The following is a 72,089-nucleotide window of genomic DNA, read 5'->3' on the forward strand; positions in this document are numbered from 1 at the left end:
GAGATAACCAGAACAGATTCTTCCCTTTTCCCCACCAGTCATATCTCTGAACCCTTGGTTTCTGCCCAAAAACCTTTTTCCCTTTATTATGTTGACAGGAATTTTAGGACTACTCCTCCCAAGAAATGTCCTAAGTTTTGTGCCTGGATGGATGGATTAGAATCAGAGAAAATCAACCATTGGAATAGGACAGGCATCTACACCCTTCTACAGATTGCTCGTTGTGGCCCTCCCCAGTCTTGTGGCATGTTACTGGCTGCCCTCCAATTTTGGGATAGTTCGACCAACTCTTTTCATACCAAGTGTGGCATGATTACGCCGACACTCTTCGATATTGCTGCCATCACTGGCTTAAAACCGACTGGCAAAGTCTTCGGCTGTGAAGCCGTAGCACTAATCTCTCTGCGGTTTGACGTTGGTGGCTCTCGCAAGTCAACGTACAACAATTTCATTGATCACCATGCCACATCTTCAATCTACAACAATTTCCTGACTCTTTGGCTGTCTCGCTTTGTTTTATGCTCCAGATCTATGCAGATAGCCAAACATTTTGCTCTCTTTGCAACCCAACTGCACCAAGAGCGTGATATCACCATGGGCCAATTAATTTTAGCTTCTCTTTATGAATCTCTGTCTGAAGTCGTTTGTCAAATCAAACTCTTTGACCCCGAGAATTCAAAGAAGAAAAATGTGTTGGTCCGTGGACCTTTTTGGTTCTTGCAGTTGTGGCTCAATGCCACTTTCTCTAAATACATAGCCCCCTACGGGATGTGAAAGGTTGCGTGTCCCCCCAGAGGAACAACACCTCTTTTGGAAGCGATTGATCCCTCTGACGCCCATCGACAAAACCTTCCCTGACCTCCAAGTGTTTCGCCTCTTGTTCAACATCATGCTGACCCGTGCCAACTTTTTCCCTTCTATGGCCCCTTTCAGCCGTCTAACTGAAGGTCCTGCATGGTTCACCAGGGCTTTTCTTCCGACTGAAGATGAGCATAGAGATGAAACCTTCCTCATCTGGAGATGTCTTCTGGTCCCTCGATTTTTGTCGGCTGAAACCTCTAGTAGAAACCCTGGCCTAGTGGCTTATCAGCCTAACTTGGTGGCCAGACAATTTGGCCTTTTCCAATTTATTCCCAAGTCCCTGTACCCTTCTCCTGAATTACTCACAAATATCCTTTGTGGTCAGCCCTGGAGTGTGATCCAGGAAGATCTTGAGACCATCTGGGAAAACTGACCACGACTCCACTCCACTCCCTTTCGACCAACCTTCTTCTGCACCAAAGAGTTTGATGATTGGTGGCAGTCGTATCTTGTTGTTTATATTGGCGCTCCTGAGGCCAAAGTATCTGAACTAACACAAGCTTTTGTTTATTTGCAAGCGAAATCGACCAAGTGTAAGGCCTTCCATGCCAAACAAATTCGCGCTTTCCCGAACTATTTCCAAGTTGTGTATCGACCAAATAATCTTCGTCGGACCATCTTTGAGGCCGCGGCCGAATTAAAGGAGAAAGTAACCGACAGGCTCCCAAAACATAAAATCCCTGGTTACGCGAAAGACACGTATCTTTACACTCTTCATTTTGGAAATATCAAGTTACCTTCTTTGCCATCTAGCCCCTTGGCTTTGGCCTTTCGCCATTCGGTCCCAGAGTGGTTTTATTGTCCCATTTCACACGTACAAAATGCCTATAAGAAAAAGGCCGACAAAGTGGTCCCAACGAAGCATTATCTTCCTGACTACTCAGGGCCACTTCATATTGATCCTCAATATGTTAGCATATTCGAATTCACACAACTTGGTAACACTTTTCTGGAAAGCTAACGCCTCTTTTCAGTTGGATTTCGCCGCTCACTTGTGTTTCTTACGTTTATTTGCAGCGATCCCTCTAGACCCTGTGGATCATGCTCCTGCCAACGAACCTACCCCTTCGACACAAGAGGCTCAAGTTCGACTCTGGCTGAATTGCCGTTTTCTTTTGCCTCGATTTTTATTCTTAGTCGTCATTTCTCCTTTTGCAGACTGCTCCTGAGAAATCCTCTGATGATGATGAGCACCCTATTGCTCAAGTATTGAAAAAACCCAATTCTTCGGTATGCACCTATATGAAGCAGTCTCACTTATTCTTGTGATTTTTTAAGGGAAACACTACGTGGTCTCTAACTTCTTACTTATTTACAGGGTCAACCACGTTCGACAAACCCCACTGTCTCTTCTCACTCCAAAAAATCTAAAAAATACAAACGCTCTGCCCCACAGGATCTAAGGTATTTCTTGTCGACTTGTCTGATCTTCTGACTAGGATATCTACTTATAACCTCTCTTCTTGTCTTCAGCCAACTTCCCAGCCATCTTCTCAGCACTCCCACAAAAGGAAGAAGCACGATTCTCCCTCCAGGAGTGGTGAAACCAAGAAAAAGAGACACCATAAAATGCTCACTCCAGAGGCTCATGCTTTAGATGTCGATACTATTGTGGTCGACACTTCCATTCTTAACAAGGCCCCCGATCCAGCTGTGGGGGCTTTGCAGTCGACTAGCACCCCCGCTGCTGCTGCCTTGGGGAAAGAAAATCCATATGTCATCTCTCCTGCATCGACACAGGTAATCATTTGTTTCACTGTATTTTCCCTTGGATTATTGTACTTCTCTTACCAACATCTTTTTCCTTACAGCAGGTTAATGCTTCTGTTGAGCCATTGATAACACTGAAATTTATCGTATTTTCGACTCCGATTTCACATGCATTCTAGTTGTTTTATTGTTATTTTGTTGTGTTATTGCTATGTTTTCTTTTGTTTTCAGGTTTTTACTTTAATCGGAGCCCCGATCGAGAAAAGGAGTAAAAAGAGCTAAAAACCCTAAAATTCAGCATTTTGTACTTGTGGCCTACCCCATGGCTGGCGCCATAGACCCTGCCATGACGTGTCCAAGCTCAACTTTCCTCAACTGCCACGTTCCCCACTACTTCCACTAAGGCGCCTCAAAATGGCCTTGTGGAGGGCGCCATGGCCTTGTGGCGGGCGCCACAAGAGGAAAAAAGTTTCCCTCCCATTTTCAAGTTGAAGGGCATCCTTGTCATTTCCATCTTTTTACTTGCTTATAAATAAAAACTCGAAATCACTTTTACAATCATCCAAACTTAGAACAGAGGCAAACTCAGAGCAACTTTGTTTCACTTAGGCATATATTCAGTATTTTAAAGTGGTAATCGCTTCGCATTGGAGTGTTACCATAATTGTGTAATCAAGTCTGTGATAGAGTCTGTAATCGAGTTTAAAGCACTTTGGAAGGAAGTTAATCCTGCCGCCATTTTCATTTCCGCTTTGCAATTTACTCAACCCTCCGATTGGAGTAGGTTTTTATTACTTGTCTTTATCTTATTTAGTTTCCCGCACTCGCTTTAAATTATTTATTTCCTCGCACTTGCTTTAAATTATTTATTTCCTCGCACTCGCTTTAAATTATTTATTTTCTCGCACTCGCTTTAAATTATTTATTTCCTCGCACTCGCTTTAAATTATTTATTTCCTCGCACTCGCTTTACTTTTATTTACTTTCCGCACTCGCACTACTTTTATTTAAATTAATGCACTTTTACTTTACCATGTCTAACTAAATTTATAAGGTTAGAATGTAAGGAACGTAATTGAACTGATAATCCATACAATTGTTTGTAGAAACACTTAAGGGCTATTTTAACTTTCAACTTAAGTTTTCCCACACTTCAATTCCGTTGGGTAAGATCGAAAGCCGTCCAACGTCTATCTAAACTTAATTGTTTTCAACTATTTCAAAAACAGCGAAAGCGCTTTGTCTAGTTCATTAGGAGTTTTTAACTTAAGAAGAAAAGAGATTTTAAAACTATTTTCGGACGCATTTATAAGTTTAGAGTCTGGTTCGTGAGAACCTCTTTTGGTTAAGAAATCCAGGTTATAATACTTTTCAACTCAGTCAAGATACTATATTTCTTAAAAATAGGTTTACTACTCTAACTCAATGCGCGCCTTTTTATAAGTGACAATAAGAGGGTTTAATTAGGGAGTACAACTCGGTTCTGACTACGCGAAAGCGATAGTTCCCGTTAAATTAGTTCTTTTCAAAGTAGGAAACATTGCCCATAAGTAGTTCTATCAGCAAGTACTTGGATTATCAATTAATTACGTAAATTACATTCGACCCTGTCTTTATTAATTAAACTTTATTCAACACTTTACTTTTCATTGCACACTCTAAAAACACCTATTTTGATTGCCTTTGATAAACACCATAACAATAGATAACGATAGATTGACACTTGGTCTCTGTGGATTCGACAATATTTTATATTACTCTGACGCGTTCGTATACTTGTGAAAAATACCGCATCAGCTATCTCACCTGGTCGTCGATTATACTCCTTCGTCTTCGGGTTCTTCTCCAGCTCACCCACTACAATCTGTCGACACCGCTGGTGAGTTCATTGGCTTGCCTATCCAGATTAGTGATGGTGACTCTGACTCGGTCACTAGTCCTGCAACGTACACGGACTCCATTTCGACTATTTCTGACTCTAGTCTTTCTTCAGCTTCCCTGCCTTTGTAGGATCCAAGGGGACCAGTGGATGTCGACACCACTAAGAACCCACCTTCTCAAACTACTCCTTTGTCGGCTGCTTCTCCTTCATCTTTCCATGGGATGGTGATAAAGCCTTCTGCCTTAGAAGCAATTGTTAGGCTTCGTAACCTAGTGAAATCGCGTGATGCTTCTTCTGACTCTGAGCAACTTCACCACTCTGGCAAAATGGGTTCTGAGGCAACAAAGACCAAAGCTTTAATGGATAAGGTTCGCTTTCATGCCTTGAATCCTGACCTCCCTTTTGTTCTCATGCATGAACTTGCCGTCGGTCCAGAGATCTTGTGCGTGCTTGCCCAACTTAGAGATCTTCAGCTCTCAGAATATGCCAAGCGTGCAACGGACGCTTTAGATCAACTTCTGGTTCCCATACTGCGCCATCTCGACAGCGTTAGGGAAAATGAACGCCAGATTGCATCTACTGAAGCCTTTGTGAAAGAAAAGTGGGAGTTGGTGATGAATGCCGACGCAGAGGTCACCAAATTGCTGGGGACTATTGAGGAAATGAAAAAAGAGTTGACCTCCAAACAAAGGCCGCTGATATACACCAGCAAATTGATGCCCTTCAGCGTCAAATTACTACTTTGGACAGTGAGTTGGAGTCAATTACAAAGGAGGAGTCGTGCTTTATCGACGAAATTCTAAAACCTGCCCAGGCCACTGTGGAGCAGACCACTGGCGATGCCTTAGCGGTAGCTGAAGAGCTTTCAATTGTTGAGAAGAAGCTTGAACAGCTTAAAGCGCAGGCCGACACCTTGGAGCTTACATCTCTCCATTATAACTTTGAGCTTAAATCTTTTCAATCCAAATTCGGCCAACTTTGACCGCTTTTATTTTTGTGTAATATTTGAACAATGACTTTTTGTCAATTTAATGTCATCATTCTATTTTAGCACTGTGTATTTATTTTATGTGCCTTTTGAAGGAGAGTCCTATATTTTTTCAAGTATTTTCCATCTACCCTTAATATTCGCCTATCTGGTGCCAACTCCTCGACCTCGTAGGCCTTATTGGAGAAGGCTTGCAAAACCTTAAACGGTCCTTCCCAATTAGGGGACCATTTACCCAAAACTCTATCATTTCTATCCATAGGCAAGATCACCCTCCAAACTAGATCGTCGACAGCGAACATTTTTCCTTTCACCTTTTTATTGTAGGCTCTGGCGACTTTTTCTTTCTATCTTTGTAGTGAATCCAAGGCTAACATTCTCTCCTCATCTAAATTGACCAGTTCGTCTGTCATCATGCTCCAATAATCTTCAGAAGGTATTTCATATTGCCTTTGGGTTCTGACTGCCTGAACCCGAATCTCTATTGGTAACACTGCATCGTGCCCATATACCAGTCGAAATGGAGTTGTTCCAGTTGCTTCTTTTGGTGACGTTCGACATGCCCACAATGCTTGATCTAACGTCTTATGTCAATTTCTTGGCTTCTTGCCTATATGTTTCTTTATTAGGCTGATGATCACCTTATTGGCAGTTTCGACTTGGCCATTCACCTGTGCGTAATAGGGGGTAGAAGTCAGTAATTTGATTCCCATTTCTTTTGCAAAATCTTGCACTTTTCGACCAGTAAAAACCGACCCCTGGTCGGTTGTGATGGTTTTTGGGATGCCAAATTTGCAGATGATATGACCGATGAAGAGGCTCAACCATTACTCAAAATTCATTTTTTTAAGGAGAAACTTGACTTATCAACCCTAATTAAAATAATATTTTTATTTCTAACAATAATACATTAATTTACTATTTACTAATAGTAAAATCTATAATGAACATGCATGTTAATTCTACACTTAAGTATTGTTTATCTATTTAAATTTTCTCTAGGAACTGATGATTGTCTTTTCAGGTTTTATAATAATTTTCTATTTATTTTGCATCTATTGTATTCTTTTCTCCTTTATGGAGTTTTATTCTATTGACTTTTTTTTGTTAAAGTTTTAAAGAAAATAATGAATTGTATTCATTCATTTCTTCGATTAAGACTTAATCCTCTCAAAATGTTTTAATAAGATTTAATTTGAAGAGCATTTATGATTCGTTTGATAATTTAAAGAACCTCATAAACTTTATAAAAAAGAAATAAGTCCCTTCTATGATAAAAAAATTTTTTGATGACATTACTAATAATTTATTGTATAAGTTGATGAGATTAATTAGTATACACTGTCAGGGTAAAAAATTTTACACCGTCGATTCATCATCATCCGTTTGTATTACTTTATAGATTTTTAAAATAAAAGTCAAACTTCTTTTAATATCCGACGTCTATGATTAACTGACGGTCTAAAATCCTTTTACAGTGTCAATGTATTTCAATTAAACTCTAAGTTTATATATATATATATATATATATATATATATATATATATATATATATATATATATATATATATATATATATATATATATATATATATATATATATATATATATATATATATATATATGAGTTAGTTATAACAATTAAATTAAAATCAATGGATGTAATTAAAAGTCCCAATTTAAAAATGCACCTTACTTTATAGACAGTTAGTTGTAGGGGTGTTCACGGTGCGGTTTGGGCGGTTTTGACGATAAAAATCATCCGAACCGCAAGAGAAAAAAGCATGCGGTTCGGTTGACTTTTATAAATAAAACCAAACCAAACCAAACCAACCAATGCGGTTTGGATTGGTTCGGTTGGTTCGGTTTTTTACAATATTTTTATTGAGTTATACATACACCTATAGAGAAAAACGTAACTTTGTATTTAGTCATTCATACGTTACTAAATAACATAAAAACTTATCATATTTAGACAAAAACTTCGCATTCAATATACACAAAATTAGATTAGACAAAAATGGAATAGAAAACATATATATAATAGTAGAATAAAATAATATCAAAGACATTATAATAAAACATAAAAAACATATGAGAAGAGAGATTAGAGAAGATGAAAAAAAGAACATATGAGATGCGTGTTTGAGAAGAAATGTGCGATAAAAACGTAATTGGAAGAGAAAATAGTAACATAAAAGATAAAAAATAAAGAACATAAGAGATGAAATATTATAGTAGAAAAAGCGAAACGTACATCGTAAAGAAGATGAGAAGAATGTGCAATACTACTGTGAGAGATTTAAGAAGGTTGAAATTGAAATCCCAAGTGTGAGTAAGGGAAAATCGTTTTTAATTGTAAGGTTAAGGCATACTAAGTTTGAGTTTTGGATTGGATGTGGGATAATTGAAGTTTGAGTTGTAACATCATGCGGTTTGGTTTGGTTTAGTTCGGTTTGAAAAATACAAACCGCAAACCAAACCAAACCGTGCGGTTTTGTTAGAGAATGACACAAACGGATCCGAACCAAATGCGGTTTTTTGCGGTTTTGGTTTGGTTTGGTTTGCGGTTTTCTATTGGGTTGGTTTGGTTTTGAACACCCCTAGTTAATTGCATCTATTATTTTACTAATTAAATATATATTTAATGATGAATAACTATTTTTATAGTGTATTTTTTTAAAAAGTTGTTGATTTAAAAATTGAGTGTTCTTTAGCATGAAACGATTCACATTTTTATGGGAATGGATTCAAATTTTCATAGGATCAAAACTTGATATGTATGTTGTGTTTGTGAAATAACATTTTACTTGTAACTAGAATTCAAGAGATTATTGATTCTTGAAAAGTAGTTTTACTTCCCTTCAACTTAAGGATCATATTAAAAGCTACAGGTTTACTATCAAATTAATTTCTTAAAAAACATGTTTGAAGTTTGAGAGAAAAATTTAAAATTTTGAATTTTGTAAAATCACATGAGTGAATCAAGTCACATGGTTTTAGTGAATTGATTTACATAGTCTTATTTTCAGAATTTCCGCATTGTAATTTGGTGACTCGAATTATGGATCTTGATGAATTGATTCACACATTGTAAAAATTCCAAAAAAGTTATTTTAAAATTAGTAAACACTAATTTAGATAACCTAAACATACTTTATAAAGACTTATTGTATGTTTTGAAGATACACAATATTAATCAAGAAAAGATTGTGATTATTATGGATCAAGAATAGTTAAGTATGATTAAGACTAAGATATGTTCAAGGGTCATGGAGATACTTAGATATGGAATCAATTAGGAAAAGTTTAAGATGATTCAAGTTCAACATAACATAACAAATTAATGATGTTTATGGATTGTAAGAAATCACAATTAAATAACTATAAAACTGGGTAATGATATTATAGATACCATTAAATAACTATAAAACTAGTTTATGAAATCTTTCAGTTTCTTGAATTTGTCGATGCTAAATTTTCATTGAAGGAAAAGTATAAGTAGACTATGGGTATTAACAACAATAGTATTATGTACGAGCATAGTCAATGACTAAAAAATAACAGTTTTATCCATGAATTATAAGTTTAGTATTAGAACGGAAAAATGACACGTCGCAAATGTATGACAATTCAAAGTAATAAAATAAGTTGTCGAATTTTAGAGATTAATTATTTGAATACCAATTTCTATCCTATGAATGTAAAGTTAAAAAGATCGAAATTTTGATTTTTGAGTTGAAAGAAACTAATTATAACGAATAAAAACCAAAAACATCTTTTTGTCTTGTAGGAATTACGAAGCTTTGAATTTCTAATGAAAGAAACTAATTATAACGAATAAAAACCAAAAACATCTTTTTGTCTTGTACGAACTACGAAGTTTTGAATTTCTAATTGTACACGAGGATACATAGGAGCAAGACTCGCAATCTTGTCAAGCACCATAATAAAAATATTTTTGCGACCCATTTAATTTTACACTTCCAATAACTCGAAGAAAATAATTAACAATGGCTAACATTCAATCGCAAATTTAACTAAAAGGTTCTCGTTGACTACAATGGATGCGAGAGGTGCTGATACATTCCCCTTGCGTACCAAAACCCTGAATTTGGTTGTGACGGTCATCTTCTTCTTTTCTAAACGTTTTATCAATATTTCCCTATTCCTTCGGTGGAATAAATAAAGTTCGGTAGCAACTATGTTTGAATCATTTCTTTTCCGCGACCATCGCGAAGGAACATATTTTTTGAGATACGATAAGCATCCCACACATAAGCTTGAACTTTCTGAGTCAACTAAGTCCAAGGCAAGGCCGACTTTGAAAATTCTTTTAAAAACCTTCTACAGTAACCAACCAAACCAAAAATAGTTATGATTTTATAACAGACTTAGGATTCTCCCACTGCAACACCACGTCTATCTTAGAGTAATCAGCTACTATACCACCACTTGAAATCACATGACCAAGGAAACTCACTTCTCACAACTAGAACTCACATTGCGATAATGTATCATACAACTTCTTATGTTGCAAAGTTTGCAACTAAACTTGTGTATGACCTGCATGCTCTTCATCTAACTTTGAATACACCAAGATGTCATCTATGAAAACCACAACGAACTGATCCAATAAAGGATGGAAGATTCTATTCATATACTCCATGGACACACCTGACGCATTAGACACACCGAACAACAACGTCAAGTGCTGATGATAACCTGATCTTAAATCAATCTTACTGAACACACAAGCTTCAAACAATTGATCCATAAGGTCATCAATTTTGGGAAGATGATACTTATTCTTAATCGTAACCTTATTTAGTTATGGGTAACCAACACATAACCTCATGCTACCATCTTTCTTCTTAACTAACTGAACATACGCTCCCCATGATGACATGCTAGGTCTAACAAACTTCTTCTCAAGCAAATCTTCTAAATGCTTCTTTAGCTCACTCAACTCTGATACAGACATCATATACGGTTCTATCGATATAGGTCTATTACCAGGTACTAAATATATGGAGAAATCAACTTCTTGCTATGGCGTCAAGTCACAAATATCCTCAAGAAACACATTAGGAAACTTACATACCACTCACATATCACTAGACATAACATCGATCTCCACTATAAAGAAGCGAACATAACGAATCATCCTCCCTCAAAGACAGCTCAAAATGACAAGCGGACATCAATCTCGAATCCTTACTCTCTTCGGATTCGGGAAACAACATAGTCTTGTCAAAATAGTTGATATACACATGGTTGAGCTCTAGCAAATTCATCCCAAAAATCACATTGATTTGACTCAAAGGCAAATAGATCAAGTCAACTCCAAAGTCTTTACCATAAATGGTCAAAGGACAATTCAAACACACTAATGAAGCAATCATCGAACAATTAGTTAGGGTATCAACGACCATACTTCTAATTATAGAAGACACTTTAAGATTCAACTTATCAACACAATCAAGAGATATAAATGAATGTGTTTCACTAGTCTCAATCATAGAAATCAGAAAAACACCATTAATAAATCATGTACCTTGAATCAAATTATCTTATCTCGAGACATCTACATCACTCAGAGCAGACAATCTACCAATTGTTACAAATTAAATCTCAACGAAAACTAAATAGCGCGAAAAATATTAAATAAATGAAGAGGTCTCAATGCCATCCTCCAGCTCAAAAACAACTAATCATCTACCTGATTATCGGTACTCCAAGTGAGTGCGAAACACCATAACAAAGAAAACATGAGTAACAATACACTCAAAATATGTTAACATTGCAAAAGATAGCAAGGGTGGCATCTTACATAACAATCATCAATTTATGAATCAATCACATCAACGATTTACTCATATCTCACCCAAACAGAATTAAATAATCACCAATTCATGAATATCTTGCACAATAACACACCAATGTCATTAACATTCATCGGCCTCCCTCAGACAAAATACTCGCCAAATAAGGCCACAATCTAAACATAAGTAATCATGCTTTACAATTACGGCTCAATAATGCCGAATCATACAAGCATTCCACAACACATACTCATACATCCACGAGTATTCACACCACACATAAGAATATCAATTTTATTCACCAACTCATCAAACATAACAAAACAGCAACCAATAGTCGCTCGAATTAGAAATAACTCGAAAAATTAAGTCGGCAACTCAAAATTTGTCAACTCAGGTCATGACGGTCAACCCACCCGTCGTGACGATCGTCATGATGTGTCTATCACTCTTTCCACACACAAAGCCGTCTCGGATACCATGACTGTCTCTCCGTTATCACGCTCACGCCCGTAAGCTCACCCATTTGCAGTGACAGTTGACTCGTCACCCAATTGACGCCTCTCACCGCTGTACAGAAAGCAGAACTGCGATTTTTGCCATTGGACCTCTTTCAAAGCTCCAATTTGGCTTAATAACCTTTTAGTCCTATATTTTAACCACGAGGTTCATTTTTGTCCCTTAAATTAAAAATGGTTCATATTGGTCCCTTAACTCTTCAAAAGGTTTCATATTAGTCATTTTTGTCTTATTAGTGACCCAAAAACTCAAAAACTAGTCGCTAAATTCGTCACTAATTAGACGAAAGGACTAATATGAAAATTTTTAAAGAGTTAATGGACCAATATGAACCTTTTTTAACTTAAGGGACCAAAATGAACCCCAAAGTTAAGATATAGGACAAAAAAGATATTAAACCCTCCATTTTCAAACCCAATTTACCAAAATCACACAGAAATCAACATGTATAATTTATATTATGATTATCTAATCAGTTACTTACAGATTAATCAACTAATTCATCATTCTATCCCAATTTCATCAACATGTTCATCATTCCAAATCATAATTCACATGAACAACAATATTCAGATTCATATCATGACATGTATAATTTACAACACAAAACATATCACGAATTTCATGTATCTCACAACAATCGTAACATATCATACACAACTTTCTTCCAAAAATACATAAACATCAACAATGGAGGAAAATAAGATAAAAACTTAGAGAAAGGTGAGGATCCCTCTCTACCCTTCATGCATTTGACATCAATATTACAGTAATCCCCCTTACCTTAATTTTCAGCAACAATTTAATGTTTTGGTTATGGCTTCTTCTCCAACCTTGGGTTGCCTCTTTTCCACTCTTGCATTTTTGCTCAAAATCTCACTTACTATGTTTTTCTCTCCCAACCTTTTCTCATTGTTTTCCTTTTTAAATCAAAAATCTAATTCCAATTAATATATATATATATATATATATATATATATATATATATATATATATATATATATATATATATATATATATATATATATATATATATATATATATATATATATATATATCACCTTTCCAGCTCTCGCTCTTTACCACCCTAAATTTCTCATTATTCAATTTTCACCCTCCTATCTCATTATTTCATATTTTACTCAATTTCTATTAATTTTAATTTATGAAAAGTGGTGATAATTCATGTAAATTCTACCCAACCTCGTACCAATAAATCATTTAAGCACATATTTAACTTAATTAAATAATTTAATTTAAAAACTGAGTGTTACACGGTCCGCCAAACCCAAAACATAACAGGGCATGTGCCTAAAAATTAGAGTCCATAATTTTTATAACTTATTTAGTTCGACCCTAAAAAGTTCGTTGCCCATTAGGGCTAGCTCGTATGGGCCGTAAGTAGATCTCTAAACGCATGTGACTATAAAAAAAATTAAAAATTATATTAATATTTATAATGTCTCACTCCAAAATAACACATTGATTTTTTTCACTTCACTAAATTTTAACATTATTCTATTCATCTTTCTCTTTTAAATATCATACATTAATATAATCAAATTAATATTTAATTGTTTTGTGTTTTACTTCACAATTTTCTTATATTATATTGGTTTCTTTTATGTTAAATATTTGAGTATTGTATTATACAATTTAGACATATTATATTTAAATATAAAATAAAATAATATTTAAAAATATATTATACTTAAAATAATAATAATAAATTATTGTTTTTGTTTTAAATATTAGGGAGTTTTAGATTAATTTTTGTATAAAAGGTCATTTAAAAAAAAAAGTCCGTTTAGTATCAGGTAGCCCGAAGTCCATATAAGGTCGGACTCGGGTAGTAATTATTAAGTCCATATTATAATAGGGATTTTTAGCCCAACACTAAAAAGTCGGAGGTCCGTTAAGGCTAGTCTATTTAGGATCGGATAGTCTGTTTTAACAGCACTAACGTCACTTGACATGTCAAAAAATGATCCTATAGCGTTTCAATGATGGAACTATGTTAATTGTGCATGTTCCCCATCACACTTTAAAAACTGATCCCTAGCATTTTAGTTTTATTTCACATCGGATAATGTAATGGAGTCCGATCAAAAGTATTTAAGGTTTTCTCCGACTCCTTCAGTGTTCGATAAAGCCTTGAGGACAACTGTTACGGATCGGGCAAAGACCCAAATGACCATGGCCTAATCCATCTCAAATTCATTATATTAACTTAAATTATAATATCAGTTCACACGATAAGAACAATGCACAATCTCCGGTCTCTGCTTTCATTACATTCATCTTGAATATTGAACTAAATTGTATATCGGAGTACTAACCACTTAGACTATTTTATAAGATTATTTAGTGTGAATTGTAGAAAAAGATGCAACTTTAAGAGAGATATATGGGTAAAAAGATCATGTATGCACAAAAGTTGAAGAGGATCTTATAAAAACGAAGAAAAAAACTCAAAAGGATTTTATATTAAGAGATAGAGGTAGTAATATTTTTATAAATTAAATATTTTTTCAAATATAAATATTTAATTAAATTACAATTTTGATTTCTTTATTTTAACTCGTAATAAATGCTCAATTTTAATTTTAAATGGTTTTGACAAATGATTTGGTGATGTGGCACAACCAATGTGTCATTAAAATAGTTTATTATTAAGAGTACCAAATATTACATTAAATTGAAAATTGAATAATAATAATAATAATAATAATTATTATTATTAATATAATAAAATTTTGAATTTTTTTTATAAATAATTTGTAATTAGCAAAATTCGGATATAAAATTTTGAGAAGAGTACACTCTAAAGATTCAAACATTCACCACTAGGTCACACGCACATCTGACATAATTTGAAATTCTAAAATCTACCTTTTCTTTTTTATTCTCTTAATTATCTTTCCAAATATCGCTTTGGATAATGGTAAATAGATTTCATGTTAGGATGGTTTGTTTTAATGAAATATGGAAAGTAAAAAAATAGGTTTTTTAAATGAAAATCTAGAAAATCTTGTAATTTAATAGGATTTTGATTTGAAACTTGAAGAGAAAATCAAGAAAGAAGAATTAGAATAGAAAAAATAATTGATAAAAAGATAAAAGGATTAAGAAAATGAGTCTGAGAAGAAACTTGTGTTGTTTTTAAGATAAAGGGAATAGAAAAATATCCACATATTTTGAGTTTTGTAAATTTCATTAAAAACAAAATAACATATCATCAATTTTTAAAGCATTAGGATCAAAATTGTTTAAAATAAATAAATAAATTTGAAAACCAAATAAATAAATAAAATATCTTTTTTAATTAATATGAAATAGAAAGATTAAAACTGTAATTAAACCTAAATATTATCATTAATATTATTATTATTTTGTGCTAATTTAAAATGTTATTTTTAATGAAAAGATGTGAAAAGATTATAGAAACCCCAATTAAAAATAATGAAAATACAACCGTAAAAGTGTGAATTTGAAGGTTGATTTCATTTTTCAAAGACGTTTTGATACATCAATAAAATTATTTGAAGTCTCCAAAATTCACATGTGATGAAATTTTATTATTTTTTCAAAAAAAATTTTTTGCATTAATTATATTTTATTGTATTTATTTACCTTAATAAGAATAGTTAATTCATATAAATATTAACATTTTAATTTTGTATCAGTCTTTTAAATAAACCGGATCTCTTTTATGTGTAAATTTACGGAATAATTTCTAAGAGTCGGAAAGTTTATAATAAGCTACAGAACTCTCTTATGAGCTAGATTTAACCCTATTGCTTGAAAATTAAGTTTTAGACTTATTGTTTCATCTGATTTTGAATTAATTCATGAATGCAAATTAATCAAGTCTATAATCAATTACAAACACAAAAAGGAAATATACTAAGGAAAAACATTATTTTATGGATTATAATTAATTTTATTTATTGACCATAATTTGAATAATCAATGCATATCAAATATTATAATTATAATTTGTTGTGAAGTTGACAAACGAAAACTATAAAACCAAACCTAAAATCAATTAGGAAAACACAAAAAAAAAATAAAAGCAGAAATATTAATAAGAAAAGAAAAACATAAAGATGAGTCACAACTCTTTTTTCTTGTTGGTGCTTTTTCTTGCATATGTTTCTTCCTCCAATTCAATTTTAAATAAAGTTGTTGAAGTAGATATTATTTGCAAAGAATCCTCCGACACATTATATTGTTCAAATATTCTCAACTCAAAACCTGGAGGTGCGAAAGGTGTAAGTCTCGTTGATCTCACAGATTACATAATGGATTCTCTTATTGCAAATTCAACCAACACTGATAGATTAATAACTAAATTGATTTATCAAATTGATAATATTACTGAAATAAACTATTATCTTCAATGTAAATCAAATTTTGTCAGTGCTTATGGTGTCACTGTTAAGCTTATACATGCATCAATGGATTTGACGAACATGCAGTATCCATCCATGGTAAAAAACATAGACGATGTTATGGAATACATTCTTCAATGTATTGATAGTCTTCATCAACATAAAACCAGTGCTTTACTCGCAAGAGTTGTTGATGATTATCGACAGAGTGTACAAGTGCTTCAAATTATGGCAAAATATTTAATTCATGGATAATAATTTTGTACCTTCAAAATAAATTATAAATTCTTATTTTTGTCGAAAGCCAAGAGATTTACATTGTAAGATGGTCATTAGTATCACATATTATATAATTAATAATAACTTTTGTCTTCCATAATATTTTATTAAATGAAAATAATGAAATTGAATTTTGATCTTGCATCCTATTATCCAAAAAAAATCCTCAGTTATCATAGATTCATTTTTAGATGCACTAGTGTTTTAGGATATGCATATTTGTAAAGTGTTATGTTGTGTGTGTTTTTTTTTAATTTAGTATGGGTGTATCTGAATTGACGGATATAATAGATCAATGAAGCAACAAATACGAAAATATCAACAATGTTCATATTTAAGAAAATAATTGGAAAATTGAAAAACAATTAAAATAAAATTATAATATCAGAAAATACAACTAAAAATCAAATAAAATCAAATCAAGAGTCTACAAATTATTATTTTTTGAGTTTTTTGAAAATATGAAAATATAAAATTAACCAAGGGTGTGAGTCATACCATAAGGGGTGAAAAAAGAAATTGCCATCAGTTTTGATCATGTGTCTTTCTTATTTTTCATGTTCGGCTTTTCAGTTCAATATGTTTTCATGAACACTGAACTAAGTTTAAATCCTTCATGCACATACATTAAACACGGTCAGAGATGCATCTCCGAACACACAGTTGCCTCACTTTTTTAAAATTTAATTCGGAGATGCATTTTCATATTTATTTTAGGGTTTATTCACAGATGCATCTCTGAATAACCCTTAATTTCAAATCCATGAGAAATACTAAGATGCAACTCTGAACGTGTTTAATGTACATATATCGCGCCAGACCCCCCCCCCCCCCCCCCCCTCTTCTTCATCTTTATTTTCTAAAACTTTTTCAATCTCAACTTCATTGGAGCTCGTAGAAACATACTTCCAGTTTATTTTTAACCTTCTTCAAGGATAAGCACTACCTCTACTTTAAGCATTTCAATCCCAACTCAACTTATTCATCCTTAACACTTTTTTGATTAAGTTTCTCATTTAACTTATTTTTATTTTTATTTAATATATATTAGTTTAAATAACTTGTTATAAATGCCCCAGGTAGTAGTGAAAATCATAATAAATAGTTGTTAGAGACATGTACTATGATTTGATTGCATTTTGGGTTATTAGGGAAAGACTGGTATCAGTTTCTACCATTGATGAAGAAATACGTTTTTTCAGAGATGCATCTTTGAATTTGAGGTTTACTGGTTTTTAGAGATGCATATCCGAAACTTTCCTGGATGCTAACTAGTGTCTTTTTCGCGTATTGTTTCAGGAAAAATGGCTGCAAACAACGACGGAAGACTGAGACTCGGCCGTAAGACCCAACATGTGTCTATTTGACGTTAGATGGCTATGTTTCAGAATGAGCAGGCGAGAGTTAGGAGAGGAACCGTCCCTATACCTTATGAGGGGGGAAACATCGACTTCTATGAGCCTTCTATCATAAGGGTCCTCAACCTAGAGGCACATCTTCCTTAATCATATAGACTGGGAGGAAGCCCTTGTTACTGCACATGATGGCGTTCCTCCACTTGCAGATCCTTTTCAAGGAGAACCTTTTGACACCTCCTTACATATATAGTATAAAGATCATTTTGTTGGGCATGTTTGGGTCGGAGAGCTATTTTGTTAACGATTATTATTTATATGCTTTAAAAACTTGCTTTGCGACTGATATATATATATATATATATATATATATATATATATATATATATATATATATATATATATATATATATATATTGAAGCCTATTAACCACAACATAAAAATTCTGAAGCTTTATCAGCCCAAGGATCATTGGTTCCAGAGTGTCCTCCAATAATCCGATCTTGCAGGCTTATGTTGCTCCGGATACAAGATCATTAGCCACGATGTACAAGGGTTTTTGCTGAGAGATGGCATAAGGAAATGTCATATTTCTACTTCCCCATTGGCGAGATGACGGTCACATTGGATTATGTTACTTCCCTTCTACACCTTCCCAGTAGGGGAAGGTTACTTGATCATTCCAGGATCAAACTAATGAAGCCCAAGAGATGATGGTCATTTATTTGGGAGCTGACCCAATGGATGCCTTGATTTATGTGAGAGCACCAGAGGTGCACATGGAAAATTTTCTTTCTTGGAGAAGATTTATGAAGAAAACTTGGAGTTTCCCGAGAATGTCGACGACGATGGTTTACAGGTTACTTACCATTGAGAGTGTGCTTTGAGGTGTTTCCTCCTATTGGGACCTCCATTTTATGGACAAAAGTGCAACCTATGTCGATGTGGAATACCTTAAGTATTTCATCGACTTGTCAGCCATTTACAAGTGGAGCTAGGAGCTCCTCTTTGGTATACCTGTTCTCCAAGCTGAGCGAATGTCATCTTTGGACGACAAAGAAAATGATAGGCTCTTGCACCATGCTGAGAGTAATTTCCATAGCCACTATTAATATTAAAACCATTTTTTTACACTTGTTACTATTTTTTTTCTTATTCATGTTCAGGGATGTATCCTATCCCACTTTCACCGCATACACGGGTTTGATCGTGTGCTAGAGTATTGAGGATTGGCCACATGCCTGCCTATATTTCCCACTAAGAGGGAATGATCATGTGCAGCCGTTCCGTGTGTATATTGATCGGGCTCAACACGATGTCATTGAATGGACACCATAAAACACTCACCAGAACACTGTTATGTTCGAGCCCATTTCATTTTACTCTGGATGGTAGCATGTGGGACGAATTTGATGTGCAGGTATCTGACAGAGTGATTCATGAGTTACTTTGGATGTGTGCATATCATTTTAAGATCCCCTTTTGTGCCTGCTCCTAACAACATCATCCACAAACACCTTGATGACATACTGGCGGACTACAAGAGCCATCTGGTACTAGAGGAATATCAGAGTATGTCATCCACAATTCAATGGTCTTATGTGGACGGTTATATGACTTGGTTCTATAATGTCTTGCACCAAGTCATGACATCGAACACTCGTGGACATCCACCTATGCCTACTAATGAGGAGATCCGGATGAATGGGCAGGCTAGGGATGGACATGTCATTGCGTTATTGATATGTCAGAATATCTTGTGGATTACGTATGAGGACATAGAGTTTGAGTTGTTTGAGAGAGATGGTAATGATGTGGTTTTCCTAGCACAATCCATTATTACCAATGCACATAATGCCTTGGGTTACCGGTAGCGAAGGAGGAGTCTGGGTTTAAGATTAGGCATACACAATAGGTTATTCTTTTATTTGTATTTTGGGATGTTTTAGTATTGTTTCCATACTTTGAGAACAATGTTTGTAATATGATTGAATATTTTTTAATTAATGCATTACCTTGTTTTACGATATTCATGTTTATTAATGTTTGAATTAAATAATCAAAATGTTATTCTAATTAAAATGATTTTGAATTCATAAAAAATGCAAACTTAGAACAACGCTTATGCCAAGAAACATGCAAATAATATATCACATATGCATCTTCAATTCACTCCAGAAATATTCGCAGATGCATCTCCAGACTAAATTTTGGCAAAAATGGGGTTTGGTGTGTTTAAATATGCATCTCCTAAAAGACATGAGGGCATTTCTGGGTTTTCAGATGTGCTACCCACGCCATAAAGGTGGGAAAATAAATTTCCTAATGATCTACCTCGGTCATCTTTTCGGTTCAATATTGAGGAACTGAGCCCTGTAGATATATTCCAGAACCCAACTTTTGTAGGAGTTGAAGATAGAAATTTAGTGAATTTTTCGAGCTAGGTGGGATTCTTGGCATATTTTGTTGATTCTTTTTTTACATCCACCTAGGCCAGTTATTTCCACTCCCTTCGTGAAGAACTTTTTTCGGCGATTTAGAGAATCTTTTTTTACACCAGCTATTAATTCTCGGAAATCTTGTGGTGATTTGGTATCTTTATCTTCCAGGAAAATGGTTTCAAAAGTTTTGATAAATCCCATTTATCTCTTAACATTTGCGAATAGAAATCTTCCTAAATTTCCAGAGAGATTAGGAGTTGATTATGTTTCTTCTGTATCAGATTCTACTTATGTAGATCCTTTAACACCTGTGCCGCCAAAATTTGAAAGCTAGTAATTTTGAAGGAGCCTCCAATATATTTTCCCATCTAAAAAACCAACGTGATTTCTATTTTAAATATATTTTCAAAATATTTCGTTTTGGTGTTTTTTTATAGATTTTTATTTTTAATTAAAACATACACATTAGTTTTTTTTTGAAACCTGTCTGATTTCTCTTTTGCATGAAATACTTCAGAGAACTAGACTCTAACCTTTCATTACCTATCAACGCTTTAACTTCATATCGACATTCTCTTTGCAAAAACCTTAAGTGATTTTCATCGTAACTCTCATCAAAACTCTTCCAACAATTGACATTCATCAATACTCGAACATAAAAAATTATCATGTGTGCGGTACGCTCGGTCTTCTATTTCACGCATGTTCTTCTTCCAACAATAGGTTTATATCATTGAAGTAACTTTAGTTTTTCTTGATTTTTTTTTTCATTTTTATCACTGAAATGACTTTAGTTTCTCTTGATCATTTTTTTTTCCATTTTTATGTGAAAATATGTAAAAATTTTGTATTCTGTGTTGATGAGAACAATTTAAGTTTGTACATTTGTTGATGAAAACAATATAAATCTTGTATTATGTATTTATGAGAATAATGTAAATTTGTACATTTGATTTTGAAAACAATGTAAATCTTGTATTATGTGTTGATAAGAATATGGTAAATTTCTACAATTAAAATGATATGATTCTGGTTCTGTCAATATTTTGCTTGTGTAAAAAGTGATACAGGTCAGTCAAAATGAGATTTAAAACAAATTATATATGACAATAGATAAGATTTAACTCTCCAGTTATTAACTAAAATCGACGTACCAACATAATTTATTATCTCGGATATTGTAGTAGTGCAATATTAAATTGAAAATTGAAAAACAAAACTAAAAATAAAGTTGAAGGAAGTTAAGATTCTCTTTAATATTTAATTTTTTTTTCTATTCTTAGGATTCATAAAAGAAATTCATTTTTGAACATATAACTATTTTTAGTATTTTTGAAAATGAATTACTTACTGTGATAAATTTCATCAAATTTATGCGAATGCCACGTCTTATATGATGATTAGAACTCAATTGTACTTATGCTTTGTTTGATTCTTTGCATTGAGGGTCTCAAACTTCTAGTTGTGAACTTGATAAGGCACAGGAGGATGCACACACTATCTACAAAAGAAACAAAACTACACTAGACATATTTTTGGTATTTTAGTTAGTAAACAAGGAAAAATAAAGTATGATACAATCAAATGTGCTTGGTAATCTCTCTCAATGCAAATCCAATGAATAAGGGGTGAGGAGGATACTAAAGTGTGATCCCAATACTAATTCCAAGTTGATGTGATGGCATGAGGGATCTTATGGGTAAAACTGGGGTCTTACAAATTGTTGTTCTAGTTTAGGGTTTAATTTTGAAATTAGGGTAAACTGAAAGGGATTAGGGTTTGGGGAATTAGGAATTTTGTTTGATTTTGGAAATTTGGGGGTTTGATTAGGGTTCAGGGAAGGCTGATCTATGGACCAGCCAATCTTTAGTGTGGATCTGGGTAGGTGGGGGTGAAATCAGGGCAGCGGTTAGAGTTTGGTGGAAGTAGAAGATGAATGTCCATCTTCTTAGGATTAGGGTTCCTCACGAAAAGGGTTAGGGTTCATCATAAGAACCCTAGGGTTATGGTTCTTGGGTTTTTGGTGGAAGATTGTTAGGGTTCATCTGAACCCAGCTAGGGTTCATCAACCAGGGTTAGGGTTCAAAGGGTTTCAGTTTGGGGTTCCTTTAAATACCTCCCCTAGTTTAGTCCATGTAATGCTCACGTGGATGGTCAGCAACCAATCATTTTGCTGACTCACTTAGAACACCATACACTCGTGTGTACCATGCTCTTGGGTTGATTTTGCATATCTACCCTCCGTCCTGTATACTTTGACTAGTAAACCATATTTAGGGCTATGATTGCATGCCACAAGATCTGTCAGATTAGGATCTGTAGACTAGTAAACCATACTTTGACTAGTAAACCATATTTAGGCCTATAATTTTTATTTTATTTCTAATTAAATTAAGTATAACATTTTATAATTACCAAATTAATTAAAATCAACTCAATACAGTTAAAATTTAAAGTCATTTGCCCTTGTGGATTGAGGCATTTTCTAAATCAAATATTTCTCCATAATCAATGCGTTGAGAACTTTCAATAATCTAAAAACAATCAAACAAACAAAAAAATTTAGAAGAACTACGATGTTCTGATTATTCATCTAACATGAAAGTACGTAGGCATAGAGGCGTAAAACATTTTTTGTGTCTAACTTCATTAATCAATCTTTCTCTCCGAATAAGAATATTTTATTTGTAAATAAATACCTTAAGCAAATAATAAATGACATAGGCAAACATTCCCTTAGAAACAAACACATTAACCTTAGAATTAGAACATGATCCGATTTATGTACAATGAAGGTGAAGAATGTCTAATACATTCCACTTGCTTAATCTACTCCCGAAACATAGTTTCTCCTATAACTATAGGTTTTATCATTATTTTCATGTTCCTTATTAACAAATAAAATATGGTGGTGACTCTGTGATTTTTTAGCCGCAACAATATATATGCAACCTATTCCTCGGGGTTTTTTAAAAATCAAGAAAATATAGCTATAAGGGAGCTTGCTTTGAATCTCAGTTACTGCATCTTACTTTTTTCTTCAATGGTTTAATTACTATTTCTCAATTTGAGTCTTTCCAGCTTCACTTTTTTTCTTTGTTAATGTTTTTTTCTTTATTTTTATTAGTATTAACCTGGTTACATGGTCTAACTAATACGTAATATATTTTGCATTAATATTTTCAATTTTTTTTTAAAAGTCCTTTTAAATTTTTAATTTTATATATTCAAATCTCTTAGTTTTTCTAAAAAAACCGGCGTGATTTCTATTTTAAATGTATTTTCAAAATATGGTTTTGGTGATTTTTTATATTTTTTTATTTTTAATTAAGACATGCACGTCAGTTTTTTTTGGAAACTCACCTGACTTCTCTTTTGCATGAAATACTTCATAGAACTAGACTCTAATTTTTCATTATTTATCAACACTCTAACTTCATATCGTCATTCTCTTTGCAAAAACCCAAAGCGATTTTCATCGTAACTCTCATCAAAACTCTTCCAACAATTGACATTCATCAACACTCGAACATCAAAAGTCACCACGTGTGCGGTACATTCAATCTTCTATTTCACGCATGTTCTTCTTCCAACAATAGATTTATAGCACTGAAACGACTTTAGTTTCTCTTGATAATTTATTTTTCCATTTTGATCACTAAAATGATTTATATCACTGAAATGACTTTAGTATCACTGAAATGACTTTAGTTTCCCTTCATCATTTATTTTTTCCATTTTATGTGCAAATATATAAATTTTGTATTCTGTGTTGATGAGAACAATGTAAGTTTGTACATTTGTTGATGAAGACAATATAAATCTTGTATTATAAATTGTATTAAAATAAAACACAAAATAATTTTATTAATAATGTATTATTAATAATAATATATATATATTTATAAAAGTATATATATATATATATATATAGTTTTATATAGTTTATATATATATAGTTATGTATATATATATATATATATATATATATATATATATATATATATATATATATTATATATATATATATATATATATATATATATATATATAGTTTTATATATATATATATATATATATAGTTTAATATATATATATATATATAGTTTATATATATATATATTATATATATATATATATATAATATATTATATATATATATATATATATATATATATATATATATATATATATATATATATATATATATATATATATATATATATATATATATATATATATATATATATATATATATATATATATATATAGTTATATATATATATATATATATATATATATATATATATATATATATATATATATATATATATATATATATATATATATATATATATATATATATATATATATATATAGTTTATATATATATATATAAAGGTTTAAACTATTGAGCAAAATGTCAGTTGTTTGCTCTTGAGTGCGGAAGAATGCAGTGGTCATTCTTCTTCTTTCCTTGCACAAATTTTCTTGGTCACAGTCACGCATTCTTCAACTCACATTCATCTTGCACAAACAACTGACATTTTGCTCAATAGTGTAAACCTTTATATATATATAAAAATATATATATATATATATATATATATATATATATATATATATATATATATATATATATATCTATATATATATATATATATATATATATATATATATATATATATATATATATATATATATAATATATATATATATATATATATATATATATATATATATATATAACTATATATATATATATATATATATATATATATATATATATATATATATATATATATATATATATAACTATATATATATATAATATATATATATATATAATATACTATATATATATATATATATATATATATATATATAAAATATATATATATAATATATATATATATATAGTTTTATATATATATATATATATATATATATATATATATATATATATATATATATATAAAACTATATATATATATATATATATATATATATATATATATATATATATAAACTATATATATATATATATATAAAATATATATATATATATATATATATATATATATATATATATATATATAAAACTATATATATATATATATATATATATATATAAAACTATATATATATATATATATATATATATATATATATATATATATATATATATATATATATATATATATATATATATATATAAAAACTATATATATATATAAAACTATATATATATATATATATATATATATATATATATATATGAAATATATATAAAACTATATATATATAAAACTATATATATATATATATATATATATATATATATATATATATATATATTAAACTATATATATATATAAAACTATATATATATATATATATATATATATATATATATATATATATAACTATATATATATATAACTATATATATATATATATATATATATATATATATATATATATATAACTATATATATATATATAACTATATATATATAAAACTATATAAAACTATATATATATATATATACTTTTATAAATATATATATATATATATTATTAATAATACATTATTAATAAAATTATTTTGTGTTTTATTTTAATACAATTTAAAAAATACAATTGAACAATGGTTCATTAAATATATGATGAAACAAAGTAATATGACGGGTCTGTGGTGCAATGGTAATGTCTTTCCCTATTGATCCAAAGGTTGTGTGTTCGATTCTTGCTGATTGCAAAAATAAATTTTATTTTCAAAATACACATGCCATGCAGGCGCCAGCTTCTCACACATGACATGCAGGCGCCTCCCTTAATAGCCCTTTAACAAGGGCGCCTGCCTTTAAGGCTCCTAAAATTTATAGGGGATGCGCCAACTCCTCCGGCGCATCCCTTAAAAAACATGGTTATTTTGGGAAATTTTTTGAAAACCCGGTTATTATCGTATTTATTTTCAAAAACATGGTTATTTTAAAAAAAAATTCGAGTAACTAGACAACTTACCGTGAATGTAAAATAATTTGATCTAATTTTATTAAATTGGTTTCCACAACTACAGTTCCATCTGTTTTCATGCTTGTAGATTAAACATATTTCATTATATATAAGCTCATTTGTTTGCATTGTAGTAAAAAATCTTGCATTACATGCGATAAATCCCTCCAAGAACTACTATGCACAATCATCTTATACCATATGTTCTCTCTTGCAGCAAGAATGTAACTGTAAAGGTTTGCTCGCAGAACAGATGTAATGCCACCCATTCCTTTGCAGACAAAACATCATCCATTATCTATTGATTTGCTGCTAATTAAACGACTTATTACTGAAATGTCGAAGCAAAATCTTTTATAGTTTCTTCAGCATGAATTTGTGAATATCAATGAAGCTTCTGCTCCACCATTGAGGGGTTGTTGTTAAGTGTAGGGGAAGAGGAAAAAAGGGGAAGGAATAGGTTTAGATGGTGGTGTTTGTAGATGAGAGAGAAACGGTTCATTGAAGAAAAGGATTAAAAGTAATTGTAGAATTTTCTCATTATTTCTTATCTGAACCAATGTTGTACAGTCATATATACTAAAAGATTACAAGGGCAAAACAGAAAAAAAGATTAACTTATCACAGCTGACACCAACTAAAAAGTAACTAAATAACTAACTCCACTATTTTTATGTTGATACCTCCCCACAAGTTGGAGTATGTATGCTGCATAAACCCAACTTGGACATGAAGGAATTAAAAAGTGGTGCATGAAGTGGCTTGGTAAATACGTCTGCTAGCTGGGACTCTGAAGGAACTGGAAGAAGATGAATAAGTTCGGAATGCAGCCTCTCGCGAATAACGTGGCAATCCAGCTCAATGTGCTTGCTGCACTCGTGAAATGTAGGATTATGTGCCAAATAGATGGCATATTTGCTATCACAGTATAAGGATGCAGGAGTAGGAAATGTAATTTGAAAATCAACAAAGAGGTAAGAAAGCCATTGAACCTCACATGTCAAAGATGCAAGAGCACGGTACTCCGCTTCAGTTGAAGAACGGGAAACAGTATTATGCTTCTTAGACTTCAGTTGAAGAACGGGAAACAATATTCTACTTCTTAGAGCGCCATGAAATGGGAGAATTACCTAACAAAACGCAAAACCCTGTCACAGATTTCCTAGTATCCGGACAGCGTGCCCAATCGGAGTCAGCAAAACCATGAAGTTTTAAGGGGCTAGTGTTGTAGAAAAATATTCCATGAGCTGGACACCCTTTATAGTACCGCAAAACACGAAGAACAACTTGGTAATGAGGGATCAGCGGGTTAGCCACATATTGGCCGAGGTGTTGCACTGCAAAAGAAACATCAGGCCACGTATTTGTCAAATATAATAATCGTCCAACGAGCTTGCGGTATGTGGAGGGATCTTCCAATGGTTCACCATCAGTGGAGGATAGCTTCAAGTGTGGATCAGTGGGCGTCGAGACAGGTTTGGCACCAAGCAGGCATGTATCTTCAAGCAGTTCAAGCACATATTTGCTTTCATTAAGGAATATACCAGATGTTGATCGTGCTATTTCCAGGCCAAGGAAATATCGCAGCTTGCCAAGATTCTTGATGCGAAATTTCTGATGCAAACAAGACTTGACAAATTCAATTTCTGAAGGAGAATCGCCTGTCAACACAATATCGTCAACATAAACCAAAAGAGCAGTAAAACTGTGATTTGTTTGCTTGGTATACAACGAATGATCTGCCTCGGACTGAGAGAAACCCAAAGAAAAAATGGCTGAAGATAATTTGGCATGCCACTGTCTACTAGCCTGGTTTAGTCCATACAAAGATTTGTTGAGCCTGCAAACTTTATTAGATCCAAAATTATCATAGCCAGGAGGAGGAGACATATAAACTTCCTCTTGTAAATCACCATGGAGAAAGGCGTTGTTAACGTCCAATTGCTCCAGATGCCAATGTTTTATAGCTGCAAGAGACAAGAGAACTCGAACCATAGTTATTTTAGCAACAGGAGAAAAAGTGTCAAAATAATCTACACCTTCTAATTGAGTATAACCCTTGGCAACCAAGCGAGCTTTGTAGCGTTCAATAGATCCATTGGCATGGTATTTTACTTTGTATACCCATTTACAACCAACTGGAGTTTTTCCTAAAGGAAGATCCACAATAGTCCATGTTTGAGTATCCTAAAGAGCTTTAATTTCAGAATCCATTGCTTGTCTCCAACAATCATGTTTGGAGGCTTGAAGGTATGTTTTTGGTTCAACATTAGAAGAGATAGAGTAACAGAAAGATTTGTAAGAGGGAGAACATTTATCATAAGATATATTTTTAGAAATAGGATAGGGTGTGGTGTGGTGACTAGCTGGTGCCTCATGTGTACCAGATGTAGTAAGAATATTACAATGGAAGTCTTTAAGGTATTGTGGGGGATTTTTGGTTCTAGTAGATTTTCTGGTAGGGGGCACAAGTTCAGGGGAAGCATTATTTGAAGGAGGTGAAAAAGGTTGTGGAGATAAACTAGTTTGAGGTTCATGGTCAATGATATGAGGGTAGGAAGGGTTAGGGACAACTGATGTAGCAGAAGGGTGTGGATTGGACAAGTCCAAGAGAGGTGTATAGCTATCATTGGGTGTAGAGCTGTCACTGGGGACTGGGACAGAAGATGCAGAAGTGACAGGTATGTTGTCCACAGCAGGAGGTGCAGTATGGTCTATGTCATATGTCAGAGCTGGTGGGTCAGGTTCAGGAGGTTTGGGTTGAGAAATATTGCTTTTGAAGGGAAAGTAATTCTCAAAGAAAATCACATGTCTAGAAACAAATAAATCATGGGATTGCAGGTCATACAAGATGTACCCTTTGGTACCATCTTTGTGCCCAAGAAATATGGATTTACGAGCCCTAGCATCAAACTTAGTTCGATGGGCCTGCAAGGTAGTTGCATAACACAAACAGCCGAAAACCTTTAAATGAATCAGAATAGGGAATGTTTTGAATAGAATTTCATAGGGAGATTTGTAATTGAGGAGAGGGCTGGGAATACGATTGATGAGGTGGACTGCATGTTGTATGCTAAAAGTCCAGATATTTAAGGGAATATTGGAGTGAAACGTAATGGCTCGTGCAACATTCAGAATATGTTGGTGTTTGCGTTCAACTACCCCATTTTGTTGGGGAGTTTCAACGCAGAACTTTTGGTGGATAATTCCATTGGAAAGGAAAAAGGAATTGAGAGTGGAGAATTTTGAACCGTTATCAGACCTAAAACACTTTAGAGATGTGTTGAATTGGTTTTCAAGTAAGGCAACAAAGTTTATAACACTTTGTTTGGTTTCAGACTTGGCTTTAAGAAAAATAACCCATGTAAATCTGGAAAAATCATCTACAAGAGTTAAAAAATACCTATGGCCTAAAATTGAGTCAGTGGCCAAGGGACCCCATAGGTCAGCATGTAGTAATTCAAATGGGGTATGAGTATTAGTAAAGCTGTTAGGAAAGGGAAATTTCTTTAATTTTGCAAGATGACAAGAATCACAAGGATCCATATTACTTTTACAAGGAATAATAGGAAACTGTTTTGACATATATTTCATACCAGAATTAGAGAGGTGGCCTAGTCTTAGGTGCCACATCTCAAAAGAATTAGAAACTACAGAATTACAAGAATTATGAAAAGCATTGGAATCCATGACATAGAGGCCTCTATGCAATTTAGCTGTACCAATCATTTGCTTCGAATGGTTCTGCAAAATATTACACAGAGTTGAGGAAAATTTTAGAGGGCAGTCATTATTGGTTGTCAATTTAGTGATTGAGATTAAATTGACATGGGAGTTGGGAATATATAGAACATTATAAAGAGTTAGAGATGGTGATATGACTATGGTTCCAGAAACAGAAGCTGTAAGATGAGAACCATTAGGCAAAGATACAGATATTGGCACGATGGATTGATAAGATGTAAAATTAGCTAGATGAAAAGAAATATGGTCTGTTGCTCTAGTATCTAAAATCCAAAGATTGAGATGCTTACCAGTGTTAGAGAGAGCTTGGGAAGTGGAAGCAAAGGGTGAGGTGGTGATGGCATTAGTAGTAGTTGTAGGTTGAGATTGTTGAAGCATAGCACGGAGACTCTGAAATTCCTCTTGAGTAAACCCAAACACAGGTGTGGAATTTCCCTCAGACTAAGCAGCAGTGTGTGATATGGTGTTGGCATGAGATTGTGAGGAACCTTGAGTATTAGATGCAGGCTTGGTGCGGTTTCGATATCCCAGTGGATATCCATGTTTCACAAAACAAGTATCCACAGTGTGGTTTGTTCGACCATAGTGAGTGCAGAGTCTGTTGCCTCCTTTGGTTGAGGAAGAAAAACCTTTCCATTTGTTTGTTGCCGAACCCTTATTTTAAGTGTTAGCATGAAAAACAGTGATAGTGGCTTCAGAAGAGTCCAAAGGAGTAGCAGAATTTAATTCACGTTCTTGTTGAATGACCAAAGAAAAAGCTTTGTCAATGTCAGAAAGAGGTGCCATCATCATGATTTGAGACTTTGAGTGAGAAAACCGATCATTCAAGCCTTTCAAAAACCTAATCACGTAATCCTTCTCCCGGTATGTTTGTGCAGATGAAATTGCACCACAAGAGCAAGCGATAACACATGTGCAGTAAGGGAGAGGACGACAGTTCTCCAATTCACCCCAAAACACTTTCAATTGCGTGAAATATTCAGAGATATCGAGAGTACCTTGGCGGAATCGATACAAATCTTCTTGGATATCCTAAATTCGAAAGATATCGCTCTGTGAAAACCTAATTCGTAATTTCTTCCAAACTCCAGCTGCTGTATCAATCTACAAGACAAATTTCCTAATCGATTCAGAAATTGAACGCTGAATCCAAGAAAGTACCATTGTATTGCAGTGAATCCATTGCCCATAGAGCGGATTGGAGACTGGTGGTTTCGGAAAGGTACCGTCAACGAATTCTTCTTCGTTCTTGGAAATCAGTGCGATGTGCATCGATCTTGACCAAATGTGATAGTTCTTGTTGTCCAACAATGGAGCAACAAGGATGAGCGTCAGACTTTCGTTCAGATGAAGGTAGTAAGGGTTCGCGGAGTTCGTCAGGAAATCAGAGAAGCTCTGGTGATCCATGGTGAATCCGATTGAAGGATGAACGCAGAGGTTGCGAAATCAGAGAAACGGTGAAGAAAATCGGTGAAGAAAACCGATGAAGGTGCAAACTTTGCGCAAGATGCCAATCGGAGAAGACGAAGAAGAAAAGAAAAAAAATGGTCACCAGAGCCTATTGCTCTGATACCATGTAGACGAGAGAGAAACGGTTCATTGAAGAAAAGGATTAAAAGTAATTGTAAAGTTTTCTCATTATTTCTTATCTGAACCAATGTTGTACAGTCATATATATATATATATATATATATATATATATATATATATATATATATATATATATATATATATATATATATATATTTACAAGGGCAAAACAGGAAAAAAGATTAACTTATCACAACTGACACTAACTAAAAAATAATTAAATAACTAACTCCAATATTTTTATGTTGATATTGTTCCTTCTGTTATCGCATATAAACTCATGTGGTTGAGTGTAGGGAAGAATAAGAAAAAGGGGTTTTGACTGTAAATAAAATAAAATTCTATGTCAAATATGCGTTTTTGAAATAATAACTTTAAAAAAGTGAAAAAAAAATTAAAGACCAACAAATTATAATTAAATAATTTAAAGGATCCTTGATATAATTATGCATTTATTTATTTGATTTAAATGTATTTTTGATCTTATTCCCCCTATATTGGGTGTTCTAAACTATTGATACCTAATCATGTGATTTCTATTATTTTTCTCTTTAAAACTAGTGACACATGACTTTTGAAAATAGAGAAATTGTTAAGCTCATAACTAGTTTTGATGTGATTTCGCATCCTATTTTATTGTATGTTTGTATGTACTAAGTATTAGCACATCTATATTTCTTTTCTAACACGGTTTGATGATGCAAAAGAATACTGATCAATTCCTTGGATACACTTTTTCTTCTTCCAATTACATTGCCACTTATATAAGCAAATTATGAACCTTCATAATAATCTTTCTTTTGACTGTACTTCATATAATGGCTTTCATGTCTGTACATAGAAGATTAAAATTTGTTTGAGGGGGGAGGGGGCAGCATTTAGGGGCACCGTTATAGGTATGGTGGGTCATGATCTTAATTCTGTGAATATGGAGAAATGGACCAAATAATGTCAATATTTCCATGGGGCTCTGCATTATTTTTATTGAAGTAACAGAAATGAATTTATATTTTCTGATTGATATTATCAGCGGATTATTATCTAATGTTATAAGTTGAACTTGTAAGTCAGCTTTATATGTACTCTTGAACTTCACTAGTTGGTTCAGGACAATGATTTTCAAATGGTTTTGAGATTTAAAATTTAGATAGGGTAGAATCCATATTGTTTTCAATTTATATTTAGTGTTTATATAGTTTATTCAAATCATTTTGATTGATTACTATTGAAGAGAGAGAATCTAAAAATAATTGGGCTTTAAGTCCATATAATTATATTTTAAAACTTGTATTAATAAAAAAATTTAAAAACATATTAATCAAAAGAAATAGTAATAAATAAATTATCATTAATTTTAAAAAATAATTAATTTAATTTAAAAAATATTAATAAATAAATAATCTAGTCGTCAATATCATTAAAAGGGACCAGAGTGGCTGGTTTTAAAAAAATTAAGTAACAAATATTTGTTGTCCATTTATAAAGTAACAATGGTCAAGACATTGTCCATTTATAAAGTAATAATGGTCAAGACATTGTCAAATCATATATCACGTGAGACATTAGTTATTCACGTGAAACTCTCACTAGCCAATTAAAATATAAATGTCACAACTATTCATCTATTGTTATTGTTGTTCTTGAAATTTAGTATTTAACGATTCAATTATTTTGTTTATTTGTTGTTTTTTCATTATTTTTGTGATTTAATGTTTAAAGATTTCATGAATTTTGTTGTTGTTGTTGTTGTTTTTGTTATTGATATTTAATGTTTAAGGATTCTATTGATTTTGTTTTTGTTGTTGTTATTGGTATTGTTGATGATGAGAAAGATTTAGAATTTGTCAACAAATGTTTTGCATATTAAAATTTTAAAAAAAAGAAACAGGTTAAAACTAAAATTTTGTAAACACGACTTTACCCCTCAATTATTGTTAAAAAATCCGAGGTAAAAAGTAGTAAAAACCTAGGGGTAAAGTAATAGGTTCCCGTGTCGTCCTTCGTTACCTCGCATGTGTAACTGATGTTATATCCTCTTTGCGCCCGAGGTGAAATGAAGTTATTTGTAGTAGTGCAAGGGTGTGAGGCACACCATAAGTTATTTATATCTTTCTTATTTTTCATGTTGGGTTTTTCGGTTCTATATGTTTTCATGAACAATGAACTAAGTTTAAATCCTTCATGCACACCATTAATGATTAGGAATTTTTTCCCACCCTTTTATTTTCTCCCAAACCCTTGGCGAAAAGTAAAAAATATCCCGATTTTTGGAGATGCATCTCTGAATGCATTGTTGCATAACTTTTCCAAAATTTGATTCGAAGATGCATCTTCGTATTTGTTTTAGGGTTTGTTCACATATGCCTCTCCGAAATAACCTTTAATTTCAAATCCAATGGGAAATTCGTAGATGCATCTCCGAACATGTTTAATGTACATATATCGCGCCAAACGCTCCTTCTTCTCCTTCTTCATTTTCTAAAAAAAATTCAACCTCGACTTCATTGGAGCTCGTAGCAACATACTTCCACTCCATTTTCAACCTTCTTCAAGGATAAGCATGACCTCTACTTCAAGCATTTCAATCCCAACTCCACTTATTCATCCTCAACATTATTTTGAGTAAGTTTCTCATTTAACTTATTTTAATATTTGATTAATGTATATTAGGTAAAATAGTTTTTTATTAATGCATTAGGTAGTTGTCAAATCATAATAGATAGCTGTTAGAGACATGGGCTATGATTTGATTTCGTTTTGGGTTATTAGGGCAAGACTGGTATCAGTTTCTGCCATTGATGCAGACACAAGCTTTTTAAGAGATACATATTTAAATTTGTGGTTTATTGGTTTTCGGAGATGCATATATCAAACTTTCATGGATGTTAAATGATGTCATTTTCTTGTATTGTTTCAGAAAAAATGGCTGCAAACAACGACGAAACACTGAGACTCGGCCATAAGACCCAACATGTGTTCGCTCGATGTGAGTGGACTAGACTTCAGAATGAGCATGTGAGAGTTAGGTGAGGAACCATCCCTATGCCTCATGAGGGGGGAGTATCGACTTCTAGGAGCCGCTTGTCACAAGGGTCCTCATCATAGGGGCAAGTTTCCCCTGATCATGTAGACCGGGAGGAAGCTCTTACTTCTGCATGTGATGGTGTTCCTCCACTTGCAGAACCTTTTCTAACAGAACCCTCTGACACCTCCTTACTAATATACTAAAGAGATCATGTTGTTGGACATGTCTGGGCTGGAAAGGTTTTTTTTTAACGATTGTTATGTATATGTTTTAAAAACTTGCCATGCGATTAATATTTTGTTTTTTATGTTTTAACATGAGTGAGATTATTTGAATCCTTTTAATAACACCATAAATATGTTTAAGCTTTATCATCCTAAGGATCATTGGTTCTAGAATATCCTCAAGTACTCTAGTATTGCAGGCCTATGTTGCTTCAGATACAAGACCATTAGTCATGAGATGCACGAGATTTTTGCTGAGAGATGGCATAAGGAAATGTCATATTTCCACTTCCCCATTGGTGAGATGACGATCACCCTGGATGATGTTGCTTGCCTTCTACACCTTCCCATCAGGGGGGTTACTTGATGAATCTATGACCAAACGTGATGAAACATAAGAGATGATGGTCATTTATTTGGGAGTTGACCCAATGGATGCTCTGATGCAGTATGAGAGCACTAGAGGTGCACATGGCAAATTTTCTTACTTAGAGAAGCTTTATGAAGAAAACATGGAGTTTGATGAGAATGTTGACAGTGACGATCTACAGGTTACCTACCTGTAACGGTAAATTCATGACCATCAAGTTATGGATAAACTTGACGTCAACAAAACCAGAGTCGCCACCACGCTTTCATTGTTCCCAAAGGAAAAGGGAAAAGTAAGAACAAAACCCAATGATAAGAAGTTTTCAAATCAAAACTAATAAAATTCCAGAGATTATAGGTAAGGGGTTTTGTTACACAGAGGGAAGATGTTAGCACTCAAAGTGTCCTAGATACTCCTAGGAAGCCCTTTTTTGTGTGCATATGTTTTTGGATATAAATGATGTTTGATAAAATATAGAGTGTGGGGATGAGAAAAGAATTCATTGATTATATTTTTTGTGTTTGACAAGACCTTCGGTCTTATGCCTACGTACCAACATAAAAATGACGGATCAAAACCTCATAGTTCGTGGTAAAAATTTCAAAGAAGTTGGTGAATTAATTTTAACAAAACTTAGTAAGAAGGTAGAAAATGCAAAAATTTTGAATGGGGTTGTTAGTTCTTTTTTATCTTTTTGAAATTTAAGTCAATATGGTTAAGTGTATTTACAAATTTGATTAAGAAAAGATTTAAAAACTCATTGCATAAGGCCAAAGTTTATAATCATTAAAACGTGTCTAAGTTTGAAATTACAAGCAAATAATTTTTTTGAAAAGAGGGAGAAGTTTTGAAATTTAAGAAGTGGGAGGAGATGAATAGGTTATCCTAAGCATAAATTTAAAAGTTAAGAGTTGAAAAGATCTGACCAATGGGATGCAACCCAACAGACAAGAATGTCATATAGAAACTTATTTTCCTTTGGACTTTGACCAAGCAGTAAGCAACATGCAATAAGTAATATCCAAACATCATAAATATTAAGGCATCAAATAAAGATAGCCACATCCAAGCAAGCATTCCAATAGCTAGCAGTCTTCATTGTCTTCTAATGTATCAAATGAAATATTCCTTGATCAACTCATAACAAAACATCAGACATAAACCATAACAAAATAACAATTAAGCATAGAGATAAAGTAGCAGATGAATCAAAGAAATCCTTAAGTCTTGCATAAGATGAAAGTCACTGTCAAAGATAGCTCAGTCTCAAAATGTTGGCAATAGCCAAGTCCTTTAGCACATGGAATGTTGCCTAACTCTAAGTCCAAAACTTAGATCAAGTCCCAACAGCCCACCAATTTTTTTTTAGAGTTTTTGTTGTTATTAGGTGTTTTAAGGTCCTAATACCATAAACAAAATCAAAACACACAACAATATATACAATCACGAGATATGGCTCAAGTGAGCAAAGTGAAAAAAAACTTAAACATAAACAAATTGTATGAAATATAAATGGCAATGAATGATAAGTGACTGAAATTTAAATTGCATAAAGTAAATGACTTGAAAGTAAAATCAAAAATGAATAAGAGTTAGTCAATGGTTAGTCAAATGTTAGTGTTGGATTTTAATTGATTAAGTCATTCTTTGGAGAACATGCAACCATTCATTCACAAGTATGAATCCCTGAACCAAGACATATTCCATGAGAAGGGCTCCAACTTGGATAACTCAGCAAGTATGCCACTAGCTCCCATGAAAGGAAAAAAGGTCAAGTCTCCACACAATGCCATGAAGAATGGGAGACTTACAATCTCACTTACTAGAATGTTATGCCTTGAGGGTAAAATTTAGTTCTATGTTATGCAATCGTAATTGGACTTATGTAGAAGTCGCAACTATATGAGGTCGGGCAATAAAAGTATAGGTGTTAATGCATGTTAGAGATTTATTACAAAGAACCAAACTCCTAAAACATACCACACACTAAAAGAAAATAGGAGGGACCTATCTCAGTCATACTTGTATTGATTCATCTGACACAAGGTCATTGATGAATCAATTAGCATTTAGACATTAGAGATTTCATTGGTCAAATGAGGGAAATGGGGAAGAATATGGATGAAGATGAAGAGGGAGGGAGAAATAGAAACACAATTTGATCATGAGAGGAATTTCATCTGATCAAAACCATTCATTCATTTTGGAAGATGAAATATACATTTCATCAATCCCCTAAATCCAATGGTTTTGATCCAACAAAAGTCAAATCAACCATGACCAAGGCCCAAACAGAAAGTCAAACGTCACAAGACCATAAAAATGGCTCAACATAATTTTTAAACATTTAATCAATTAAAAATAAATTTAAATGCATTTTAATTTGGACCAAACCTTAAATCCCTTCAAAACACCAAATAAATGGCCAAGGGATTTCTCATAGGTCAAAACATGGTCAAAGGACCTTAGACAAAAAATTCATGATTTTTAAAAAGCCAAAAGTATTTTTCAACAATTAAAAATATGCACAAAAACATTTAATTCATGAAAAATACCAAAATCAATCCAAAAAATAATTTTAATTAAGAATATGGAAGAGAAAAATATTTAAAGATTTTTGGTGAAAGTCCTATATTTTTTGGATTAAAAATGGATTTATTATGAATTAAACAAAATGAGGTAATTAAATGAAAAATCAGAAAATGTGAAAAATCAAGGGCCATCAGATCTCCCTCATTAATTAAGGTAGCAGATCTGATGGCCAAGTGCGTGCTTCCATCAAACACCTCAGTCAACTGCATCACGCGCGTGGTATTTAAAAGCAAGGACTAGGATTAGAACGTGGATGTATGATCAGATGGTCTGAGAAGTGCTAGCACACCACCGGAGCCCTAGCTCCGGTCATCTTCTGCGATGGACCTCACCAGACTGGTCCACCACAAAAATGAAAAGTAAGGACATGGTTTTAAAGGAAAATATCTCAGGAGCTCGAATCTGACCTCCATTTTATCCAATCCCAAGTATATTGAAAGATACATGGATTTGAAAATTGAGGTTCATGATCTAAGTTGCTTCAATTTGACCTCAAAGCAACTCAATTTTGTTGCCTATATTGGCAGGACTTCAGCCAATCAAAAATCAAAGAGAATAATGAATAAGTGAGAGAGAATCGAAAGTTCAAAGTTCCTGAAAAATCACCTTCGGGTAGCTTAAATATGGCTTGATCTTGATCTAAATTTGCTTGGTTCTTCCTCTTCTTGCTTGCAGTGACCAATTGAGCTGAAAAAGGAAATGAATCCTTGGAGTTTGAATATCTAAATAGAAGGTGAAATTCAAACTCGATTTCAAAGAAACCTCTAAGGAATTCTATGGTGTGAGGTTCTGGGATCACTTGGCAAAGCTTGGGCAAGGTGTGTCTGTAGTTCTGGTGCAATGCAATTGTTTAAATAGGCAAGGAAAATGCTTTCCACACCATTTGAATTTTTTGCTAAAATTAGCAAGTTTGCTTGCATGGATGCATGGGCGTGTACAAGGCCCAATTCATGATGCCAAATGATCCAACATTCTATGCTAATCAACCTGAAATGATATCACATGGTCATGCATTATGGAAATGAATTTTGAACATAGATCTTACCAAATGAAGCCTTGTAAAGAACCCATATACAAGTCCTTCAAATCTTGTCCAAATGAAGTGATCTTGGACTTTTTGGAAAGGTGACATCAAGGGGAACAACTTTAATGTTGAACACTTTTCCATTTGAAGCTTGTATCATGATGAATTTTGAGGTGGAAATTTGAGAAATCAAACATAGTTGAGGTTTTTCTAAGTATTAAGTCAAATAAACACTTCTCCCATATTAAATAACTTTTGCTATGAACTCCAAATAGAAATGGTCTCTACACCAAAGTTGTATATATTTCAATCCTATTCAATTTGGTCACAAATTTGTCCTCATTTGGATTTGCGAGTGTCATACCCTAATTTTGTCCGGTCATTTTAAATCTCCGTCATATGAACAACATGTCATGCATTCCATCATCAATAATACCTAAAATATCGGCCGAGAAAAATTTATTGAATACAGACAAATTGGTTGAATCATTTCTCAAGAACATGCAAGAACAATGGTGTGCTCGTCATATTTTTCAATGAGTGTTTCAGCTGCGTTTTGACCCGCCTGAGCCTTTTAACCGGCGCAAATTTATTTCAGAATTTGAAGAAACGCCGTATTTTTTCAATAAGTATATATCATCTTGATCATTTTAGTGCGTCTGATTTAATTTTCCGAGCAAATTTTTGCTCGGCCTTTTATTCATTTTCAGTCGTTTCAATTTCATTCTTCCGCCAAAATATTCAAAAGAAGTAAAGAGAATTTTTCATGCCTTTAGTTTATTTTTTATCATGATTGTTTTGGAAATGAGAATTTTTATTTGATTCAATTGATCTAAATTGTTTTAAATTGATTGAATCATTTTTTTTAAAAAGGGTAATTTTTGCATCTTTAGAATTAATTAGTAATTGTGTTTCTTTGATTTAATCTCGATCATTAAATCAAGATTAATCAAAGGTTTATCATTAGCTATACATGTATATATCTATTGACCAATCAAAAAATCAAGAATTTAGTTAACTATATTAACAAATAGATATAGGAAATAAATAATATCTTTTTCTCCGTTTGTTGTGGGATTATCCACATGACAGATACAAAAAGAATCTTCTCACTTCCAATAAGAAATGAGCACGTGCCTACCAATGAGTGCAATCCTTCTGTAAACAGCTGGCCAAGAAAAAACAAAAAAAGATCTCTCTTCTCTCTACACGCCACCTATCACCTCACTCATCCCCTCATTTAATATTCTCACACGCTTCCCTCTCTCTACTGACAGACAACCCACTCACATATACCTTCACTCTCTCTTATCTCTCACCACTCATTCCCATTATTAAGCAAAAAAAAGAAAGAAAAGAAAAAAGAGAAAAATAAAAGATGAATTGTTCATCTTCCTAAACTCCACCCTTCACCCGCCTGCGACTCCACCCAAAAATAATCCACACGCTGCGACCACCGCCGCTACCATCACCGCGACCCCTTCTTCCCTCAACCGCGCGGTCGCAATCTCACACATCTACTTCACTCTTCGTCACCGCCGAACCCCCGTTTCTCCGGCCACGAACCGACACCACCATCACAACCACACACCGAAAATGTCCACCCGTCGGTGATTCCCCTTCTCTCCTTCAAACCCTCACCCACACGACAAACTTCCACACGCCACCACACAATACCAAATCGGCACCGCGAGAACCTCCAGCCACAACTACATCTGACCGCGACTCACTCACCATCGCATCTTCTTCACTCTCCCACTGTCGCTACCACCGATCCACAACCTTCTCATCACCGGCAAAGCAGGTCCACCTCGACACAGATCTCGCACAAGCAACCTCATTAGTAGCATCGTCAAGAATCTTGTCGCTGGGTCTTCAATCCATCATCACAAAAGATTATGCGCGAACATAGTCGGTCTTCAGGTAATGGCTAAAGTCGATTCAATTGGTATTGATTTGAATTTGCTGAATTTCTGTCAAAATAATTTTATTTGTTATTGCATATGGTTGTTATATGTTAGCGTCATGATGCAACTGCATAAGCTTTGGCAAGGTTTTCTTTGGGTCTCATTTATGATTGTGGGTATACGTTTCCGGCTATGCCGATCGGACATGGTGTTCCGGTAAACATGGTTGAACGTTAAGGGAAGGTGAAAACCATTTCTGGGATTAAAGTATGGTCTTGAAGTTGAAAAGTCAAACGTTATTCATTTCTAGTTAACACTCTATTATTAATTTTGTTTCAATAAAAATGCTAACTATTATTTTTTACTCTCAATTAATATTAATTTGGATGTTTTATCTTGGAAGTAATACATTAATTTGATTTACTGCTCAAACAGTATTGTACTTGGACGAATGGATCTTCTTACTCCATTTTAATCATTGTTTTAATTGTACTATTTTAGATAGTATTTTAATTTGCACTCTTGATAGATAAAAAAATAAACGTGGGAAGTCAATCAATGCCTACTAAATTCTTGCGGACCATTCCACAACATTATTGAGCATTCTTTTTAGTTACTATCATTAAGAATAAATTGGGATTATCTAACCATTTCTTCCATACACATTAGATTCATTAACAGTCTGTGCACTCCTTATACATTGTGAACGTTGTAAATAAGTTGGTTGTTGTTTCTTAATTCCATTGCGACAAAAATCAATTTATTTATTCAATGAATTCGACTTTTACATGTCGGTATTCCACCGAAAGACATAATACATCAATTGTACATTTTCACCACGTTACGGTCTCGCGTATGACATCGACCATATTGTCATTTCGCTCTAACTGGTTTCTTAAGCACATTTTGTAACCATTTCTATTCGATTTTGCAAACCAACATTATCACATGCTTCCGTTCTTTTGATTTGAATAAAATAACCAATGTAAATTTTGTTTAATCAATTAAATAATTTTAATTAACATGATTATTTGAGCTTACATAAATAACTTTGATAATTAATTTTAATTGAGTTAATTAAATGATTCAATCAAACCTTAATTAATTCGTTAGGTTAATTAAAAATGCATTGGTTTATTTCACTCCAACTCATCATCAATTCAAAATTGATTTCAAAAATACAAACCACATAATTCTCGATTTAAAGTCGAGCCCATTTTCAAAACACCTTTGTAAGTCGATCGCTTTTATGCATCGCCATCAACCTCACATAGCTTACTCTTGGGCTTTCTTACAATGAGACCTATTCGATTTTAATCGAGTAGATGATTGATTCACTAAATAAAATCCATTTCATTCATAAAAACAAAATTAAAACCTCGATCCAATATCGAGTACTTTCATTCAAATCAAATTAACGTATCCAATCACAATCAAATACCATTTCATTTGGAAATGAAAAGGGGGATGGTTTTGAGTTTTCGACTCCTCTCCTCGATTATTTGAATACGAGTTTTCTTACTCGGTTAGTCAAATAGTCGTCACTTCCATTCACCTAAGCACAAACGAACCAAATCATTTTTATAAACGAAAAGGGAGATCACTTAGATCTTCAACTTCTCTCCTCAATTGTTTGAATATGAGTTCTCTTACTCGATCAGTCAAACAATTGTCATCTCTCCACAAACTTCTAAACCCGATTAAATTAAATTATTTTCATAATAAGTTAAATGAAAAGGGGGATGACTTTGAGTTTTCAACTTCTCTCCTCAATTGTTTGAATACGAGTTCTCTTACTTGGTCAGTCGAACAATTGTCATTTTTCCGTAAATTAATAAATTAATCAAATCATTTTATAATAAACTATACAAAAAGGGAGATGGTCTTAAGTTTTCAGTTCCTCTTCTCAAATGCTTGGATATGAGTTGTCTTAGTAAACCATTCAAGTGCTTGTCTTAATAATCACTCAGATGAAATAAAAAGTGGTCTAGAGTCTTCTATTCCCTTTCCCGATTATTAGAATACGAGTTGACTTACTCGGTTATCCGAGTATTCGTCATCCATTCAAAACACCTTAATCATCATTAAAATCCTTTTATAATTAAGGATGAAAAAGAAAGTGGTCTAGAGTCTTCTATTCCCTTTCCTGATTATTAGGATACGAGTTGTCTTACTTGGTTATCCGAGTATTCGTCATCCATTCAAAACACCTTAATCATCATCAAATTCTTTTTATAATTAAGGATGAAAAAAGAAAGAGGTCTAGAGTCTTCTATTCCCTTTCCCAACTATTAGGATACGAGTTGTCTTACTCGACTATTCGAGTAATCGTCATCCGACCATAAATATCTTAATACATCAAGTCCATCCTTTTCTCGCCCTCGTGTGATCGAAACCAGTCAAACAAAACATCAAACACATCAATTCAACTCGTCACCCCCTCTCCCGCGTGATCAAAACCCTTCTTTCAAAAAGAACACCGTCAATCCTTTCTAATGCGCACGATAAACTAGTGCTAGAGCCTCCACCGAGAGTAGACATGCCAAAGTTTAGCCTTTAGAACTCCAACCTACACAGTCGTTCGTCGAACAAAACACACCAATTATTCGTAAACCCCGAACTACGAATGCTCTGATTTATTACACCATAAGGATACGTAGGCAGGAGATTGTTGTATCTTCGTGAGCACACTAATAAAAAACCTCCTTTTTCCCCTTTCGAGGTTCCCATCCATATTTATTATGAACTCTAATAACTCGAATAAAACAAACAAACATAAATTAACACTCAAATCACAGAGTTGAACTAAAAGGTTCCCGTTGAGTACAACGGACGTAAGGGGTGCTAATATCTTTCCCTTGCGTAATCTACTCCCGAATCCGAATATGGTTGCGACGACCATTATTTTATTTTTCAAAGGTTTTATCAATATTTTCCTATTCCTTCATTGGAATGAATAAAGTTCGGTGGCGATTTTGTTCGAATAACATTTTTCCGCGTCCATTGCGAGGGATCGTAATTTTCGAGGTGCGACAGATGGCGACTCTGCTGGGGACTCTAGCTCCAAGCAAGAGAGAGTGAAGCCTAGCTTAGTTCAATATATGTATTAAATGTTAATCTTGTTTGTTTATTTGTTATTTTTATTCTGTTATTATTTTGTTGTAATTATTGTATTGTGGTTTGTTTCCTGTGACACTATTAGGTTTTCTCTGATTGTTGGTACTTTGTGAGATAGACTCTCTACCCGAGTATGAGAAAAACCCTAAGATTAAGTTGGTGGTTGCATAGTGGACGCCCACAAGGAGTCTTCTTTTGAGATACTATTGTCCGACGAGCCTTCGGCACGGCGATGGTGTTTCAACTTGGACCAATGACTCTAGGGACCTTTTAACCCATTATATACGGCGCTTATGTAGTATTGACCTACGAAGTTTCATACTTGTTGGGTTAATACAAAAACCCTAATCAGATGAGATCCCTTGGACGTATTATTACCTTACATTAATATTTCCAACCTCGATCTATGACTCTGAGAACCTTGTTAGAACCTGGGACTCGAGAGTCACATAGTAGAATCCCCATGGAGTCTTCCTTGTTGGGACAATACAAAGACCTCACCTAAGATGAGATTATCTTAGGGGTATTACTATCCAACGAGTCTTAGGCATGGTAGTGACGCTCTCAAAGAGAATCGGTGACTCTGGGAACCTATTAACTTTAAAGCCTACCCTTGGGAATTTCAGTAATCCTAGAAACCTATTCCTCCTCATGTTATCCTGATGTACACGATGCGTGATTGATCTTGATTATTTGTATCCCTTCGTGAAAAACATGACAAAATTCATGCATTTACATATCATCAGCATACATTGCATACCATCTTCCAGAAACAAAAGCTTACACCATATTCTACCCTTTGTCCAGTAAACGCTGACTACTCGACACCGGCACGAGACACGCCGCAACTACAAGATAACACTCGAACAGCTTGAAGCCAACCAAGTTTCAATGAGGACAGACATTGACTCCATGCAGGAAAAGATGGATCATTTGCTTGAGACCATGTTGCTCTTAGTCCAGAAGGAGAAGGATGCTGAGACTAGCGCCGAAGCTAGAAGGGTTGCTGCTCAGTTTGGATCACCATCGCTTAGCATCCTTGGAAAGACTAACCTTAATGGTAATCTTGCCCAACCTAGAGGAAGATCGAACCCTATTCCGATCCCAATGGACAATGTGAAACCCCACGAGCATTCTGCTACATCTGCTTGACATGGATCTGTGATGGGTGATGAAGATCCATATGACGCCTTCTTCATGCCACAACCAGCCAAACTTGCTGTTGGAGATCTCCCAGATACAGTTGTTGAGAGACTCCATGCTCTGGAAGAGAAATTCAAGTCCTTGGAGGTTCACACTACTCCCGGTTTGGACGTTGTTGACATGTGCTTGGTATTAGGTTTGGTGATTCCGCAAAAATTCAAAGTCCCAGACTTTGATAAGTACAAAGGGATCAGTTTCCTGAGAACTCACCTCAGAGGCTACTGCCGCAAGATGGTTGCCCATATCAGTAATGATCAACTTCTGATTCTTTACTTCTAAGATAGCCTCAGTGGGGCATCCTTGGAGTGGTATATGCAATTAGAAATTGGACAAGTCCAGTCATGGAGAGACCTTGTTGAAGCCTTCTTTGCCTTTATCAGTACAACACTGATCTAGCACCCAATCGCACCCAGCTGCAAGACATGACTCAACGTAACAACGAGTCATTCAAGGAATACACACAGCGTTGGAGAGAGCTAGCAGCTTGTGTCCAACCTCCTCTCCTTGATAAAGAGCTGATTGATATGTTTATGGGAACTCTTCATACCCAATACATGTAGAAGATGGTAGGATCTAGTTTCCCTACTTTTGCTGAGGTTGTCTCTGTAGAAGAACGGATTGAGAGTCAGATTAAGAAAGGAAAGCTACCTTGCGCCGCTAATACTTCAAGTGGGATGAAGAAACCCTACCCCAATCTCTCGAAAAAGCCAGAGGGGCATACCAATGCCATAATGGGAGGAAGAGGATATATGACACATCCATATGTTCCTATGCCTTATCATCAGGTTGTCATTGTCATCCCAACACCATATCAACCACCGTATCAGCAACCCTATCAGCAGCCTTATCAAAAGCCAACTTATCAGCAACAACATCAGAATCAACTATAACGTGCTCCGCAACAACGTCAGCCTAACTGGCAGAGGGCAAGGAGGCCAGAAAGACATTTCGATCCTTTGCCAGTACCATATAGCAAGATCCTTTCCTACCTGCTAAAGGATGGCTCAATTGTTTTGAAGGAGTTAACACCTGCAGCTCCTTCCTATCCGCCAGGCTATGATGCCAATGCTCACTACGAGTATCACATGGGTGCCCCAGGGAACACAGTGGAGAATTACAAAGCTTTCAAACACAAAGTCCAGGACCTGATTGACTGTAAGGCGGTTACCTTCACACCAGTTAGGCCAAATGTTGCAACAAATCCCATGTCGACACATGCAGAATCGAGTGAAGCTCGAAGATAAAACTTCCCACCGGCCTGGACAAGCAGAGCAATTCCGCTAGTGGATCAAAAGATGAAGTCCCTTTGCTTTGAATGAAGGCAATCATTATGCTATTTTTATCATTTCGTATTCTTGTAATTTGTTTTTGTTTGTCTAAGTACTGTATACTTTAAACATTGTTATTTGTATTTGGTTTTATTAATGGGATGATTATGCATGTTTTGAATCAATATTTCATATTCACTCATCTATCACATTTGCAAATCACAAACACGTACTTTTCCACTTCACCTTCTTTATCATACTATTGTTAGTAAATGTTGGAAGGAGGATGACGAAAACGAAATACTCATAATTGCTGATTGTATACTTTCGGATAAAACCCTGATAATGATGTACAATCATTGTTTTAAATCCCCAAACACCGGAGACATAAGGAGTTAATCCCTAGTCAACCACTTCGAGCCTAGAAGTAGGAGTTTTTTCAGATTTACAAACCCTTACGCTTAACCTAGGGCAGGGTAGTGTTCAGTTGATTTGACTACACTTTCGAATTACAAGATGAAATATTCCATACGAGGATCAATCACATGATATTCTTCGCACACATCTTAAAGTGTTGAAGGAACCATACAAATCTGAATTTTATGACGGTTGTTCTTCAATGACCAAAGACTCGGCAGTCACAATTTTCCAAAAGAAAATCAAAGAAAGAGCCTGCTAAGTCTAACACCCTAAAAGGAGACTTAGGCGAAAACTGAGGCAATCTCGATGGATTAAACCTTCAACAATCGGTCTATGCAAAAGTTAGGGACCAAAACAAAAATCGGGAGAGACAATGAAAGTATCCAACAAAAGAAAAAAAGAATCGGTGACCACCATACCAAAATCAAAAGGTCACCAACATCCCTGAAGAGCAAGAAAAAATGATTGTCACTTCAAGGGGTATTGCACTGCCGAACTCTCGCAAAAGCAAGTGTGTGTCGAATTAACTGAATGTAGGATTGAAGATCATCATGAAGAAGGGTTGGGTTAAAAGATGAATTTGAACCTTATATCCTTTTGTTTCAATAACCATGAACCAAGCCACGTTACAACCCTCAAAAGACCTAATTGCAGTAAGGTTTATCCTGAAAAGCATACTAAAGCAAGGTTGCGTAAGCTGACCCCCAGAGATTTGCTAATATTCTATTCTCACTATATCACTCACACACTAGATAAAATCAACACCATGTTTGGACTCATGATCCATTCGTCATACACTACCACAACACTCCAAATGAACGATTGTTTTTCAAAACTTGCATAATTGTTGCATTAAAATCACCATTTATTGGATAACGATCCTTAAATGTCAGCCGGTACTTGACATCGAGAAAATTCCAACAAGGGGAAATTCAAGAGGCACTTGATTATTGGCGCCATCACAAATCAAAATCATCTCATAAACCTATGAATTAGGAGCATGGCATCTTTTGATTATGTTGACTTAGGAAGTAGTCAGTATAAGACAAATCTCCAAGCATTAGTTGATCAGGGAGGAAAAACACTTCAATACTCAGTACGTCTGGGGCAGGCCCTTCAGAGGCTAATCAGGGGCAGACCATTGCCAGAATCAGACATTGGAAAAACAGACTCAAACCATGTCATGGGATAATCTCTCATAAGGTTTCCTTTCAAGGAGAATGTCATTTGATACCCTACAGATTGAGGGAGGAGAAGTTGCAAGGGGCAAGTTTGTAACACCCCAAAATTGCCCTCCTCATTCATGCATTCATTTTTAGATCATTTAACATTTCATATTGCATTTCATCATGTCAATCAGAATCTGATCCAAGAAGCTTGAATATCATCCAAGACAGTTTGTGGGTTCTATCTGGGTGATCAGTCAACATAAGGGAAAGACTTGAGTTACTTCCAACAGGTTCAAATGGGGTCTATTCATCATTCAAAACGCTAATCTTGAAGGAGCAAGAATCTGTTCCTGAGCTGTCATGCTCGCTAGGCGAGCATAATGGTTCGCCTAGTGAATCTGAACTGTCATGCTCGCTAAGCGAGCAGATCCTTCGCTAGGCGAAGCCCACGCGTTTTGAGAAAAATAACAGAAAGTCATGGGCTTGAGTTTCCCTCATTTGAGCCCACCAAGCCACGAATATCAGGTTATAAATACTAGAGTTTCAGTGGAACAAAACCCTGGAGAAAAAGAGGGGAGAGAAGGAGAGAGACGAACTAATCTGCAGCAGCCTCCAGACAACTCTGAAAAGTTCACTCCGACTCACACACTTTTTCACCTCCGTCTCACGCAAACCCTAACATTGCTTTGCAAACCCAGTCGTGCCATTCGATTTTAATTGATCTCTCTAATCAGGTTTGCTCTTATTCCCATTACTCTATGCTTTCAATTTGAATTCTCTGAATGTATGAGGTATCGTTAGGTTTTGCCCACGGGTTTAGATATGCATGAATGCATAAAACAATACCTTGAATGTTTAATCGTTTCGTTTCTGAGATGGATGCCATAGGGTTTGGGTTACCGAGATCGGACTGTTATCAATGAAGAACCCAAAACCCGCAAGCCTTCGCTAGCACCTTCGCTAGGCGAGCCTGCAGCGAAGCTTCGCTAGGCGAAGCAGTAGCGAGCGTGACAGTAATTGTTTTTTTTTCTGTTTGCTCTAATTTGTTTTGTGTTAGTCATGGCATGTTTTCTCCTGATTCCATCCTGTTACTCTAACCTGTTTGTTGAGTTCTTTTGTGAGGGCTCACATGACTCCTGAGAGGATAGCTTGCTTGGTATCCCACTTTATTTGTGGGATACCATTTGGAGATTTATTCCGATCACCTGTGCTGACTTGCTTTCTTTGATGGTGCTAGCTTGAGAGATCTTCGGGTTTCTTATTTCTTTAGTTGCTGTTACTTCGGATCTTTATCCGTGTGGTAGATCTCTTGATCCCTTTTACACTTTTCCCGCATTTTACTGCTTTCTTAGCTGGAAGACCTCGACAGGAGGCAATGTTTTTGTGTGTTTATTTTTGTGCCTAAAGACCTCCCAGAAGAGGCACCAGTGCTAAAGACCTCCATGAAGAGGCAATTGACGGATAAAAGGGATTAGTAGTCAATCCCCCATTATTCAGTGTGTCGTTCTTTATACTCACACTACGTGTCGATGCTCCAGAACAAAAGCCCAAGATCTTTTGTCCGGTCAGTCAGTGGAGAGTATTCCACCTTTCTAAATCCCCACTTTTTGTCATGAGCTCACCCTGTCCAAGGTTAAGAGCTATGAGGTCTTATCCTCATTACCCTTTTTGATCTGCTCACCCTGACGTTCAGTGTCAGTGGTTTAGAGCCCATTTGATTACCTTTCCATGGCTTGTTTGTCGAGGTTGATATGACCCCTCTTGACTAAAGCCATACCCATGTAGGTTTGAGCCTCCTTGTTGGCGTGTTTACTTTATGCATGTTTTCTTTTGTAAGGTGTGATCGTCTCCCCATAGGATTGCTAGGCTTCGTATATCCTCTCGTTTGCATGACAACTAAGGTAGCGCGGTTCCTTCGTCTAAGACTGCCTTTTTGCATGAGCATCCCTAAAACACAAACGAACTCATTGATTTTTCTTCTCCTAAGAACACGTTAACTTCTTCTACTACAGGTGAGTAAGTCTCTAAAGGTCGAGCATCCGGTAGATTGCGTAGTAACATCGTTCGCCCAAAACCAACCCTTAGTTAGCCGAACTACGTTTTGCTCTGATTCTCATTCCAAATGAGATACGTAGGCATAAGACGCGATGTCTTAGCGAGCACACATCCCTCTAACCCGTAGGTAGCCGAGCTACGAAGACTCTGATTCTCATATTCAGATGAGATACGTAAGCAGTGGATGCGACATCCGTGCGAGTCATTTTCTTTTGACCCCTCTTTTAGTAAATAATACATTAGATAAACCCACGCCCTTTAGAAAAGAACAACAAGAGTGGATCCCGTAGAGTACTACGGATGCGTAGGGGTTCTAATACCTTCCCTTCGCATAATCGACTCCCGAACCCAAGATTTGGTTGCGAGGCCTTGTCTTTCCCTGTCCTTTTTCCAGGTGTACTTCGAGCGTTTCCTTTCCCCCCTTTGGGATAAATAACGCACGGTGGCGACTCTTCTGTCATTTTCTTTCTTCGCCGTTTGTTTTTTCGCACTCTATTTTTTAGGTTGCGACAGCTGGCGACGCTGCTGGGGAACCAATTTCCCTAAGCGAGTCCCTCCTAGCTTTTGTAGGTTTCTTGTTTGTTGGGTGTTTATTCTTTTGTACAGTTATTTATTTTTCAGCACTTGTGTACATATCATTGTTGTGTCTGTTGGCTCTGTTAGGTTGTTTGTTTGTGGGAGTGGGATGTTCTGTGTGAGATAGGCCCAATACACAGGCCTGAGTGCACATAGGAGTAGCGTGGTTTCGCATGCCCTCACGTTCCGTCTCGGTCCGATGTTGGAATATGAAAACACAATTCAGATATGGATCTTTCTAGAGAATTCTGTGTTGTGGATCTCCTTTAGTGCTAGAGCTATCTGGGAGAACCGTTAAGTCTGGATGACCTTTAGGCTGACCTTTACCTTACTTTCATGGGAACTTGGCTGAGACGCTCCCCTTATAGTGGTAATGCCAAACCGGAAACGGTGGACGTATTATTACTATTCGGCCTGAGAGTCCGTGATATCAATGTCTCTACCTTTTAGCCTTCACATGTGAGCTGGGTGGGTTGTTTACAGGTGTGCAGGAACCCTTGACCTCATCATACCCTGATATCTGATACCTGGTACCTGATCATCATGGTTCTATTTCCTGGATCCGAACTTCTGGCACTGGTTTTATTTATGGACCTGAACCTTTAAACCTGCATACCCGGACTGTCGACTTTTGAGGACTTCTTCACAGAGAACAGCCCGTGGTTCAGTATGTGGCTGGACCGGTCACATGTCCTTTGTATTGCATAACATCATCTGCATATTTGCATCCAACATCTCATGCTTATTCATTTGCAGGGTATTCCCTTTCTCGATTTGGTTTGGCTGATCTGTGCTTATTATGGAGGCTCCCAGGAAGAGTAATATGACCTATCATTTCTTCGATACCAAGATCGGCCCATTATGTCAGATAAAAGCTTTGATTACTCCTGACCATGTGGGTTTATTCCGGGACACTTATGGCAACATCTTGCCTATGGTTGAAGACTTGGATGCTTCTCAGAGGAGTCTGATACATACTTGCTTGCAGTTTTATGATCCTCAGTTGCGTTGCTTCACTTTTCAGGATTTCCAGTTGGCTCCTTTATTGGAAGAGTATGCTATTATTTTGGGTGTTCCTCTACAACATTGTGTCCCTTTCAACTCTGATATACCTCCACCAGAGTATAAGGACATTGTTAAGGCTCTTCATCTGGAAGTGTTTGTTGTGAAGGAAAATCTCTCTTCTAAGGGAGGTATGTCCGGTTTCCATCTGGATTTTGTGGTAGACAAAGCCGAAGAGTGTGCTGCTCAAGGAAATTGGGAGGTAGTGTGTGCTCTGTTAGCATTGAGCGCCTATGGTATTATGCTATTCGCCGACGAACCGAAGTTCGTAAGTATGAGTGCTATTCATATATTTATGCTAAAGAACCCGGTTCCCACCCTTCTTGGTGATTTCTATTTTTCGGTGCATAATAAGAATGAGAAGAGACGAGGGAGATTGGTCAGATGTTGCGCTCCTTTGTTCCATAAGTGGCTTGTGGGCACTTGCCAAATGACGATGCTTTTCTGAATCCGCATCAAGCCAGGAATTGGGCTAGAAGGTTGGTTGTCTTGACTGCTAAAGACATCAGATGGTGTAATCAGAATACCAAAGGTGGCGATTTTGTGGTTAGCTGTGGGAAATACCCTAATGTACCGTTGTTGGGTATGAAGGGTTGTATCAACTATAACCCGATTCTTTTGAAAAGACAATTAGGGTATGCCTTGACTCACGCTCCTAAGGATCAAGATCTGGTGGAATCTTTCTACTTCCCAGTGCAAGATAATCTAGAACTGGTTAAGCAGGCTGCTGGAGCTTGGAGGAATATTCAGACTAAAGGTGCTACTGTCTATGGAAAATGTAACAACGTCTCTTCTTCCCAGTATGATAGTTGGTTGCGAGAAAGAGCTCGGATTACTCTTCTACCTTTCTTTATGGGAGAACCATCTGATCCGGTTATTGTTGAGTCTATCAGCATGGTTGAGTACAACAGGTTGAAGCAAGAAAATGGAAAAGCCGATAAGTTGAATACGAGGCTGAGTGAAGGCCTCAAGAAAACTTTGTGCGCTAAGAAAGAAGCTGAGAGAGAAGTTCAAAGATTGAATGAGCTGCAAAAACAAAGCAATGAGAGGATTGTTGAAGATGCTGATTATATCCGTAAAGTCTGTTCAGGTGAGGATATACTGAAGAAAGCTTGCAAGGCTGCTAAGGAGCAGTTAGGAAGAGCTGAATATAGGCTTATTGAGCGCCAGCAAAGGTGGGAAGAATTGTCTGATCGCCGAAGACAGGTTGAGATAGAAATCAGAGCAGAAAATGAGCAGTTGAAGAGTAAGGAGAACGAGCAGCATGAAGCACTTCGATTGGCTGAACAAGAGATCGTCGAACTAAAGATTCGAGCAGGGGTCAAGAGAACAAAAGAACAAGACAAGTACAGGAAATTGGAAGAAGCGATCAAAACGAGGAATTTGTTGATTCAAGGCCTTACAGAACACCCTAATGACCTGGTTACAGAGGCGCTTCTTAAGGAAGTTCGAGAAGACTCGTTTGGGCTAGGTGTTTGATTCCTTTTGTTTTTGTAGAGTTCACCATCAGGCTTTTTGATGGGTTCTCATTTCTTTGTTCGTCGCTCTCCGCACAGTTTATATTTTGACTATGACACCTTTCGGATGTTTCATTCTCTTTGATTATTTCGTTTTTGACCAAAGCTTCTTATCACCTCTACTCGGTATTGTTATTTGCACGTTAGATTGCAGTTGTACACGTTATTCTGGAAGGTCAAACCGGAATTGAGAAGGGGGACGCCTTAAAATTGAATAAGCAGTGCATCGCATACCATGCATATTAACCCTTGTTTATTTTGCAGGTGTCACCGCAGTGTCTAATGTTTGTTCCCTGTTTCAGGCATTATTGGTCCCAAGCGAGTCCACAGGTCCCGACAAAGGAAAATCGTCCGCAACTAGCGATGGACCAGGTACAGAAAGAGCTGGCTGATATGCGTGAAAGGATGGATCAGTTCATGACATTGATGACTGGTATGGCAGAAGGCCAGGAAAAGCTGAGGGAATTGGTTGAGCAACTGAGGCCCGATCCAGAGGTGGAGATACCAAATGCTGAGGGAAACCCTGGTAACCCTGGTGTAACACCCTCTGATTTTATTTCCATCTCAGTCTGACGGAAACATTTCCTCCAATATCGCACTACTGGGGAACATTGCTGATCTGACGTCATGATGCTAAACTCCTCAGAGTAACATCTTCACAATTTGGCGAAACCAAACCTTCAAGCAGTATCCACGGCTTGAATTGCGCTGATCGCGTCATATTTCCATCTCTGTACGACGGAAAAACTCCTCCAGTATCGCACTACTGGGGAATTACCTTTGATCAAATCATGATGCTGAACTCCTCGGAGTAACACCTTCGCTTTCTGGCAAAACCACCTCTCAAACGGTAACCACGGCTTGAGACTAGCTTATGCGTGCAATATGATGCATGATCGATTTTTTCTGCGTAATGCTCCATAATCATGGAAATGCTACGCGATTGTATTTTTTCTATGCAACATGCTATGCTATTTTTACATGATGAATGTATAAAAAGTATCCCCTCAAGGGACTCTTCTGGGGAGTACGAGACGCTCTGCTGAGGAACTCGTCAATGCTCCGATCTCCACCCTGCTGGGGAACAACACTGCTGCTGGGAAATAGGCAACCCTTGCTGGGGAAAACCTCCTTTGCACCCAATCTGCTCGAGAAACTGCTGGGGACAAGCACCACCAACGCTCTGTGGGGATACAACAGTTTTTGACTTGCTAGGGATATCAATCCCGACTCTGCTTCGGGAAACCCTCACAGATACCTGTCGACTTTACTAGGGAAGTGTTTACAGATAGCTCCGCTGGGAAACAACAACCTCCAGGACTGTTGACTGGGGAAGCATCAATCTAACACCTGCTGGGGATAACCATCCTGACCCTGCTAGGGAAACGGATGCTACTCCGTTGGGGACAACCCATTCAATCCATAGGTAGAATCAACTCAGCTGGGGATGCAAGAATCCGTCTGCTACGGGAACTTGTCCAATCCACTGGTAGGATGAACACTGCTGGAGATATATTTCATTGAAACCCGCTCCACTCGGGGAATAGCAACCTTCAGACCTGACTGCTGAGGAAACACCACTTTTCCTGCCGGGGATAACCATCCCGACTCGGCCGGAAAAGCCACAGACCTTGGATCTGCAGGGGAGTTGGTCCTCATAACTCTGCCTGGGGACCTAGCTGGAAAAATGAGAAAAGTTGGTACAGAAAACCCGTCGACACGTCGAACCACGGTATCCACCTCCCAATCTCGTATCAGCCTTCCACTTTTGAGAATTCCCAGACTCGTCTAGACCTTTTCTGCTCCATCATCTTGTATTCCCAATCGCCCCGCGCTCGACGAGAAACGTACTCCTGGGATTTATACATACTTTTCAATTTTCCGACTTTGAAGAGTCTTCTTGATTAATTTCAAAGGCCGTCGGACGTCTCAACGTCTCTCCATCGTCCATCCGTCTCTGGTCAGACTCTGCGGGAAATTTTTACAAACTTTCAAATCTTCCGATTTTGAAGAGTCTTCTTGATTACCATCAAGGATCGTCGTACGCCTCAACGTCACTTCGCCGTTCTTTCATTCATTCGTTCCTGAGCGAACACTCTGGGGATCTGCTACAAAGCTTCCACATCACAACCTGCAAGTGAGTGAAAATATCTAACAGTACCTGCAAAACAGATCGTCAGATAAAACCGTGCCCCAAGCGTGTCAAGATTTCAACACTTGGGTCACTCAAACTTCCAAATAAGATTCCGAGCTTTCAATCTTATAAACATGCATTGGAAGGAACCTGTATGTCTTAAAATGCAAGATTCTTTATCAAAATAATCAGATGTTTTTGCAATCAAAGCGGTAATGAAAACAAAAAACAAAATTATTTGACTGAATATGCATTTTATTGATTGAAAAAGTGTGGCTCAAATGAGCAATACAAAGGAAGCAATTCCTGAAAAGAGGTAACTGCACAAAAGGAAAAATCTATCCTAATGGCAACGTGAAACCCGCAATCTCATCGAGTTCCAACTCGGTTACACCCCATATGTCCTCAGACTCTCCGTGCTTTCTGCCTTCTGAACAAGACGATTCCAACTGATCCCTACCGGGTATTATCCATGATGCCTTAACCAAAGCGCAAACGATCATGCCAGACGCAGTTGTTCGTTTCAGTCCCTCTTTTGCCTGGACCGCCCTTTCGGGTTTTCAGTCCACCAGGATACCCTTTTTTGCCCAAGTCGCCCTTGTGGGGTTTTCGACTTGCCGGGTGTACATTTTTTCATTTTTATCCCTAATTTTTGCCCGAACCTTTCTTTCTGTTTTTGGTTCGCCGGGATGCCCATTTTTGCCTGGACTATTTTATTCTTTTCGTCCAGCGGGTCAATTACACGAAGTATTTTTTAACTGCGTCCGCATTCACAGGGGATGGAAAATCCTCTCCATCCATGGTCGTTAACAACAAGGCTCCGCCAGAGAAAACCTTCTTGACCACGAATGGACCTTCATAATTAGGCGTCCATTTGCCCCTTCGATCGTTTTGAGGAGGAAGGATCCTTTTCAGCACCATATCACCCACGTGATATACCCGAGGTCGCACCTTCTTGTCAAAAGCACGCTTCATCCTTTGCTGGTATAACTGCCCATGACAGATGGCTGCCAGCCTCTTCTCTTCAATCAAACTCTCCGAGTGAGAAAGGCGTTTGCCCAAGTAAACGTACGCATTGAGGTTCGGCACCCAGGATACAAGCTTCGGCCTCAGCCACCATCGTTGGTGCATTCAACTGTCATCCTGGCCACAAAAGGAACATGGGATCCTTTTGGCGTAACCACAGCAGCACTAACTCCTTCACATTAACCCCATCAGACATCAGAATCCGTTCGGATTCAGGGTCAGGCCCCTCCTCCGGGATCGGTTACTCTCAATCTTTCGATTAGAGTACCTCGAGATGTCCTCATCAGGGAACTCAAACTTCATCGGTTGACAATCCTCAATGGGTTGCTGGGCGATGTAATCAGACAATACACTCCCCTTGATCGCTTTCTGAGAGTATCACAAATCAGTGAACATTCTTTTGCTCCTCACAACCCGCCCGGTCAATGCTGGATTCTCAAACCCCATACTTGATCGGATCCATCTCGGAAACCCACAAAGTGGTATGAACCAGCATACACTGTCTCAGTCGGCGAGCAGCCTATGCCAAAGTACATCAAGTTTTCTCGAACAGTGAATGTATTGTTTCACAGTCGGTAAACTTTTTGCTAAGGTAAATTGCATGCTCTTTTCGACAAGACGCGTCATGCTGCCCCAATACACACCCCATAGACCCCTCGAGGACTGTCAGGTACAGAATTAACGGTCTCCCCTCCACAGGAGGCATCAGAATCGGAGGTTCCTGCAACTTTTCTTTTATTTTTCAATGCCCCTTGGCAATCATTATTCACCTGACCGTCTGATTTTTTTTTTCCAGCATCTTGAGTATGGGCTCCCACGTGGCTGTTAGATAAAAGGTGAACCATGACAGGTAGTTCAATCTATCTAATAGACCACGAACCTCTCTTTTCTTTTTCTCGGTTCAGGCGTTTCTCTTATTGCTTTTTTTTTTCCAGGATGAACCTCGATTCCTCTCTTACAATGAACCCCAACAGCTTACCGGATCGCACTCTGATAGTGCACTTGAATTCAACCTCAGTCTGAATTGTCTCAACCGGATGCCCCACTTCAGTTCGGGACTTTGCTATCATGTCATAGTCATTCAATTTCATGATGAATCATATCATGAAACAAAGTCACCATGGCTCTCTGATAAGTAGCACCGGCATTCCGCTTCTCTAGAGGACAGTCTTATCTCTATGGCATCTTGCGCCCAACGACATCGGTATCCAACCCTGGCATTTCCTGATATGACCAGGTGAAGATGTCCACATGCTCTTTCAACAGGCCTACCATCCTGCTCTCAGCTTTCCTCTGAAGCGGCCCTAACTTTCACTTTCCGACCTCGGCGGTGCTTGGAATAATAATCTTGATTGCTCCCCCTGTTGCTGAATCACCTTCTCCTCTTGTTTTAACAACCTGGCTAATTCCAGCAGATCACAATCTTCTTCGTCTTCTTCTTCGGTCATGATAGGTCGGTTTGTCGAAGTCATATGAGGGGTAACCAAGTTGTTATCAATGAGATCCGGAGAATTACTTTTGAATTTGGAACGATACAAATCAAAAAGATGAAAAAAACAGAAAACATTGCCATTTTTATTTGTTTTTTAAACTGCAAAAATAAATGAAAAACAGGGAACACCGCTTTTTGACTGAAAAACATCCATTTATTAATGATGCAGAAATGTTGCAAAATGAAACATGAGGTGGCCCTTACAATGAACCATTACGTGTCGGGCAACACGCATGGTTTTCATGCAAATAAAACGGAAAACAAGAAAGTACTACTCTTCAGGATGAGCGACCGTGATGATCTGTTAAGCCTTCCAGCTTCCTGGTACGCACGGCTTTATCCAACTATCAAACTTGCAGTTACCATCAATCTCTTCACCCATTGCACAGGCGTGATCCGAATCTTCAGCAATTGCACTTACCATTGCCTGACCATGTGCCGGCATGGGATTAGCATTAACATTTGGAGACGGTGCAAAGTTAATGGCCTTGGAGTCTACCAGATCCTGGACAACATTCTTGAATGCTCTACAGCCCTCAATGTTATGCCCCGGTGTACTAGAATGAAATTCACACTGGGCATTCTCATCATAGTTAGGAGGCCTCTGATCCGATCTCATCGGAACCATCGCCCTCGGCTGAACCAACCCAAGATCCATCAACTTTTTGAACAGAACAGCATATGTCACGGGCGGCTTGTCGAAATGGCGATCAACCCCTTTTCCTCTCCCCTGATATCCGGCTCTCTGTTGAGGTGGCTGACGTTGCTGTCGTACTGACTGATTACCAGCAGGGGTGGTTACCGCAGCAGTGTGCTGGTAGTAACGATCCCTACCGTGTCCTCTCTGGGCATACACAGCACTCGATTCACCCTCATTCTTGCGTTGACCGTTCCCGAATGGCTTCTTCGATGCTGATGATAAAGCATTACCTTGTATTTTCCCCATCTTTAGCCAACTTTCAATTCTCTCTCCGGCTACCACAATATCGGCAAAGTTGGTCACTGGGCATCCAACCATTCTCTCAGCAAAAACCCCTTGCAGGGTACCCATGAACAGATCAAACATCTCCCGATCCACCAGCGGAGGTTGAACTCTGGCAGCCAACTCCCTCCACCTTTTAGCATATTCTTTAAACCCCTCGCTATTTTTCTGAGACATACCCTGCAGCTGGGTACGACTCGGAGCCATATCAGCATTGAACTGATACTGTTTAAAGAATGCATCTCCCAAATCCTGCCAGCTCTTGATGTCAGCAGACTTCAGCTTGGTATACCATTCAAGAGATCCACCAAACAAACTGTCTTGGAAAAAGTACATCCAGAGCTTCTGATCCGTTGTATATGCAGAGATCTTGCGGACGAATGCTTGAAGGTGAGTCTCCGGGCAAGAACTCCCATTGTACTTGTCAAATGCAGGCGCTTTGAATTTCTGTGGGATCACAATCCCCTCGACTAGCCCCATGTTTGACATGTTGACAAATCCCGGAGTAGCATGGCTTTCCAGAGCCCTTACCTTTTCAGCCAACAACTGAATCTCTTTGCTCTGTGGTGGGGCACCATATTGACCGAATGGCTCGTTATGCATGGAGAACTGATCAGCTTCTCAGTCTTCCTCTCTGTCATCATCAACCCCAAAGAATGGCGGGAACAGACTATCCTTCGTATTCTGCCCCAGACCGGGCCCACTACTAGTAGCAGCACCAAATCCACCAGCCTGGTTGTTCACCATACCCACAGTTTCTCTTTTTCCACCGTCTTTGGATCCGCCCAGCCCCTGGTTGGAGACACCATCCAGATTAACAGCACTGTTAACAGCTGAAGCCCGCTCGAGCTTTTCAACTTTATCTGCCAGAGCTTTCTGACCAACCGCAAAACCCTGCATGATGTTGATCAGTTCGTTCATTTTATCTTTCAGCTCGAGGACGTCTGCGTTAGAAAGATCCATGAGTCTGGGAGTATTGCGCCTGGTAAAGTATCTGTGAGGGCGTGCTGAGTGCAAAGGTATGACTCTGCGAGCGCGAGCAATGGTTCCTGAAACAGACAAGCACGTTAGAACCCAACACCTGCAAAACAGCAAACAGGTTAATATGCATGAATGCAACGTCTGTCCATATGAGGAAGATTTTGTCCTTTGATTCTGATTTCATCGAGACAGATAATATTTCATCTATAACATTCTGACACCCGAATGTCTGTCTACCAGATTCTCAATCCATAATACTCCCCATATGGCTAGACGTAGGTTTGGTGCAGATGAATGCAAAATGAGAATGATGCTGATGAATGCAATGCGTTGCCATCCTCTGAGCCATCTGATCCTCTGTTGTTCTGAACCACAACTCGAATCCCTGGACTGATCACAACCATCTGAAGGAAAATGTAACCACCAATCCATCTCAAGGGTTCCGAAATAAACGGAAGACAGATACATCATCATCATCATCAGCAGTCTCTGAGCAGACACCCACAACCATCCGAATCGGCCCAGGGAATCCTCAATAAACGGATCCCCACCAATAAATAACTCGGCCCGGGGAATCCTGAAATAAACGGATCCCCACTGATAAATATCACGGACAGCACTCCGGCGTCTCGGCAATAAATGACCATAAATCCGACTTATAAATAGAACCCTGATCCACGGAGCAAAAAGTCACTATCTGAGTCACCATCTGAACATGCATCTGAAAGAATCACCCTCCTCTCACAGGTAAATTCTACTCAGGTCATCCTAAGGCGGATAATAGTCTCGACAATCGGGCAAAGATACTTAATGGGTTTGCCCTTTCGGGTGTGCCATTGTAGCTCTCCTGAGATCGTCTAAACCAAGGATCCGGGAAATGATCGGTCACCAGAGTCAACAGCTCAAATGAAGTAACTAAGCCAAAGTGGAGTACCCCACAGAGGAAAGCACTATCAAATGAACCTCGTCCGGCTTGTGGTACATCACGCCGCCAGGCACATGTTAACCTAACACGAAAGAGGCGACATGAGACCACACTAATCCTAGGTGTACACTCGGGCCTGGGTTTTAGCCCCACTCAGAACACCCACCCCAACACAGAGGAACCACATGCACAGAGGACGTCAACATGATAGTATGATGCATGCAAATATTTATGCAAATATATACACAGTCAGAATAATAAATGCAATAAATAAAGCAACACAAGCAACCTAAACTATCCTAGAACACTAGGAGAGACTCGCTTAGGGAAGATGGACCAGCACAGGTCAACATCCGAGGTCCCCAGCAGAGTCGCCAGCTGTCGCATCCTGCGAAAAAACAACCGGCGGGCTAAACAAAAACACAAACAGAGCCGCCACTGCGCGTTATTTATCCCAAAGTAGGGAAAGGAAACGCTCAGAGAAACCTGGAAAAAGCATGGTCTCGCGACCAAAGAGAAAGGGTAAGGGAGTCGGTTACGCAAGGGGAAGGTATTAACACCCCTCACGTCCGTCGTACTCGACGGGATCCACGTTCTAAAATAAAGAAAAGGTTGCTAAAACATCACACACACACACAGGGAACGCAGGTGGGGTTAAGAGAAGGGAGCTCGATAGGACATCGCATCCTATGCCTACATATCTCGTCTGGAACGAGAATCAGAGCTGCTGTAGTTCGGCTCACGCACGCCAAACAACACAAAACACACAAACAGATGGCAAACATGGGACCCGACAACCACTCAATGGCATTACGTCAGCGCCCGAACCAAACAGACACAAACAAACAACAACAACTTGCTAAGGAGTCGGGGACTCGAGCCTAGCACTTGTCAAACAAACACACACAAAAAGGAAAAAAGTGCCCGGAGTGGTCTCGCACGACCACCTGCCTACATACCTTGTCTGGAACAAGGATCAGGGCGATGTAGTTCCCCTGAAAGGGAAAGGAATTCCAGCCAGAGACAAAGGGAAGACACACTACCAGGGAGCTGTACTCGAGCCTAGTGTTATCATGCATCATTGCCCTATGTTCAGGTTTCTACCTACTTGCACAACTGCAAGCTAATCCTATCCAGGAAAGAAGCAAGCATACAAGCATCATCAGAACAAAACAAGCATTTCAAACAAATATTCACATAGCATACACTATAGCCAATCAAGAGGGCTCAAACAATGGGTTTGACTGCCAAAGCAAGTCATCTGTACAGGGGTGTTAGTCGCTCTTAACCTTGCCATTAAGGGGCTAAGGTGAAGCAGAGGAAAGGTGAAGTGAGGATGAGACCTCACAGCTCTTATCCCTGGCCACGGAGAGCTTCGGACAAAGGAGCGTGGGTTCAGAAAGATGGAACCCTTCTACGCTCAAAGACTCTGACTCAACTGTACAAAGTACAAGATCTTGGGTTTATGCCCCAATGCGTCAACACACAGCCGTGTGAGCAGAGGGACGACTCAACAGAATAGTGGAGGATAGACTGCATATCCCTTGGCTTCCACCAATTGCCTTAATCAAGGACTTCACCTGCTTGGTCACAAATGTAAACAACCACAAACATTGCCTCTTAAGGAGGACTTCAGACATTTGCCCGGCCAAGTAACAGGCCGGGTCTCCCAGACTACATGAAGTCAAGAGATTCTACCTCAAGTGGTTTATACAACCAAGCAGCAGCAAGCAAGTTCTTAAAGAACTATAAGCAACTAAATGTACCTGAAATCAATCAAGTATCATCAGTACTCAGACAGACAAACAATAAACAGCAAATGTTAATCAGTTAATCTGTACAAACAACACAGGTTAATGCACATAAGTGCAAGCTATAAGCTCAAGCTCAAGCTTCACAACCTACAAAACAAAGTCAAATTAGTTCTTAATCATCAAACAATCTCAATTTAATTGACTTGAAGCACTCTCCTTAAGCATTATGCATTTCATCCTGAAAAGTCAAACCAAATGTGAGAAACAAGACCACTAGGCCAAGCCTAGGGTCCAAAAGGGAGAAAAAAATCTAAACAGCAAGTGATTCTCAACCAAAATCAAATTAACACAAATCAAAAGCAAATGCAATTGGTCCCATGCTCATATCATTCACCATTTTCATTTCATGCACAATTTGGTACAAAGTAGGTCAAATACAACATCAAAAGTCCAAACAGAATGACTTCAATCAAAAGCATACCAAAACAATTCCAAAAATCCTCAAATAATTCACACCTAAACAGGACACAATCAACAAGTAGCATGTAAATTTTCAGATCAATTGGACAAAAGGAACTAGGCAAATGAAAATCAAGAAATCCAGACACAATTATTCAAGCCAATTCATAGCATCAACACAAGCATCCACTTCAATAATTCATAAAACAGTGACAACATATTAAGAAATGAATGGGATCAAAAGCATGATGTCCTACAATGTGTCTATAATCAGCATACCAAATTTCACATTCATCCAAAACCATATGAGAATTTCACACAAGATATACCAACATGTATCACACAAGGTTACACAATGAACCAACAGTGAAGAAAATTATCAATCAAATTGAAAACTCCATCAAAAATTCCAGAACAATTCACATGACATCTTAACATATCAATAATCATTCATGCAAAATTTCAATCCAATCCAACATCTCTAGGTCATGCAAATAAATTCAGAAAGTTGACCTAGCTAGGTGTGACACAAATTGTCACACCTAGATTCAAAAAATCATATCTAATTAACCAGGTATCCAAAAATCACAATCTTTATATGGAAATCACCATCAACATGTCCAGAATAAGCACAAAAAATTTCAATCATTTCTTTAAATGTATGAGCATTTAATGATAGATATGGCAAAGTGTACAAAATTGTGACACATTCTACAAACCCTAAGCATTTTATTTTTCCCTACATGCAAAAAATTCCACAAAAAATATCATTAAATTCTACACATTCTCATGAGAAAAATGCAAAAAATTGCACTCAATTTGGATCAAAAATGAATCCTCTATGATTTTTTAAAGATCAATCAATTAAATGAAAAAACAAATAAAAAAAGAAAATAGAATTAATATTTAATTAAAGCTGGAGTGGCATTTTTGAAAATATGTGGAACTTTGCCAAAACGGCGCCGTTTCAGGCGCGGAAACGAAATGTTTCCATTGGCTGGAAGCGGCGCCAAACAAGTTTTCAAACGGCTAAGGCAAATTGAAAGATCTAACAAGCTTTTTTTCCAGAAAATCATCATCATCATCACCAGTTTTCCAGAAAATGCCAAGAACGCATGAACATCAAATCTCCATCAAAATTAACAAATGAATATCCATTGGAAAGGTCTGAGCATGAGGATTCCAAATATGTAACCAATTCATCCTAATTCTAACTGTAGCTCACGGATCGAGCGATTTAGGTTTTGCATTCACATCTTAAAATCAACATATCTCGACCTATAGTTTACTAAACCAAAAACTACCTACAGCATAGTGTTCTACATTGAAAGCACTTCAAAACGCACATAATAATTAAAGGAATGGTAAGATTCGAAAACTTACCAATTGATGAAGGCAGCAATGATTCTTGATGATTCACGATGTTATAGCTTCAAACAGGTGATGATGAAGGTCGAGGAAGATGAAAGGAGAAGTTGTCTTAGCTCGAGGAAGCTTCAAATGGAAGGAATCTCAAAATGCCATAGTTGAACCTCCTTTGAACAGTCACGAATTTGCTGTTGTTGGCAATGGATTTTTCAAAACAGATGGAGAACAATGTCCATGGATCACGAAGCAAAAAGAATTTCGCAAAATGATGAAGAATTGGAAGAGTTTGGATCCAAAATGCTTGATGAAGATTCTTGAGCTTTGGAGAAAAAATGGAGGGAAAAACAGTTGGATTTCTTAAGAATTGTCATTGTGATCCAAATTCAGTTATGATTAATGCTATATACTCTTGCTTAATCATCTCTTAATCATCAATTAACCAAAAATGATGTAATTAGCAAAATGTGAAAATTTACAAAGCAAGGGCAAAATGGACATTTCACCCTAGGGCTTGTGACAGCTGTATGACAGCTCACACACTCTCCAATTATCAGTTGTGATGTGTTGGCATTGGTCCCACATCAATTGGCATTGTATTTTTCACTTTCAACATGCTATGCCAAAATATGCATTTTCAAGTGCAATTCCAAAATGACTTAACCAAATATTGGACTTTGCAAGCCTATGACAGTTCAAACCATATCTAATTGGCAAATGTGAGGTGTTGCAAAAACTCCCATGCCAAAATTCCAATTATTTCTCAACTTGGACCATTTTGCCCTTGGATTTTTAACTGTGCACTTGAAAAATGACCTTTTGCATTGACCATTTTTGATGAATTCCAATTATGCACCATGAAAGTACATGTCAAATGGAGTTTACACATAAAAGATCACTCAATTTGGACACTCCATGTGGAAGTTATGCCACTTTGATTATGGGTCATTTTTGAAATTGAATGGACCATAACTTGCCAACCATACATGGGAATTTCAAGTTCTTAGACTTTTTGGAAAGGTGAGAACAAGATCTACAACTTTCATGTTGAACAAAGTTTCATTTGAAGCTTCCTTGGACATGTAATTTTGAGGTCAAAAACTTTCCATTTTTGGAAACTTCCATTACAAGTCACTTTCTATTTTTGGCAATTTTTGTCCTGACTTGATTTTCTTCATTCTTAAGCTTTGAAATGTCAAATAACACTTGTTCCAACATGAATGAAGTGTATCTAACTCATTTCCACCTCCAAATCCATTAAATCATGCACAGTTGACCACAGTTGACTTTTTCAACTGATAGATGAATTTGGCAATGCATAGATCAATCTGAGCCCCAATTCTCTGATGAAATGGCCAAAGGGTGAAACCCTAGCCTCAATATGCATAATAAAATCATGAAATGATCCTCATATCCATCATAGACCCCATCTCCTTGCTATGCCCTGATTGGCCCAAAGCACCTGATTAGGGTTGACCAGTGGTCAAAACCCTAATCTCAAAGAATAAGCTCCAACACTTGATGATGACAAACCATGATGATGATGATGAATCACTTCAATCAAGATGAAGACCAATCTCCTTGAGAACCACAAAACCCTAATTTGGACCTCCACATCCTCAGATGATTAATGATCAGTCCAATGAAACCCTAGCTTGCACCATGACCTCTTCCTCTTCTGATCAAGACTTGAGAGAATGGCTTGCACAATGTAACCACATGATATGCAATATGCAATGCCTAATGACCTAAAATGATATGTAATATGATAAGCTAGTCCCAAGAGAGGAGGGCAAATTTTGAGGTGTTACACCTGGGAACGCTGATAACCTTGTGAGCACTGGTAACGCGGGTAACGCAAATGATGATGGAAACCCGGGTAATGTTGGCAACACGGGGAATGTTGGAAATGGTATTGGCGGAAGGTACAATGTGAATCAGGGAATTCGGATTAACGGGCGCCCCGTTACTAAAGATTATCAGTATGATCAATTCTCTTTGCACGACGAAGCCCACGAGACCACTCGCCGTATGGATGAGCTTGCTGAGAAGCTCAAATCTTTGGAGTCTCAAAGTTCCTTAGGTTTTGATGTCACAAATCTTGGTCTGGTTCAGGGAGTAAGGATTCCTCACAAGTTCAAACCCCCTACTTTTGAAAAATACAACGGGGCTTCTTGCCCACGCACTCATCTCCAATCTTATTTGGGAAGGTTGGGAGCTCACACGGAAGATGAAAAGCTATGGATGTACTATTTTGAAGACAGTCTAACCGGAGCTTCTCGTGAATGGTATTCTCATTTGTCTCGTACTACCATCAAGAGCTGGAAAGACTTAGCAGAGGCTTTTGTCAAGCAATATCAATACAACTTGGACATGGCTCCAAATCGGACCTTGTTGCAAGGAATGTCTCAGACTGCCAAGAAGACCTTTAGAGAATATGCTCAGCGTTGGAGACAGATTGTTGCGTCCGTCCAACCCCCTATGTCTGAAAGGGAGATGGCGGACATGTTCATGAACACTCTTCAAGGAAATTATATTGAGAGATTGGCTGCTTGCCCGTCAATCAGCTTTGTAGAGATAGTAATTACTGGAGAAAGAATCGAGAGTCTGTTGAAGATGGGCCGAATTCAAGGCAACAGTGCTTCCAGCTCATCAGGTCCCAAGAAATCGTTTGCTGGTAACGGTCAACGAAGAAGAGAAGGCGAGACAAGAGTTGTGTATGCCAGTAGAGGCAGGGGCAGAGGACGTCCTAATTATTATCAAGATCAAGTGGCTGCAGTCACTATTCCAACACCTTCTCCTCAACAGCAACAACAACCGCAGTATCATCCGCAACAGAAACCCAAGTACAACAATCAACAACAAGGAGGTAATTCGAGTCAGCAGAGACACTATCAACAACGTCCAAGGCAGACGGACCGGGTCATTGAGCCAATCCCAATGCCTTATTCTGTATTACTTCCCAGGATGATTGACCTGAATCTGGTTACGTTAAGAACTTTGGACCCACCAATCGATCCCAATAATTTGCCTAGAGGTTATGATGTCAACGCCAGATGTGCTTTTCACTCCAACGCACCTGGCCATACTACAGATAATTGCAAGGCTTTCCAGCTAAAGGTACAAGATTTGAGAGATGCCAAGGCTATCAATTTTTCTCCGGTGCCTAATGTTATCCAAAACCCGATGCCAGCCCACGGCGGGCAGAGGATTAATGTTGTTGAGAGTGGGGAAACTTTGAATTTGGTTTCTGATGTGACTAAAGTGAAGACTTCGCTGTCGGTGGTCAAAGACCGACTCTTGAAAGGATAGATTTTCCCGGGCTGTGGGGAAGAGTGCAAAAATTGTCAAGCTGCCGAGAACGGCTGTGACAGTTTGAGAAGGGGTATTCAGAAACTGATAGATGCAGGTTGTCTTTAGTTCGATCAGACCCGTCCAGTGAAGAATGATGTGTCGACAGTGACGATTTATTTCACTCCTGAAGAAATATATGTTCCCGAGAGACCCGCTCCAACAACAATATATTTCCCAGAAAGTACAGAACCAGCGACGGTGAACATCGAAAGTCCAGCACTAGTTACAATTTACTCTGACGGCCCTCAACCGACTTTGGTTAGTCCGGTCACCATCACGGTGCCAAGACCTGTTCCGTATGAGAAAGACAGTGTTATCCCGTGGCACTATGGGGCTGATATCTACTTCCAGGGGCAGAAAGTTAACGAAGAAGACATTGACATTGGTAGCTCCGCTATAGACAATGTTGGAGGGGTTGGTGGCTTCACTCGCAGTGGACGCCTATTTGCACCATCAACATTGCGCACGAATACTGAAGCTGAGGCAGTTGCCAAGGCTAAAGGAAAACAGGTAGCCACCGAAGAGGTTACTACTGAGGAAGCTCCTCCTAAGATTGCATTCGAGAAGGAAGTGGATGAGTTTATGAGGATTATCAAGAAAAGTGACTACAAGGTAGTCGACCAGCTAAATGAGACACCCTCAAAGATCTCCATTCTCTCATTATTGATGTGCTATGAGGCGCACAGAGCAGCCTTGTTGAAAGTATTGAATATGGCCTATGTCCCACCAGAGATAACTGTTAACTAGCTGGAGTCGGTAGTTTCAAATGTAAACGCTAGCCATGGGCTAGGTTTCACCGACTATGACCTGACATCTGAGGGCAGGAATCACAACAAAGATTTGCATATCACAATGGAGTGCAAAAGGGCGGTGCTTTCCCATGTTCTGGTTGATACAGGCTCTTCTCTGAATGTTCTTCCAAAGAAAGCCTTAATGAAGTTGGATTGCGATGACATCATCCTGAGGCCAAGTAATTTAGTTGTGAGGGCTTTTGATGGCTCTAAGAGATCTGTCTTTGGTGAAGTTGAGTTTCCAGTTAAGATTGGACCGCAGGTGTTCAAGAGCACTTTTTATGTGATGGATATCCAGCCTGCCTATAGTTGTCTGCTAGGTCGGCCCTGGATTCATGCTGCTGGTGCTGTTACTACTACTCTCCACCAGAAGCTCAAATATGAACTAGAAGGTCAGGTCGTCACTGTCTGTGGTGAAGATGATATTTTTGTTAGCCACCTGTCTACATTTAAGTATGTGGAGATGGATAGCGAGATGCATGAGATGCTGTGTCAGGGCTTCGAAGCCATAAACATCAGTGAGGTTGCACCCGAAGTTGTCTTTTCACCTAAGTCTGAGAAGGTCGGGACTTCTATCTCTTCATACAAGCAAGTTGTTGAGGTGGTTAAAGCTGGTAATGCCCAAGGCTGGGGCAAGTTTGTGGAGCCAGTCATTAAAGAAGACAAGTTTGGATTGGGGTATACTCTGGGGTCTCAGAAGAATGAAGCCGGTACTTTCTCCAGCGGGGGTTTGGTTTCTACCCACATCATCAATGCTGCAGATGAAGACAAGGCTGACAACGACTGTGACTTAGATAGCTGGATTCGCCCGTGTGTCCCAGGAGAAAAGCTCAACAATTGGTCGTCCGAAAAAGTCGTTCGGGTTACTCTACTGAAAGAGTATTTTTTATTGTTTTCCTTTTATTACATGCATAATAAAGTCTTACACTTTGCCCAAGGTGTAATGACTCATCTGTAGGGCCATCCATTTAGTTACATTTCGCAAATATTTTCATCATCAATAAAGGACAGCTTTTGCAAACAATTTTGTGTTCTCTTTCTTTCAATTTTTTTTTTACTTTTACAAAAAAAATGGCAATGTTTCTTTTTCGTTTTTCTTTCCAATAAAAAAATCTCGTTCTAAAGTAAAGCATGATCCTCCATCATACAGAGGTGACCACCTGGATCTCACTACTAACGACACTGTTATGGCCAAGTATGACTTCGACAATCCCATCTATCAAGCCGAAGAAGGGGTTGAGGAAGATTGTGAATTGCCTGAAGAGTTAGCCAGGTTGTTGAAATAGGAGGACCGAGTTATTACACCTTATCAGGAGGTGATTGAGACCGTCAACATTGGTACCGAAGACGACAAGAAGGTGATCAAGATCGGGGCCACTCTACAGGCCGAGGTGAAAGAACAGTTGATCAGTTTGCTTCGTGAGTACGTCAACATTTTTGCTTGGTCCTATCAAGATATGCTAGGTTTGGATACAGACATCATTGTGCACAGGTTACCGTTGAATGAAGATATGTCGCCGGTGAAGCAGAAGTTACGCCGAACTCATCCTAACATGGCAATGAAAATCAAAGAAGAAGTTCAGAAACAGTGGGACGCAGGATTTCTCACTGTAGCCAGTTACCCACCATGGGTTGCCAATATCCTACCAGTACCCAAGAAGGATGGCAAAGTACGGATGTGCTTCGATTACAGAGATCTGAATAGAGCTAGTCCGAAAGACGACTTCCCATTACCTCACATCGATGTTTTGGTTGATAACACAGCTCAGTTCTCCGTATATTCTTTCATGGATGGTTTCTCCGGTTATAATCAGATCAGGATGGCACCGGAAGACATGGAGAAAACAACATTCATCACACCATGGGGTACCTTCTGTTACAAGGTCATGCCTTTTGGGTTGAAGAACGCAGGGGCAACGTACCAACGGGCTATGGTAACACTTTTTCATGATATGATTCACAAAGATATCGAATGCTATGATTTCCAAGTCCCGAACAGAAGAAGAACATTTGGACAATCTACAGAAGTTGTTTGAACGTCTGAGAAAGTTCAAGTTAAGGCTGAATCCGAACAAGTGCATTTTTGGAGTGCGAACTGGTAAGCTGTTAGGTTTCATTGTAAGTGAAAGAGGAATAGAGGTAGATCCTGCGAAAGTAAAATCTATTCAATAAATGCTTGCACCTAAAACAGAAAGAGAGGTTCGTGGCTTCCTGGGCAGATTGAACTACAATTCAAGGTTCATATCTAATCTTACAGCCACGTGCGAGCCATTGTTCAAGATGCTGAGAAAAGAGAAAGAGGTCAGGTGGAATGATGATTGTCAGAGAGCCTTTGAAAGAATAAAAGAGTATTTACAGGAGCCCCCGATTCTAATGCCTCCAGTAGAGGGAAGACCGTTGGTCATGTACTTGACCGTGTTAGAAAGGTCAATGGGTTGTGTGCTCGGCCAGCATGATGAGTCAGGTCGAAAAGAGCATGCAATATACTACCTTAGCAAAAAGTTTACTGACTGTGAACAAAGATACTCACTGCTCGAGAAAACTTGTTGCGCTTTGGCATGGGTTGCTCGCCGATTAAGACAGTATATGTTGACTCACACGACTCTATTAATATCAAAGATGGATCCAGTCAAGTATATTTTCGAAAAGCCAGCATTTACCGGAAGGGTTGCTAGGTGGCAAATGATACTGACAGAGTATGACATCCAATACACTTCATAAAAAGCCATCAAAGGAAGTGTCTTGTCAGACTATCTTGCAGAACAACCGATTGATGATTACCAACCTATGAGGTTCGACTTTCCTGATGAGGACATCATGTTTCTCAAATCGAAAGATTGCGAGGAACCACTCCCGGAGGAGGGGCCTGACCCTGAATCCAAATGGATTATGATGTTTGATGGGGAGGTCAACGTCAATGGTCGCGGAGTTAGTGCAGTGTTGATCACGCCAAAGGGGGTTCATATGCCATTTTATGCCAGAATAACTTTTCCCTACACCAACAATGAAGCCGAATACGAAGCTTGTATCCTAGGACTTGAGGAAGCCATCAACCTACGGATTAAAACCCTGGATGTATACGGGGATTCAGCTTTGGTCATCAATCAAACCAACGGGAAATGGTATACACATCAGCCTCATTTGGTTCCTTACAGAGACTACACGAGAAGATTGTTGACTTTCTTTATGACGGTGAAGCTGCATTACATTCCTCGTGAAGAAAACAAAATTGCTGATGCTTTGGCTACCTTGTCTTCGATGATTAAGGTGCTATGTTGGAACTACGTACCAAGAACTGATGTATCCCGGCTTGATATACTCGCCTATGTGTTTGCTGTCGATGCAGTATCTGATGATAAGCCGTGGTATCATGACATCAAGCGTTTCCTGAAGAGTCAAGAGTACCCAGCTGGGGCGTCTTCGAATGATAAGAAGACGTTAAGGAGGTTAGCCGGTAGCTTCTTTCTGAACTCAGATGATACTCTGTACAAGCAAAATTTCGACATGGTCTTGCTCAGATATGTGGACAAGTAGGAAGCGGACATGTTAATGCAAGAAGTACATGAGGGATCTTTCGGTACCCATGCCGAAGGACATGCAATGGCTAAGAAGTTGTTAAGATAGGGGTATTAACAATGGAGGCATACTGTTGCGCATACGCCCGAAAATGTCACAAGTGCCAGAGTTACG

At 37.1% G+C, this 72,089-nt stretch overlaps 1 protein-coding gene across 1 annotated transcript; it reads left to right on the forward strand.

The window, feature by feature from the left end:
• The first annotated feature begins 15,894 nt into the window (after positions 1 to 15,894).
• Positions 15,895 to 16,434, forward strand: LOC127097380 (uncharacterized). Its single transcript, XM_051035879.1, has one exon. It carries the CDS (start codon positions 15,895 to 15,897, stop codon positions 16,432 to 16,434), a length of 540 nt encoding a protein of 179 aa, XP_050891836.1.
• The last annotated feature ends 55,655 nt before the right edge of the window (positions 16,435 to 72,089 follow it).

This window comes from Lathyrus oleraceus, chromosome 1, assembly GCF_024323335.1.
Source record: "Lathyrus oleraceus cultivar Zhongwan6 chromosome 1, CAAS_Psat_ZW6_1.0, whole genome shotgun sequence".
Taxonomy (NCBI): domain Eukaryota; kingdom Viridiplantae; phylum Streptophyta; class Magnoliopsida; order Fabales; family Fabaceae; genus Lathyrus; species Lathyrus oleraceus.

Coding starts and splice junctions, on each gene's coding strand:
- LOC127097380 (XM_051035879.1), top strand. CDS start 15,895: ATGAGTCACAACTCTTTTTTCTTGTTGGTGCTTTTTCTTGCATATGTT.